At 30.2% G+C, this 72,089-nt stretch overlaps 1 pseudogene; it reads left to right on the forward strand.

Annotated features, from left to right (window-relative positions):
• The first annotated feature begins 14,660 nt into the window (after nucleotides 1-14,660).
• On the forward strand, nucleotides 14,661-14,779 carry LOC118608973 (annotated as a pseudogene).
• The last annotated feature ends 57,310 nt before the right edge of the window (nucleotides 14,780-72,089 follow it).

The raw sequence follows: 72,089 nt of genomic DNA on the forward strand, positions 1-72,089 counted from the left end.
AGTGCAATTGTTGGTTTAATATGGTAAAATGAATAATGCTTATGAATGCTAAGAGTAAAATAAATTTTCAAATCATACTGGAGAGAATCCAGGAAACTTTATTAATTGATTCTTAAATCTTCATAGAGCTAATATCAGATAGTAGCATGTATTGAATCAACGGCATCGTACTACAGCATTTTATGCATGTGGCTATTGAATATTTCCATGAATGTTTCCTAGCTAGTCAGCTAGTACAGAGATAATAGGTAGGGCAATTATTGACAGTTGTGTTTAATCAAATGAAAGAGACTTGCGGAATGATGCTACTAATAATAATTCTATAGAAGACTAAATAATTCAATTATAATTATAAGTATTAATCTATCTTTCCTAGGGAGGAATCTTCTATCCTTTTACCATAGTGAGAGTATCGGACTGTCCACAATGACTGTAGAAACCCAACAGTGACTTTGACAGACCTACCATCAATTTTGATAGGTTAAAATGATTCCAGTTGGTCTTGAGTAAATGTGTGGAATTTTTTCTGTGTCATGAAAGAAAGAAGCAATAGTAAATTCTTGCTCTTATTCCAGGGAGCCAATAAAATCATGCCATCAACAAGAGGCAGTTATCACCCTAAGCGTAGTTAACTATCTTCTAATGCTGGACTTAGAAATAAAATTCCAATATTTCATATAATCCTGCTTTTTTGATAGAAAAGAAACAGTGATCTTGCCTACCTCTGAAGGCCCTGCTATTTATTATGTAGGTGTTTGTGTTACATGTCTATTGTAAAGTATATTTTTTATTTGTGTAACAAATTTACTCAGAGATTAATTTGTGGAACATTTGGTGGGGGGACTAGGCTTATTATTTAAAATGGCTTAAAGAAAAAAATACCTGTATTATAACATATTTACATCTGACAAAATATTAATAATTTACTATGATACTAACATCGAATGTATCAGAGAAAATTTTTGAAATGAGTTCTCATTCATTATAAATCTAGTTGGTTAACTTTTATATTACCACTGCATCTCTCTAGTGTGAATATGAATTTGACAATCAGGTCAGTTTATTATAATAGGTCACCTTTATATTTTTATTATTATACTGATAGCATAGCACATTTTACAAAATTAAGATATTTTATAATTAAATTATAATGGACATATTTCAAAAGCATTGGCATACATAAAGCTGTAATGTCAAAAATGGTGAATTTGTGTGGTGCAGTATACACTCAACAAATAGAAGTATCCAGAGCTTTAAGTAAGATCTATGAATATTGTAGAAGATTAGGCCAACATGAGTTTTTACATAAAGAATATGTTCTTAAATTAGAATTATAATTGATGAGTGTACAGTGTCTGAAATATCAAATGGATTTTAGCCGTACCCATTCAATGAGCAAAGTCAGATAATTTTTAATCTGGTCACATTCTGACCTGATTTCTAACCATTTTACATTACAGAGAGCCTCTCGAAATAAAGGTTTTAAAATATATAATCTCTATGGCACAAGTTTTTAGGAATTTTTTTAGTTTGTTCATGTAGACTATTAAATAGCAAATGTACTGTTCCAAATCACTCATGTCAATAATATGTAAGCCATACCAAAGCTTATATATATGTAATGTTTAGACAATTATTTTATACCTTCATTTTATGCTATTTCAAAAGTTGCTAAATATTTAAAATACTGTTTAGAGAAGACTTAAAAGTATATTTTACTTTGATGATAATAGTTATTAAGTTTAGGTTTCAGGACTTATTTCCCATATGTCAATATTACCCCAGAATGGCAAAAATAAATAAATAAATACAATAAGAGTGAATAAAAGAATTTAAGATATACTTATTTCACTGAAGAAATGAGCTTTTGGGGGGGCATTTTAAAAATTGTGTATTCAGGTGACTTTAGTACTCATTAGTTTTATAAAGACATTTAAAATTTTTTTTAAAGATATAAATATTGGGAAAAAATTACTCTTCCAGCACACCTTTTTGATTCATTCATATCCGTTTTGTTCTTTCCACTCCTTTCCTATTACTCATAGAGAAAAGAGACACCTAACCTTAAGATACTTAAGAAAATTAAGAGTGGTTTGATAAACTGTCGAATGGGAAATAGTTAAACTAATCAGTAGTTGTACTAGATACTACCGCTTCGTCTTTGCCCCAGGCTCCATCTATTCTCTTGTCAAAATTTATTTACCTTGTCAGTAGGCTGAAACACAGCTCAAAATTGTTTTCTACTTTGCGAAAATAAATGTAAGTTAACTCGTTAAATAGTTAATAAATTATTAACTAAGAAACAAAATGCAAACAAGCCCTACTATTATCAAGTTTTACACAGGTTACTTGAGACTTGGTCTTCAAACACATAGGCACACCCTGGGGGATATACCAAAAATCTCCAAAGATCAGAGTGTATTAACAATCTTAAGAAATCACACTCTGGATAGTCTGCATCTATATTTGCTGTGTGCTAGCATTCTTTTTCTACTTTCTCTTTTGCAAAATGACTTTTCTTAATTTACCAAACAAACACATTCTTCTTGCCTAACATCAATTTTATTATTGTATGTTATTCCATGTATAAAACTTCCAGAGAATCAAACAAGGGCCACAGGAAATATTATTGTCAAAGAAAACTCTTTTTATGATTAATCAGGGTACAGTAAACCACTGTGGAGCTTCCAGTCTTTCTCTATATAACCATGATGTTAAGAATGGGATATTTTGCTTTGTTGGTATATTGTTAAATTCAATATTGTACAGAATATATACAATGGGACATTTTACATCTTTCATTTCCTAAATATTTTCAAGTAATCGATGGTCTTTATGATATAATGTTATGAATGCAAAGCAAAGAAAGCCCTGGTTAAAAAAAAAAAATCGAGTACTATTTTTTTCCAAAAATTTAAACACAAGTTCTTTGTCAGTCTCTTCCTCTCAGCTGTAACTGCTGAAGCAGAAAGTGTTTTTAAACAGCAAAAGAAATTCAAGTTAATGGCATTGACACAATTAATGTAACAATGTTTTAAAACTATCACATTTTTTAGGCTTATAATGGATATAACCCAAGCTTAAAGGTTTTATACACTTTTTAAAATTCTGTAGCATGTTCATTGTTTACAAAGGTATTTACAACCTGCTTATCCAAATGAAATCATAAAATATTTATTCCAATTACAATCTATTCTCGTCTTATCTCTAAATGTTTAATCTATTCAGACTTCTAGAAACAAAACTATAAAATTTTACACCATTTAAAAAGCTATTTATTTTAAAAATACAGATCTCATCTTTAACTAAAAGAATTTGATTATGGCATCTAATGACATTAATGAAGTTGTAAATGAATATTTACATTTGATCCTTAAATATTTTTTAAAAAGAATACCAGATTTTAATGCATCCATGCCTAAATTACTAAAAGAATACAGGACTTCTATTTCAATTATTATTTCATAAATATCTTACAATTTAGCTATGTATTATAATGTTTTGAAAATTAAGCATTGAGAAAGAGCACACAAATTCATTAATGTTAACAAAACTTATCACTGTGTTAGATCTGTATTAAACATGATTTGACTGCTGTTAACAATGCAGTTTGCAACACATGTTCTGTAATGTATTTTTTATTGTATTTATAATATTTCATTCCATAAATATAATCAGCTTTATCTACTTCAACAATGAAGTTCCTTTTTATTTGACAGAAATGAAATAAAGTTTGGCTTATTGTTACAATATTAATCATTAGTTTTACTTATGTGGCAATATAGTAAGCATCTTCATTCTATATATTTCAGTTGACATAAGTACATATACACTATATTTGACAAAAATATGTGAAATTCAAAGAATAAAAAATATCTTCTCAAAAATATAGTTTTGATATAGACATATTAAAATTAACTTTTAAAAAATATTTTAATAACTCTTTCTGATTAAATTAGGCAAGGAGGTTACCATAGCCTCAAAGAAAAATTGATAGTAGGCATGTGCACTTTATTCTTGCTCAAGCCTTTTATGGCATTAAATTACCAAAGTTCAAAGTTCTCCTGAGCAAGTACAAATCCTTTTGTAAATTGATTGATTTTCAATTTCTGTCTTTAACAAAGAAAAAGAAAAAATGAATCAAGATTTTAGTTTTTATACTATTTTGGTAGGTCACTATGTCATGTCTGAAAATAATCTGAGAGGAGTTTAAAGAATTCAGACTTTCCTTTAACAACCCTCACCTTGTGAAAACAAAAATCTGTAATGGAATTGATGACAAACACTATCCCATTTTAACAATAGAATATTAATTCAAGATTTCAAAAAAAATTTCTCCCTCATCTTGAGGTCGAGTTCTAATAAATTGTACTTATTTTCTAATAATTATAGATATTTATAATATATTTTTATTTTATTAAATTATTTATAATATTAAGAATTCAATGAGCTGATTTTGGGATTTTATTATTTATAGCTTTAGAAACATAAGACTGTCTTACATATTAATATATACGTTCTTTTGATTGCAAAACTATGATCGCCTTTAATAAATTCCTCTTACGATAAAATATATTAAATTGAGAAGAATTCTGTAGCAGAAGTGAAATGGAAATAAGTACTCAAAAAAGAATTATGTAAAGTCACCTACTGTTGGAAAAGTCTTTGCATATATTTTAAATAGATATTATTGTATGTCAAATCTCTATGGTAAAAAAAATGATTTAATAGTTTTGTTTTTAAATGTCAATATTGACAACACTCTGATAACTATGTCTTTTTGCAGTGTAACATATCCTTTCACATCCTTTGAAAGAAATATTGAAAATTTGCCCTATACCAGGCACTGAACCATGAGCAAATCATACCATCACTTGAAACAAAAATGCCTATACTGAAAGCTTACATTGCATTCTGGTAGGAGATAAGGTAAACATTATAAAACTATAGATTAAGTATAATAACAGAGTTAAAGAAATGTACTTTGAGAGTAGAGGGAAGAAATAATACTGCCACAAATGATTATAGCAATATTATTGCTAGACTGAATTTATTTATTTATTGTTATGTTTAACATGTCATTTGTACACTATATGATATAATAATGAATATAATGAAGTGGTATTAAACAACTATAAGATTAACATGATATTTTCTAACTTGGTAACAAATAGGTATCTTGGAATCTAGGAATATTTTTATATAGTATAAGTATTGTTGATAAATTTACTTAATAAACCTTAAGGAGTGTATGTATGAATTATTTAATGTGATAAAAATATATAAAATTCACAGGAAAATTATTATGCTCTGTACATTTTTATTACTTCATACAGACAATTCCTCGGTGGCATGGAATTCTGTATCATTTTTTTTTTTTTTTCAAAGGAAGCTCCTAGCCCTCCACTTTCTCTTTTCCCCTTCCCTGGGCTGCAAAGTGAACGACTTGGAGGAGATGTGGTTTTAATCATATAAATGAAGAACATACCCTAGAGGACAACAGAGCTAGTGAGAAGTAATCCGAATGTTACTTTATGTAGTTGAACCACATACCTGTGCTGGAATACTCAGGTATCTCTATACTACAGCACAAGAAATAAATGTCTATATTGTTTGAGCCACTGCATCTTGGTTTCCTTCTTTACAGTAACAAAGATTATGACAGATTCCTTTTCATTTACTGATATAAGGAGACAAACAAGTCTGTTGCTGGTTGAAAGATCAGGAAAATATTTTATTTTGGAATGAACAGAAAAGTTCAGATTAATCAATGTGGGAGAATGTCATAATGAAAACCCATGCATATTACATTGCAAAATTCAGCTTTGTGCCTCAAAAGAATCACATATTGTTTTTATTTTTGAAGTATATTTTTGAGACAAGGTAGGAAAGGTAGATGACATATTTATAAACTTTACAGAAATGAAGTTACAAAGCGTTTCTTCAGGAGAGATGATTTTTGTCATCACTATTTTACTGAGAAATTCTACATCATCATAGTTCCATCATTTTGGTGATATATGATACTAATAAAGCATCATGATGACCATGATGATGTATATGTGAGTCATAATATATCATCACAATGATATTTCCTAAATGATTTATCAGATAGTACATCACTATGGTGACGTTGCATTGATGTCGAAATACCAGCAAAAATATATTCCTCAGACTTAAATTTCTTTATTTTAATAATAAATATTTTATTTTTTCTGAATTTATTTTTATGAGACATGAATGGTTATCACATGTCTGGTTGGTAGAAAAATACACAAAAAATTTGCAAAATAATAAATCTGTGTATTTGACTACTATGGAAAAGGTATTATTATATAAAGAAAGATTTAAGTGCCCAAATCAAATCAACTATTCAATTATTTCTGGAAATTTTTAACTTTCTTAATCCAATTAAATATGGTTAAAAGTTTTTCCTAGACTTCCCATTTTCTTTTTTTTTTTTACACATGTAGAAATTATATTAGTTCACAATTATAATGTGAAAGAAAGCTTTATTTTCAAATTTCTTCTTGATAACCTTTGAAAAGCTTGTATTTGAGCATTAAAACAGATGTCCAGATGAAGTAATAAGTGAATGTATGTGTTTATCCAATTCTCTAAGAGCTTAAAATCAAACAAGCAAAAACAAAAACAGAAATTAATGTTATTGCTTAATTTAAGCCAGACTCAATACCTCACTCAGTAGGATTTAAATTTCCAAATCATTGAAGTCAATGCTTTTCTTACAGTTTATTTTCATACATCTTATGGTAGATGAAATTTAGCCATTCCTTAGAATGCTATAGCTATATTACTGCCAAGACCTTCATCTGTGGTGGACTGAGATGGAGATGTAATAGCTGGTACAATATTTCTGGCTTTTGAGTGTATGGAGGAAATAGTAACTATAAGAATGGTGGAATTGGGTGATTTTTGCTAAATGCCATTGGGGAAAAAAAAAGAGAGAAAGTGGAAGTCTCAAAATAATTAATCCGAAATGTAAAGGAAAGTATAGGAGAGCCTCCTTGGAATAGAGATATGTATCTCCTGAGCCAAGAGAACACACAGAGTTAAAGACTAAACACAGAACTCACATCTCTCAGACAGCTAAAATTACCCATCTTGATTCTGGAAATGTAAGACATAATAAATCACACATTTGGTGATACCAGAAGCACTCCATTATAAAACGGACATGGCAGATATAAGATGGGGATTAAGCAGGTTCAGAGAGTAGAAGTAAGCTGCATAGACAGTTCGTTCAGAATCTCTTGACTTTCTTTCAGTTCACTTATGGCCTTAGAAAAGACTCCCTATAACCAAGTGACAGAAAAAAAGACCAAGTATATTTCGTAAATGGGTTGCACAAGTGTGTGGGTACAAGCTGAAAGTGTATCTTTTGCACTAAAGCCCAATTAAGGGTAATCCCAAATGAAAGCAGTGAGGGAAAATCTTCCTACTGAGCAGAACTTGGGTACAGGTCCTGATCATCTACCCTTATTTGGAAAGAGAAATCACTCGTTAGGGATAAACTTGGCCTCCTGGACAGTGGTAAATGCCTTGGCTTTCATAGGAGCCTGAAAAGGGCAAATTAAAGAGAAGACATGGGGAAGAGGCATATTAATGGACAAACTGGATTAGGAACAAATGTGAGAAACTTTTAATTACACAATAACATACATCAGCTTTTAGTAAACAGAGGCATAAAAAAACATATTTCTAAAAGTCTATTGCATAGTTCTAAAGAGAAAATTTTGCAGGTATCTCAAGTTGTTCAAAAGCAAACACCTCATGCTGCTTCTTAAAACTTGCTTTTTTTATTCCTAATGTTAGTTTATTCGTAACAGAATGCTCTAGATTTTAGAGAGTTTTATCAGGATGAAGGTTGATCTGCTTGTAAGTCTCCTGGATATATTGAATTGAATGTGAAGACCATATGGGTTTGGACGTCAAAAGAAAGTCTTAAGTAGCTATAAATATATTCAAAATAAATTTTGGTTTACCTGCTCTCCAGGAAGGAGATAAACTCAAATTATAAAGAACACATGCAAATAGGTATTTGGGAATGGAAATGATTTTATGATAGCAAAAGTTGAAGTTATTATGGAATCAAAGATATAACCTGGTTGAAAATACTGTCCTAAGAATAGAATGCATAAGGTAATAAGTACACTCTTGAACTTTATATGTTTTTTCATGTACTCAAATAAATATTCAAAAGGTTTATTTTTATTTAAGCAGTTTTAAGTAAAGCACCTGAAAGTGGAGGAACTGAAAATTATATTTATGAAAGTATTCTTTTATTGTGATATGGGCAACATGAGTACAGTACCATTGGGCAATCAATGATGGACTTAATAAATACTCATCAAAGTAGCCAGATGAAGGCAAAGAACCTCAGGTTGAATGTATTTTGAATGAGTAGGTCACATTAAACAGTTATGTAGTATTCATTCATCCGAGAATCAATCACTGAATACTTATGTTGATTAAGACTGGAAACATCTTCAGGAAACTTTTAGACTACAATATTATGTAAGGAAACACTTGTGAACAAAGAAGGTAGTCTAGGAGAAGAATTTGTTGGGATTGGTCTCACTATATTTAAGATCAAATTTAAGAAAATTAATAAAAAGTATATACCAGTAAGTTAAATAAATTGAGGTAATGAAAGTAAAGAAAAAGTGTGATTCTATTGGGAAACGAGGTGAATTCATTGATGAACTACGTTTGAGGTTTTTTTCCTATGTCAAAGAATGTATTATATTAGAAATATACTTTGGATGTGTTACAACATTCATATAGAGAGAGCAGATGAGAACCTCAAGGTCAAAAATCAGGTGTTAATAAGAATAGAGTTTTTCAAAGCTTTCTTGGCTCTTCAGTTGAATCCCCAGATGTTCCAGACTTGTAAAGACAGAGAAAAGGGCAAAAAGAGGTTATTGCTTTCAGGGTTTATATATATTGAGGATCATTTCATTGTTGATGCTATTTTTAGTTATAATTTTATATGTCAAAGATCATGGATTACTTTTATGCATTTTTTTTATATTTTATAAGTATATAAAACTATAGAATTCATATAACTATATACAAGCATATAGTTATATGCATATATGGTTATGCTTTTGTGAGTAGAACTTTGAATTGCATGAATTATTCATTTAAACCTAAATAATGAATAATTAAATCTTATGTACAAGAATATGAAGTCACATCCAGAAATGGCTGATGGGAAAATATAAATATAGTATTTCAAGCTGAGCATGGAATCACATTTGAATATCAAACAAATAAATTGACATTGCTATACAAATTACAGTAAATCTAAATTGCTTTACCAAGTATAGATGACATTGTCACCTGGGTAACAAGCTTGTAAGTTATACATTAGAAATTTATATTAGATTTTGGAACCTTTATTTCTCCTAATTCCAAGTTGCACAAAAGAAAATAATCAAGTTAATTATTACATTTACAACACACCATTGTTGAATATTGCTTATGTGTGTGTCTGTGTCTCTGCAGGCATGCATGACAATTCCTGTATTTCTAATCCAAGGGGAAAAAATACAGCTATTTAAAAAATGATTTAAAAAATATGCTCAGGCCTTGTAAGTTTCCTCCTTATAAGAGACAATCAGTGACTATTCCTCAGGCACTAATTGAAACCTAGCAACCTATGCTTTTGTGATTAAACTCCTATATCCCTGTTTCATTTTAGGAAGAAAAAAACATAAAATGGGGTTAATGACTTAAACTTTCTTACCAGAAAATTTTTCATTGTCGTTATAACTTTCATTATAATAGTAAATGTTACATTTTTACTTGCAGAGAATAGCAATAATTAAGCCTCTAAACCTACATACATCATTAAAGCTTGAAGAGGCGAAGCTGTCATTTTATTTTGAAAATCAGGAGTAGAGAAGAAATGACAATCCCCTGCTAAAAAACTGCAACCGAAAGAAAATGAAAGACTGGAAGACACAAAAAGGGAGAGAATTCAGAACTGGAATGAAGTGAATGTTAATGTTGTAGAAATGATACTATATTTGACATAAATTTTTAATTATTCATTAATGATTCTGCTTTTTGTATTGAGGAGAAAGAAATTTGATCAACATAATTTTTCTCAGGGTTTACAAGGAAAAGTAATAAATAAAATCTACATTGACTATGACAGAAAATTAACCACTATCATTTCTGTATAATATTACATTAAAGGGTTAACATGTACATTTTATTTCATACTAAAATCAATGATAATATTAACACTCGAATTTTTACTATTAGCACCTGAAATCCAAATTTAAGTGAGGTCCCCTGTGGAGTATAGGTGCGAGGTGTGCTCAGAATGGGATAATTTTTTGTTTCTAAATTCAGATCCACTAACTACCAAATGCATTCTCCTAGAGATAGTGAAATTAATAGTTTTAGGGAAGGATATTTCAGAAATTGTCAAAAGGTTACTTTTATAAAAATCATGGATTTGCTTACATATTAATAATAAAAATTCTTCTCAAATTTTCATGTAAGATAACAAATATCAGAGCAATAAATGCCTCTTGGTCACAAAATGAGCACATCAAGCTTCTTAAAGTTTTCTGTTAAACTACATTATGCTATAGTAATTATCTCATGCTTGTTATAGGCATAATCAAATCTAAACAGAAAATGTATTTAAAATTATTAATTTGTCCAGGAAATATACTTGTTTTAGGAGCATATTCTTGAAAAGCTAGCCTTCGTTGGAATTTAATTACAAATAATAGCCATGTAGTCTAAAATTTCTTGTGAAAAATTAACTTTTTTAAAGAGATAAAAATACTATAGTTTGATTTAAACTGAATTGTAGTAACAGTTTTCAGAAAAGGTATGTCACTGCTTTTGGCACATGTTTCTGTTTTAATCCTAGGCTTTAATTTTTGTCCTTGATTTTTGTGTCACAAAGTTGAGAGGATGTAGATGATGATTAATGTAATCTGGAATCTAATTCCTCCTGGATGGTACTGCCTCTGCCTCATTGTATTAATTCTTCTTGGAAACATGCAGGTGATTATTTTCTTCAAAAAAGTGAAGTCAAGGTCAATGAAAGCCTGACGTATGTACAGATTTTATTTCTGAAATATTACACAGTTTTATAGCATAAAACTTTTTAATTAGAATATACATAATACAAATTATCCATAACCAGTTATGGAATTTTATATATGGTGAAAGGGATTAAGAAGTATAAATTGCCAGTTATAGAAATAGTCACAAGGATGTAAAGTACAGTATAGGGAATATTGTCAACAGTATTATAATAACTATGTATAGTGCTAGATGGGTACTAGATTTATAGGGGTGGTCACTTCATAAGGTACATAAACGTCTAATCACTATGCTGTATACCTGAAACTAATATAATATTGTATCCCAACTACAATTGAAAAATATCCTAATTCTTAAATAAAAAAGTAAATATCAAAGAGGAGCACCCCCAAATCCTTTGTATTTATAAATATTTTATAGTAAATATGGCATCAAGCAGAAACACTTCCTAATTCTTTCACCTTGAATGCTCATTTCCTGATATCACATTTCAGATGAGTTATGAAGTTATTCTCATTATGAGTAATTGAAGTTATGAGTTACCATTTATTTTTATAATGTAAGAGCTGGATTTAGCATGTGTATCTTTAAATCATCATGAAAAAATATAGTTATATTTACAAAGTAAGTTTACTTAAGCTATGTTAAAATCAAGTCTACATTGCATAGTAAAAGACTTTAAGAAAAAGATTTTTTTTGAAAGTTGATTTTATTTCTCAATAAAAGGCCTATAATTAATGGAAAGTTACAGAACATAGTTTGCAGAATTATGATTCCCTGTTACCAGAAATAAAAATATCTAACGTGTAGTAAGTGCCAGGCGCTCGTTCTGACTATTTTTTCAGATCTATTCATTAATTAAATCTTTCAAACTTCTCCTCAGGTAAGAACTTGTTTTCCCATTTTCTTATGAAGAAACAGAAAGGTCAGGTAGTTTAAGTTCACACAGCTACTAATGTGGCAAAGCAGGTTTAATTATTGGGGTCCTTGTACTTGACCACCACTCTGTGTGGCCTATGCTACAGCTTTCCATTCTTTGTGATAGTATAATCAGTTCTTGGTCAGCAATGATGATGGTGCATAAACAGATAATGAATTTATTGCCCTTTTCAACTTGAGATCTATTTGGTATGGCCTTTAAATTTCCTCTATCATATTTTCACGGCTCACTTGTTTTACCCTGGCAACATACGTGCAACTTGCTATATGTCCAATGTTAGGCAGGGTTGATATTAGCTTGTACCTGCTGGTTGGTCCATAATATATTTTTTATAGAGATATCCCTGATTTTTCAGGGCCCAAATATTGTTAGGTGGTTAATATTTTGGATATCATTTTCAATGCCGGCCATTAGAAATAAAATCTTCATTTTCTTTTATGGAGTCAGGAAATTGGATAAATTATGAGACATTTTTTCTTCAAATAATAAGTTAAAATTAATATATTTATTTATGTGTATATTCACACACACATACATACATATGCTTAAAAAAAGCCTTATTCATTATTATTAGTTATTTGTTATGGATGTATTTGTTATTATGGATATCAAAGTTATAAAATACTTACCTTAAAATATATAAATATCTATTCATCTAATATAATTAATCTCCATAATAAAAAATTAATTACCAGTATGTATAGATACATAGATATGTATATATAGAATATATTTATATATTTATAGATTTATGTTTATTAAAATGCATATGAATGATTGCATAAAACCTGTCCGTATAGCTACACAAAATTTACTTTTAGTCTTTTTTACTTTGATTGATTCAAGTTTGATCTTTAAGGACTATCATTTGTAGTGTTAGTAGTTAGAATAAAATGCTTAATACTGAAAGCTTTTGAAGCTCATTCATTAATTTGGTGACATTCTTGGCAAAAGTGCCTTCTCTTTCTCAGGTGTTTTCTTCCTGCAGTCTGTCTTCTGTCCTTAACCCAGTGCCTTGGCAAATTGCTTGAATCTTAGAGAAGTTTCTGCATTCAGGTCAAAACATTTTTTTTTTTGAAACTACTTGGTTATAGTCTTCCTAAGGATTTAGAGAGATCACTTGCCATAATTTTATCTGAATAAATACAAATTTAAAATGTTTTGTTGGAAGAAATTTATTTTTCTAAAATATGTTGTGATAAAAGATATTTGAAACATCCCACGGGCTGAAATATAACTGGGACATGTATTTTGAGAACATATTTTCTGACATTGAGATTGTCAGAAAATTCAGGATATATAGTCACCAAACTATGGATGACAGAGACATGAAAGTGAATCCAATGTGACATAGAGATGCTCATAACACACACACACACACACATACACACACACACACACATACACACACACGAAGAGTTTACATATCTTTTTTGTCTCAGTGCTATATCTCTAAACATTTCTATTACAGCGATTTATTTCAAGAGTTGATTATCTAATCAATGTTAGTTTTCAGACTCAAACTTACATATCTTCTCAAATTTCAAATGCCCTGAGAAACAGTTTTGTGACATATAAATTCAGAGTACATTTTATCTGGTTGCCATCTCATTTAATAATTATGAGTTTCCAATACTTCTTTTTCTGTCTTATTCAAAATTGTGAGTAGACTCAAGATTCACCTGATTAACAAATATTAAAAGTAGCAAGATAATGAAATGCATGTTGCTGAAGGTTCATGGGCACCGAAGTCCACATAAGTTGTTTTGTAGTCCAAGAATTCTTGTTTGAACATTTCGCTAATGATAGTATTACAGTGAGGTTTTGTGTGTGCGTGCACACGTGTGTATGTGTGTTTGTGTGTTCCTAATCACTTTCTAAGTGTTTTCCTCTTGTTTCTAATCACTGGCCAACGTACTAAGGAATTTATCATAAGGTAATGAGGAAAAGATATTAACTTTTGCTGCACGAAGGGATTTCTGCCAGGTGAAGGCCAAATACTGTCTTGGCGCCTTAGAGAAATTGAGGCATTTTTTCCTTAATAGTATAAACAGAGAAAATTGAATGATAATTGAGCCAGCACCTTAACACAGAGAAGTACAAGCATATCCAGGTTAAAAGAACCTATATTACAGCACTCGCTTCTATATTCGTACTTTGAGTAGTATTTTGTTTCAGCAAAATAGCACATTAATAAAATGGTTTTTAAATATATTTATTGATTTTACAATGTAGTTCACATTTTAAATTTAAAACTGCATTGGTTTTGTTGTTGAATAAAGGGAATAAACATTAAAAGTTTATTTCTACTTTTATTTGTACATAATTAATACTATAATAAATGTTTCATGCCTAAACAGCTAGTTAATGCATTTTGTTTTAAATTTAATGAATAATATGCAAATACAGAAAAAATATTTTATAGATTATAAAGAAAAAGTTATAATATTTTAATGTAATATAAGCATTTGTTCTTACATGTATTTACATATTTAATCTTAAGTATTATAATAGGTTTCTATAAAAATATAGAAATGGCAATATTTAAAAATTTTTATAGACTTTATTTTCTACATATATAAATGTATATTATTCTATAACATTTTCCTTCATAAAGATTTTAAGTTATTATGGCCATGCCACCGTGAACGCACTCGATCTCATCTGAACTCAGAAGCTAAGCAGGGTTGAGCCTGGTTAGTACTTGGATGGGAGACCACTTTGAAATATCAGGTGCTGTAGGTGTAAAAGAAACAAGTATATAAACAATTTTAACTTAATCATTTTTCGGTGTACTTAGCTTTCCTCTAAAGTTATTGGCAAGTTTACAGAATAAAAGTATGTAAAGAATATGGCTTAATATAAAAGAATGAAAACGCTTTTAAAACGCTTTGATTTAACCCTATATTAAACTGATCAAATGTGATATTAAAATTTAAGTCTTTCTAAATCTTAAACAATAGTATTGAGCTTGGAGTTTAATTTCTTTATATATTATGTTTAATTTCAATAGTCTATTAAAAACTCAGGAGTAGAGAATATAAAAAAGTATTGATATTCAACTAAAATTTTTCCTCACTTCAGGCAAGTAGAGCTTATTTTAATGAAATTAATTCAATGAAAATAGAGAAGATATTACTGTTTTACAGGAAGAGCTACAGAATTAATATGGTTTCCCATATCTGATAAATGACTTATTGATGGAATGAGCCTACTAAAAATCACACTGTATTAAACATTATTGGAAAGTTAAAAATGAATGTCCATTTATTTAAAATGAATATATATAATCTTGTGTTTTTTTAGATTTCAGAATAAATGCATTAATTGAGCATAAGGAATACATAAGAGTAAAAAATAATTTTATATGACTCTAAAGATTTATAGAAAATAATAATAAAGGAGTTTGAAAATATTATTAATGTAAATACTTTTAAATGTCATGGAAGGAACTACATTGAAATTGTTTTTACTCTGATATAAAATAAATCCAGAATAAATTACATCTTTCAATCCAAAAGAGAGCAAGAATCTCACATTTATTTGATATTTACCATGTGCTAGACGTAATTCATATAGTAATACATACAAATAGAATTCTTGATGAATTAAATGATCTACAACAGTAAAGCTCTGTTAACACCTATGCCTAGCACATATCTAGCTCTCAGTAAGTTTTAGAACCTCCTCTCCCTCTCTTCCTCCAACTCAATATTATGATGTTGTTTCAGATAAGAGACTTTCTCTATTGCAAGCAGAAAATGATTTTATTTAGTATCTTTGTATGCAAACAATATGTATACTTTATGAAAAGCTATTTTCCAAATGCGTGGGTTCTGGAACTTATGAACGATAGATTGCCTGAAAGTCTGTACAAAAATATAAGGTAAAGAAAGTTAGGGGGAAAATGGAATGTAATGTATCCTTAGTGAGAATAAAGTTATCATTAAGCTAATTATGTGAGCAAATTACCCCCTAACAGTAGTTTCTCATAGCTCAGAATTATTGCATGGCATGAGAAATTATACTGATCTGAGAGTGAAGTACACATGCAAATGGTAGGAAAATAGTAAAATTATTAATGGTCTGGGGAAAAAATAAGATTTTGATGAAAAGATGTTCTAATATGAAGGAAGGTTATAAACACCACGGTAAGGTGGTATAACATGGGTAAGGAAAGAGAATACCTGGTTATATGTCAAGGCTAAAAAAATAATAGATATTTTGTGGAGAATCGTGTGTTGGTAATCTGATTTTACTTCATCACACTTTCTGGCCTCCTTTTCCTTCGCTATTAAACTTTTTTCTTAATCTCCTATTTAACTGATAGACATCTTATTATGTAAGTTTCAGATTCCACAGGAAGTACATTTTAGTACAGAGTAGGATATATTTTACAGAGCAAATAATAGTTACAAAGTAATATAGCTAGAGGTAAGGACAAAATGCCATGAGTGCCCAGGAGATTCAGCTGGTTGATTTGGAAGACAAAATAGATTGTAAAGGGGGGGGTGGGTGCATGGGGGTGAGGAGGGGGAGCAGCAAATAAAACTTCAACAGTAAAATGAATAAATTCCTGCTTGCTAAATGTCAAAAAGAAAAAAGAAAAGAAAGAAAGAAAGAAAGAAACAAACAAACAAACAATGTTCTGGGAAGTGTAAAGGAGTAATAAACTAAAAAAGAACAGTGTAGGCCATGAAAGAAAAAAAAATGCTGTATGCTGCTTTAATATGTCTAACATAACCTGTCAAATACCAAGAATGATAAATTTTTTCACTCTTGTTTTCTAATGCTCACACAATTTAATTACTTGCGTTTTTCAGATTCTATATGTGTCTTATTACCTCAGACCTACTACCTGAAAACAGCAATTACTTATTTTTCTCAGTGATTCTGTGAGTCGCAAAAGACTCACAGAGAGGCTCAGCTTGGCATTTTTGGGGTCTCATGCAATTTTAACCAGGAGAAAGCCATTCCTGCTTACTTTATGCTGCAGTCACCTGAGTTTGGCAATCTTGCTTGGTAAATATGCTGAGTTTGTGTCTTTCACAACTTTAAAGTATCTTACAGCTGCCCATTTCTATGTGTATCTCATTCTCTTCACTGAAAGTTTCTAGAAATTTAGACTAGTTTTAATCATTTTTTTTTTAAATACTCGGACACCTAACATAACACAAGGAACTGTGAAATAAAATGTTTACAAAAGTCAGGCTCAGAAAAGTGTAGCAGCCCAGATATAACATACAAATAGCAAACAGGATAGAGCTCGGTGTTGGGGAATGTGCGAGACAGTTTACTTTTCTGCTCAGCCTGTGATGCACAGTATGTCTTGAACATCAAGACATACAAGAGCCTGGACAATATGTTTAGTGTAAGCCTCTCTACTGTGTCAATATCTGAGGGGTCGGGGCAGGGAATCAAATAAGCAAATGTTTCAAAACCATTCCTGGAATACTTAATGTTTCCTGTGTAAGAAAAAGCACAATCTTAACCAAAAAGTGAAATGAGAATACGGCTGCGAAAACTACTATTTGTGTGGTAGAATGACAACACGGTAGAAACAGGATTACATCACAGAGAGCACTGGTTCTCAGACACCGTGAGATCCTTCGAAGCTGCTGCGTGCTTTTAGAGCAGCTGTAACCAATGAGATTCAAGAACATGAGGACACGCCCTGGGAAAAGGCGTGCTATGAACAAAATACCTAAAAATGAACATCTCCATGTGCGTAGCTTCTCAGTAGCTTAAATTTTTTTTTTAATGTTACGTAATAATCAATATATGGCAATATCTAGGGTAAAGTTTATATTTTCCCATGGATTCTGAAAAATATATGGGGATAAGATAGGAAAATGTAGCAAATGGGCACAAGAAGTTCAGAGTACTTACGGGTAGCCAGTTATTATCATGAAAAACAAAAAACTGTTCTGGTTTTATTAGATGTACCCTTTTGGTTAATTCCAAGTCCTTCCTTCTGAAATATCTTAAATGAGTGTATGTAAATACAATATAAGCAACAACACATCTTTGTGCTCATCCACACACACTTTGGAATACGGCCAGTAGACAGCTGTTTGTAATTTTTTGCCTTGTAACGAGTAAGTCTTCAATAAGTGTGTGTTGTTTGTATGAACACTGTCAATAAAAATATATTTTGTCTTCACATATTCAAAATTAAAGAGTAAAGCAAAATATCAAGTTGTAAATATTTTGTTCTAGCCATTTCTTTAATGTAATAATTTTAGAATGCGATATATTCTTTTTTCTATGTTGAAATTAGAAAAAGATGATACGATAGACATGAAAGACAAAAGGTCGCATAGCACCCTTTGATTTGTGTATAGGGCTTTCATTGAACAGTCTCTAGTGATGCTACAAATGTCTTTTTAAAAGGTGGCTGACACTGTCAGGTACAGTAGTTGAGAAATCTATATAATCTTGTTTGATGTTAAATCCAAGGGCAAAGTACCGTTTCCCTTGCCTGGAGCAGGACTGTACAATGAAGAGGAGGCTTCTATTTCTAGGTCTGTCTCTCAGGGAATTTTCGAGAGAATTGTCATATATAATTTTTAAAATTCTACTTAAATGGAAAAAAGATGTGTTTATTTTTTTTGGAATAGTTCTTGATATGACGAATTAAAATTAATTAGAAGAAACTACTTTTCATTATAATTTCTAAATGAGCATTTATAAAATTTAAACAGTGGAGAATGAAAAATTATTGTGGGACTTCAGTATATGTAACTCAAAAGCAAGGCCTTAGAGAATGACACGTATATTTTATTGAAGTTTCTGAGGGAAATGATTTGTAAGAATTTGTCACTGATTATCCGAGCATAAAGGTGACCTGGATCAAAATCTAACAACAAAAACTAAATAAGTTTATGGGAAAAAAAATCAATGAAACTTTTAATTATATGAATTAGGGTTAATAATATATGGATTCATGAAATACATTTTTAAACATACAGAATTATAAAATGTGAAGTAAAGATATGTACTTTTTCTCTATTAAATTATAAAAAGGGCACTTGTAGAGATACACAAAAAGAAAAATATTGGTTTCTGTATTTCTACAATGCCTGTGGCTACTCCCATGAAACTCAGATTGTTTTCTTTGTCTCATTCTTTATTGTCTTTTCTATAAAGAGAGAGCGGTATTTAAAATACCTGCAAACTTTAAAAATGAAGAGTGTCATCTAATGGCAAGGGCAAGTGGTTAATGCAGACAAACATTAAAAAGCAGCAAGGTTAGAAAAAGATTACTATACAGTACAGTGTCAAACATAGTCAGTTTAATAATTAGTACAAATGTGAAATCTACAATGTCAACTAGAGATGGAGGCTGGGGATATTACAGACTGACATTGCTGTAATTAAGGAATAAAAAAAAATAGCAACATTTCAGGACATAACAAAATACACCATCTGGGACTGCCAACTATAAATATTAAATATGGGAAAAAAAGACAAAGCTAATATAAGCATCGAGTCATTTTGCAAATTCATAAAGAATCAAAGAAAATCAAAGAAGCTTCTAAATGTTTCTAAGGATAATTTGTTGATAAAAGGATCTGGCATCACTTCATAATTTACAAAGGATGATCGAAGACAGATGTCAGAAACAGATGTACACTTCCCAGAAAGCGGAAGAAGGAATGCTGAAGCAAATCAGGATCATCTGCAAACTAGAGATCAAATAAACTGGAAAAAAATGAAGAATGAAAAAGTTCTAGAACAGAGTTGGCTTAGTCATCCTATTAAACTGATGCAAATTTCCAGGTTATAACTTCTTAAATTTAGAAGTGGCATAGATGGACTAGACGAGTTATTGCTGCCCTCCTCCATATATAGCACTATGCCAGGTCAGGAAGACACATTGAGATAAAGAAAGCAACAAGCTGCAGTTAGTAGTTGAGGACAAAATGCAAAGTTCACAGGTGGTCACACAAGTCAGAGAATGTTGGTAAATTCTTCATGAGATGGTGGAACCAGAGTGGTTCTTGTATCCATCAATCGTCTATTAACTTACTCACTGCCATCCGTCCATCTACAAATAATTAAGAGCCTATTCTAGTTACAGCCTCAATGTGATTGAGGATATTTTAGAGGTCGAACAGATACAATAAAAAGATAGCTAATTTCAAATAAGAGCTCTTTATTGCATTTGAATAAATACTGGATCTGAGTCATTTTTTATTTAAATGCAGTGTGTAAATTCAACTTGTCTAACTGTCTCCTTAATTCAAAGTAAGAGTAAGAAGAGAGAAATTGTACTTTTTATTGCCCTCGGTTATTCCTTTTTTGTATATCCATGTATATATATAATGCACACATACACCTCTGAGTATATATAGCGATGCATACATGTGTACCACAAATGTCTACATGTGTAATATATGTCATGTGCATGTATGTGCATATGTGTATAAAATACAGGTGAAAAATAATTAGTCTTAGATCAGCAATAGAGTTGACCATATTTCTCTTTTGTATCTCTCATTTCCTATCACTTACTCAAAGAAGGTAAAAAATGACAAAGAGAAAGATTTTAACTGGTAGTACTGATCACACATTCCTTCTCTTCTTCTTATGGCCCTAGGGGTCTTCATCTTGCAGGACCAACTGTTCAAGTCCAAGCTATTTCACTTAGTCCTTCCTGGAAAGGCAGGTCCAAATAGGTCTTCTTACCCTTTTGAATTTGCAAAATATTTAACGTCAATTTAGTCCTTGGTAAACTAACATTATGAAAAAAGAAAGTGGCTTAAAAGAAAACACTACATTGAAAAAAAAACAGTTGATTCTATTTAGCAAATATGTTTTTAGTTTACTGCTCAATTTATTTATTTATTTATTTTACAAGCAGAGGTTTATTTGAAGCATACATCAAACTATACTTAATAGAACTCCAAACAACTTGTAATAGTATTCACCTACATAATCTATAGCTATAAACACCTTAAAATGTCTGGATTTACTGAGCTATTACTATTCAAGGAATATTAACTTAGGTAGTGCAACTATGAAATTTATCATGAACATGAACTCAGCTATGGTAAATCATGAGTTATATTTTTGTGATCTTTCAGTAGAATGACAAGATGCCATGCCCAGAGCATACATATTGTGGATCTCAAAAGAACCAGCTGAAAATAAAGAAGCTTAGCATAAATTCATATTAATGTGTACAATCTGTAATGTGTGTGTGCATGTGTTTTGCCAGAGTCAGTACTGGTTTATGCCGACTGTCTTGGTTAATTATTAGTACATACACACACACACACACACACACACACACACACGCATACGTATCTATATATCATATTGAAATTAACAAATGAAGTAGCTCCCATATTGTATTCTTTTCTTCTCTGAGGCTACTTTTCATGCGTATCCACATGTTTACATGCAGGTATGTATATGTGTACTAATAGATTCAAACATATACACGTATTTATATAAATATAGCATTTACTCATATGCAGAAATAGACCTTTATTTACATCATAATAGTTCACGGGTGCAGTTAAGGCACAGAATTGTTATATACCCAGAACTAGATTTTTTTCTCTAATTGTATATGCAACATTAGCCGCTATGTTAAAACATTTTTCCTGTCTTCAGATGAAAATTCTGATATAAAAAGGGAAATAGTGATATGCACAAGATGGAGTTGCCAAGAAAGGATAAATCTGTTTTTGTTTGCCGAGGTCATGGAGCTACTTAATAATAAGAGCTACAAGTTGGAATACTGTAATGAGAATGTTTCTGGAGCTGCTAGGTAGAGCCAGAAGTCTACCTCCCCAAAAGTAGTAGAGGGTAAGTTGTTTATAAATGTATTGTGTGTCCCTGAAGTAGGATTTAACTTAAGCAAGAGCCTTCACACATTAAACAAATGATATTGGAAAATCAACTATATCACTTCTAAGACAGTCATTTTTTCCAGACACTTAAATGTGTTGTCACTGGGTGCTACATTAGTAATCTGGGAGAGTAAAAGGCAATAACAGTTTGTAAAACATGTTAGGGATCATTTCTTTCCTATTTTGAATCAAAGGGAGTAATTTTAAAAGCATATAAAGGTCTAGGAAACTAACTACTGTGGGTATGGTAGCAACGATAAGCTCTTATTGATGATGCAAAAATATTTTGCCTGGGATGAACGTCTGACATAAATAATTCTTTCTTTCCCCAACAACTATTTTTTTAAAAGTCAAACTTGCATCCACTACCCCAGATTAATTAAATCGAAGTTCCTATTCTTTCCATCTTCTACTACCATTTCCACCAGCATTTCTCTAAATATTTTCATCTCCACCACTTCTATGATTCTGTCTCCCAAAGAAAATCTGGTGAATAGAAAGTTACTGATCCCATTGCCTGAGAGGCAAGGCTGTGAGATAAATGAGCCAATTGCCTAATTTCTTACCCATATTAGGAAGTAAGGAAGTGGAAGAGGGTAGTGATGATAAGATTTGAGCGTCAGAATTCAACTCTTTTAGAAAAGGTTTTGTACATATTTATCACACCAGTTTTAAGCGTCAGGTGTATAATAGGTCTAAAATGTGTTTGCTGGCAAAATGAGAATCAACACTTCATATAAAAAGATGGATTAGAGGACTGTTAACTAAAGAAATTTAGAGGAACACTGAGACCTACAAAGCAACACTGGAGAAACAGGAGTTGATGATTAAGACAGTTCTTAAGGAGACAAAAGGTTTCTTTCTGTTTGTGTAAGTATGTTTGCATTGTTTATTTTTCCCCCAATGAGGTAATCGGTTTGGAGATTTCCCCTTCTTCCTTCCCAGAGAGCATGCTTTATCTCTGCAATTAACATGAAAGGTGCCCCAAGCTGCAAAGCAGTACATATCCATATTTGAAGTTGAAGCCTTTTGTCTTGTTTAGCTCTGATCCTATGGCAAGATTTGTTCTAAAATCTCTAATGATTAGTGAACACGTTCTTAAGTTGGCTTTTACCTAAACTGCAAAACCTAATTATAATTAATGCTTCATAATGTAGTTCTGAAGCAACAACTTATGAATGACAAAATAATTGCTCATATACATAATTCTTTAATGTGATTTAGTTGACATAAACACAGTGTAACCACAGGAATGACAAAATAATTGACAAGTTATTTTCAAAATGAGAATTATTATGTTGAGTTGAATACCCATTAAAAGTTGATTCTAAATTCAAAGACTTTGTAGAGAAAATTACATCAAGAATTTAAAAAGTCATTTCATTTCTGCATGTATTTGCAGCTATAAGTATTTTATATAACTTTTAGATGTTTGCTAATAAAAATTTTTGTATTTTGTATTTTCTAAATACTCAACAGATTTTACTGTTTTTTTTTGAAAGGTTAGAGTATCAAAGTTAACAGTAATTCATACTTTGATATTTTAAAAAAGGAAGTACCTGAATAGTAAGCATTAATAAATATTAGATTATTGAAATAATTAATTAATTTTACATACTAATTATATTTTATATTCAGTTCATACTATATAATCATGATATCAATTGCAATTATGCAATTAAAAACATCAAAAATCTTTACATGATCTTAAATTAGTATGCATAACAATACAATGAATACAATCCTAATTATGTTCTGTTTCTTGTAAACAATTAAAATTTCACAGAACCCTCCCCATTAAGCAAAATAGGGTTTTCATTTTATCAAATATAGGTCAGAATATTTTTTGCTTTTTCTGTTCTTAAAACCAAAAATATTGTCAAAGTAATTTCTAGATTATAGTTTGCTCAAGATTACAGACCTATATCCATTTATCTATCTACCTATCTATCTATCTATCTATCTATCATCTATCTACCTATCATCTATCCATTTATCATCTATTTAATTTATAGTTTTATATATGAATAATGAATCTTAAAAGCTTTATCCTCACTATAAATAATCTAAGCGACTATGCCAGAATTTGAAGGCAATTCCAAATGAGAACTCCCAAATGTCTTGAATATTGTTGCATTATCATAATCTGCATTATGATAAAAGCCATCAAAGTTATGATTTTGAAAAGAACTGCATTATGTTTTTGGATTTGTGTGATTCACACCCTGGGAGTTGAAGGAAGGACTGACCTAATCATAAACTAATTGAGTGACTCATATAGGAACAGGGTTCTGAAGAGCAGAGGTTTGAATAGGGAATTCTGACCAAGGAACATTGGTAACTAAGATCCTGAGCCAAGAAGATATCCATACCTAAAAACTGAAATCCAAAAAATGTATATAAAGGGCTACTACACACCAAATTCCTAGAGGACGAGAGTAGTGATATATTTTTAAATGTAAAACCCAGAATCTGAAGACAAATAAGGGTAGAGTCATAGTTTTAACTGCTTGGAAATTAATATACCTCAGCTATCTGTGTATTCGTAAATTAAATAGAAAACTCATTGAGGCCTTTCTGTCTCCATTTAAACCACAACTCCCCCTCCTATGGTCCCATCTACTCACAGTCCTTTTTCCCCTTTTCCGTTTAAATTTTTCTCTCCACAACAATTCTCACCTTTCATATATTCTCTAACAGATTTATATTATTTAAGGAAGGACTACTATAAGACGAAAACCTGGAGGGTCTTGATAACTTTGACAAGTAGGCGGAAAGGAGCAGAAATTGCTGCATACAATAGAAGAGAAAGTCAGAGATCCAGAATTACCTGCAAAAGGAAGAGGAGGAGGAAAGGGACAAGAAGTTTTATTAGAATGTTGGAAAGTTCCCCACTGCATGATATACCACAGTGTGATTCCTCAAACGAGCTCAACAACAACAAAACAGCAATAATTTTAGTGGAATTTAACAGATTCACTCATGCTCTGTATGAATGACTTTCTTCTGTGATTTCTGAAGTGCTGATTTCCGTGTTGGACAGAGGTAGCACTCAAGGACTGAGGAATACATAGATATGACCCTGAGAATATAAATTATGTGAAAATGTGCACAGGTTTAGGAGGTAGCTTCTGAAAGCTTTGGATAAGAAGATACTTTTTCCTTTAATATTTTCTGTGAAATATCCAATATCTTAAATATTAATTCTGAAAACTCATATTTTTTTTTCGAATTTATACACATGGAATAAGCTTTTAACTCTACTTGGTAATATAGTCCTTTCTCTAAGATTCTCTAAAAAAGAAGAATATATAAACTATTAGAAGAATATGATGCTTTTGAAACCTTTAAATTGACTTTCCCATACATAATTACCAATTGTCTATGAAATGAAGTACTTGAGGAATAAATTTATTTGTTTTATTAAATAAGTTTACTAAACTTAAATGAGGTGAGTGAGCAAGCGCAGCTGAATAAGCATAATTTGAAAGGTAGGATTACTTTGATGAGTTTAATTTTAAAAATTTTTCTTAATAGGTAGTCACTGTAATTACAAAAGAGTAAAAACAATTTTAAAATGACAATTTCTAGGTTTTTTTATTTTAAATTGTAAAAAAGTTCTTATAATAGAGGAATATACAAAGATTTTTATTTTATCCAGCACAAAGATTAATCTACCAGCCAATTTGAGAAATCTTTTCCTGTTACAGGTACATATTTTAGGAGGAAAATGACTTAATTTCAGGAATATTCTGTAAATCTTTATGACATTATTTCACTTATTATGGGATTACCTTCATCATAATATCGAAGCCTTGAAAATATACAGCCTTCCATGTGTTTAGGTTCACTTTTATTTATTATAAGCAAATATCATACTTTTCTTTAAAAAAAATCTTATATGTACTTTATTATTTTTATATACATAATCTTTTGGATTTTTTGGTTTGATTTTGGCTGATTTTGGTTTAATTTTTATTTGTTTATTTTATTATCACTTATTTCTGACATCCTATTTTTACATTTTTATTTATTGTTTATATTCTATTTTTTATTCTTTTTTTCTTTGAATTTTATTGCTCAACTGTGTGTGATCCACATTCTGAAAGACATGCATTTCTATAATATTTGTTTAGCAGTAACCTCTAAAGTTTTAACATACCTACTTGATTTCACCGAGTCTTAATATAATCATAATCTCTTATCTCTCTATGAAAATATACAAGAATTTTAGAATACTTGGATATAATTTCCTTCCTTCTAGCTATGCATTTGAAGTTTATGTTTTCAACTTTAGAGAAGCCTTTTTTCTTTTAATAATTAATTATATTTACCAAAAATTTACCTTTTTTTTTTTTTTTTGCTAAATTGCTACATACATATCAACTTTTTCTTCTGGATTTATATATACATTAGTAATTCATTTATGAACTCATGATTGATACCCACTCAATTTAAAATATCTGTGTATCACTCTCACTCTTGAATGTTTTTCGATCTGGACATAGAATTCTAGTTCAACAAATATTTTCCTCCATTTTCTGGTGAGAATTACTTTGCCAATCTAATTAGCATATGTCGTACATAATCCATTTATTTCCTCTAGTTACTGAAGAGATTGTCTTTTTATTTTTTTGATAACATGAATTTTAATTAAAAAAAAATATCTTGCTATAGACACAGCATGAAATTTCCATACAAAGATTCACACCTCTCTTTAAATCTAGACAATTATAAACATTTATGACTTCTAATAATGCCTTTTCTCTATTCTACTTTTCTGGCATTTAGTAAATTCATTTCTTATAGGCTCTCAACTTTATTCAGGGAGTTCAGTTGGGACTCTGCCTTGATCATGCATGAGATAATTTATCCTGCCTTCACGATTGTGAAATTACAGCTCTCAATTCACATTTCACAGCTCTAATGCGTTGTTGGTACTCAAGTTCCTTCTTATAGTTTTTTTTATTTTTAGAATTAAAATCATTTTAGTCTCTACTGCATTTCTATATATTTTTAGTGAGAGTAAGACAATCAAGTCATCTAAAATATATATTTATTTGCCATATAAAATATTTATTCATGTGCTTTTCTAAAATATAAATTTCCAAAGATAGGAAATATTTAGATTCCTTTCAAATAAAAAAGTAAGACAAAAATAAAAACATAAAATCTGGGAATTATTACTTCTGGCTCTGTATATGATTTTCGGGTCGTTTAAATTTAAAGATTTGTTGACTTTTCTCTCTTGTATCCCCAGCAGGTCGACTGTGTCTTTTTCTTTTTAATTACCCTTATCCCAACTGTTTAGGAAGGACAAGGCAACTTCTTAAAATTCTGCCTATGTGCTCAGGAAATGTCATTCATTTGGCAGGCCTCCCAATGTGTAGCACAGCCTGCTCCCCTTGCACAGTCCCCAAAACAGCCAGGCCTGACACTAGGAAGCTCTTTCAATGACAGGCATTCATTTATCTGAACTTATTATGAACTTAGAGAATATGTTATTTTTTCCCAATGTACTCTGAAAGACACATTCCAATGTCTCTGCAACCAGTCTGTATTCCGTCTCTAAAAGTTGTTTTATGCAATCAAATGGTTTTAAGAGGTTTCCTTTTCTTTATATAGTAGTGGGAGCCCTAAAGTGTCTGAAAGAAAAAGATTTTGAAACATTTTCTGCAGTTTCCTCATTTTAGAATTGGTGTTAGGTTTTGTTTAATGAGCAGTTAGAACTTAAAATTCACTCTTATTTAACTTACATTTAGAAAAATAGGAATAAAAATAAAAACAGTTTAAATTTCAATGATAGGATGTTACACAAAAACATTCTGGGACACAATTTTTACATGAGAAGCTTTTCAAATCAAATCAAAATTCCACAATTATGGATTATAAAAAGATGTGTTGTACCTATGTTAATCAACATGATATTATAAACAATTTTATCATGCATTGTCATTTACTAAAAATCTTATTTTATATAGAAAAAAATATTACTTTAGAAGCAGGAGCTCTAGATCAAATCCAGGGTCTACGATTCACTACTTGTGAAAATATGAGTAAATTACTTAACTTTTCTGTGCATCTTTACCTTCAATTTTAAAATAAGTATAAAAATAACACCTTGGAGTAATGTGAAAAATGAATAATCCATGTATAATGTTTGGCATTGTGAGTGATGCTCAGTGAGTGCTCACTAATTTCTAGCTGTTATTTGATGTTGAGGTTTCCAGGTTTCATTCACCCACACTCTATCAGTTACAAAGAACATTTCCTTTTAAATTACTCTCCTCTTGTAAAGTCAAATTTCAATTTATTAAAAGGTTGCAATAGATTTGAAACATTATATCTCTTATTTTAAAAAAATGTGGAGTCTTATTTGATGGTTACAAAGGAAATTTTCTATTTTACAATTCTACAGTTCTATAAAATTTATATTATATATGGGCTCCATCCAGTTACTGGCAAATTTACCTCGATTTATAAACTAAGAATGATCCTTAGGCAAAGTCACCTCTCTATCTCCATTGTCCTCTTTTTAGTTAAGACAATGTTCTTTGACACATAATTTTCTATCACATAGATCTTTTTCTATTATAAATATATCTAATGCCTTATTAATAATAACCTAAATTTCCATGTAAGTGCTATATAAATTCTACAGTCAAGATGTGGGCATCTATTGCAATTGACCATTTTACTGATTAGCTAACCAAATCTTTTTGGCCACTGTTCAATTATCTTGTCATAAATTATTTCATACTTGGTAAAAATTAAATTTGTAGTGATTGTAACATTGTATTGGACATAAGCATCATCTGCATTCTCACAATAGAAAATTAGTAACAAAAATAAATAGGTTTCTAACTACACTAAAAACACACACGAAAATAGATACACAATATATATTTAAAGTATTCCATGGTATATATTATAGATTGCTTTTTCATATAACACTACCATAGCAACATTTCACTCAATCATTCAATATTTTAATACCATTATTTGTGATGAATTCTATTGCAATAGCATTCTATCCTATGTTTATGTTTATAATTACCTAAATAAAAATTACCTGAATTTGGACATTTATTTTGTTCCAAAATTTTCATTATATAAATAGTGCTCTAAAGGAGAAGCTTTAAGTGTATAAATAAATCTTTGTATACATATCAGATTTTGGGGTCTTTTTCAAATTCTTGAATAAAATCTTAATGCTTTTGTTTCTTGTTAAAGAATATGGGCATTTGGAAAAAGTCAGGAACCAGATGATTTCACTCATATATAGGATATAAAACAGAAAGCAACAAACAAACAAACACAAACTAATAGACACAGACAGCAGTTTAGTGGTTACCAGATGGAAAGGAGGATGAGGAAGAAGTAGGAAGTGGTAAAGGCGGTCAAATATAAAGTGACAAAAAAAGAGATTTGACTCTGGGTCGCAAACACAGAATTCAATATACGGATGATGTATTATAGAATTGTACATTTAAAACCTATATAATTTTATTAACCAATGTCACCTCAATAAATTTAATAATTTTTTCAAAGAAGATACTCTATAAAATAGTAAAAAAAAGAAAAAAGCATCTGATCCGATCAGCTTGCTCCAGGTGACATTTATGGGCATGAAATAACATACTCTGTTAAGTTTCTTTGATTAAAGCATTTCAAATTCATTAAAAATAATTCAAAATAAAGTATAAGTAAATTACATCCTATCATGCATTTGGTCTATATATTTTCATTTTTTTTTAATCAATACCTAGATGCCATCTGATGTCATATTCTTGATACCTTAAGGTCTAGATTTTTCCCGATTTTTAATTATTTTCCCACATAGGAGCAATTTGTATATTTTCTACATTCTTTTTCTCATAATGTTGAAGATACAAATTTAGTTTAATATTAATACTTGATAGTTTAGGTAATTTATTAATGTATTTTCCTCCTTACAAAGTTATATATACTGATAAACACCTTTGTGTATATTTCTTTGCAGACATATATACCTATAGCTTCATTTAAATATATATATCTTTATATGCTTTTGTGTGTATTTATATCTGTAATTATATTATACACATATGTATTGTAAAGAATTTAAATATCGTAATAAACAAAGGATTTGCATAAAGGTGTGTATTTATATGATATGTATATTATATCTTCTTTACATACTTTACCAAAGAAATCTTTCCTTATCTAAATTATATCACTTTTACAGCTATTGCTGATACCTATTTTGCAATATTTTTAAAATTACATACTGAATATTCTATTAGCTACTTTGGTGTTCACTTCCTTTAAAATTCCTAAATATGGAATAGCTTTGTAACACATTTTTAAGAATTTGATTCAGAATGACTAGATTCCTTTTAGAAACATGCCAATTTATAATTCTAACATATAAATATGTATATCTTTAAAGATTAGAAATTTAATATTTTGAATCTAGGCCCATTTTACAGCAATAAATATTAGCCAAAATCTCACATATTTATCTGTATTTCTTTGCTTATTAATGAAGTAAATAATTTTGCACATAATTTTTAGTTTAGCCATGTAATTTTTCTGTATTGAGTTGACCATTTTATATTGTCTTTATTTTATTTATTCTGCCATCCTTTTCACCCCTATTATGAAATGCTGTTTTCATATCAAGTATTTGTTTAGGACTTTTATATTATTCAAATAGTTTTCCATATTATTTTTATGAGGTTTTAATTTTTTAATATAAGAAAAATCTTTGAATTTTATGTAGTGAAAATCTATTATTAGTAACATCTGTTTTACTATTATTTTATATAGTAAAATCAATTCATATCTTATGAAATTTAACTTTACAAATATTTTTCATAGAGATGCTTTAGAATATCAGATAATTTACAGCATATAGATGTTGTTCATATGAGTATAATTGTATAATTTTATCTATTTAATATTAATATTTTATCATTTGTGGTTTAATTTATTTCATTGTGAAAGAAATAATTTTTTTACTTATGAAATAAATATGCTATTTACTTATCTATCTTATATGAAATCTAAGAAAAAAAAGAGGATTTTGAGTAGAATTATATTAAATGTGCACTCATAATTTTAAAGATAATGACATATTACAATATTAATATAAATACCTCAAAATGTATTTAAAAAAAATTTTGATGGCATATATAGATGTCCCCTCTGTATAGAAAGAGAAGTAGGAACTAGATTCATAGTCCATGGGTAACTCAGTGACTCACCTTCTGGGGACTCAGAATAAATGAGATTGGAACATTAGTGACAAAGGGAACACATGGATAGGTCTCTCAGAATGAGCCAGAGTGTGAAGAGGTTTATTTGTCTTACAAATCCCACTAGAAGGTATCACTTTAATGGGTGACTTAATAAACTATGGAATAAAATCCTCCAGATGTCAGTTGAGAGTTTTTCTCAGCCATCAATGTGCTTGCTTAATAGACTTGACTCATAAAAAGTGTTCATAGTAACTGAGAATGAAGCTAAGCACAGACTGAAATACATGAATTTCTCTCACAAAGGCTACTCTGGCTACTTTCACAACTGGGAAGCTGCACACTGATACCAAAATCCAACCTTGAGCCCTAAACTGTCATGTTACACTGGATGACCTACTAGCAGGTTAAGAGGTTTGTTAGAGTTCACACTTTTTATTATGGGGCAAGAGGAAGGCAATTTTTTTCCCCTACAAGAAGAGACATATATTCCATGTATTGATTTGCTTTCTCTGCCCAGGACCATTATTTAAGACCTTGTAAACTGTCCATTGCACAACATCTTATACAATATTGCCTCTGTACAAAGGAAAAATTCACATATATCCTATACTATAAAATAAATCCTATGAAGTCACTGGTATACCATGCATTCCATCATACAGAAATAACTGGCTCCATAAAATGGTTGAATGAGTTACCAAAGAATAAATCATGGAAAATATCATTTTTTGAGTTAGGAATGTATCTCTATAGTAGGTGAAATATACCTGAAACCAGCAGCAAATTTGTGAGGCTTTGTTGCCCTAACTATCAATAAAGGGGTCAGGTGCTCAAAAATTTGTGAGTGTAAAGTTGTGAGAGATATGTCTCATAATTTCATGCAATGACCAGAGAAGAAATGTCTACTTCCCCTTCCCCCGAAGCTGTGGGCAGTGTGTGTGGAGAGGCCATAGCCATCAAGGACATTGCCAGAGTATGTTTCATGCCTACATGCTTCCCAAGGAGTATATGAAACTACATGACCGCGCGAATTTGCCATTCACAGGGAGACAGTCAGGAATTGCTCCTGTGAAGCTTGGAAGGACTGGACACCACTACCAGATTGAGAGCTGTGGGTGCTGTCCCATGACCTCCACCAAAGCCCATGTAAGGAGATAAGTCCTTAGGAACTAAAGAAAAACTGTCCTCTGGAAAAAGATGAAATGACAATTATTCTTTCAATAAAAAGATGAAACACAAAGCTTAAGGGAGGAATGCTTCTACTAGAAAAACCAGCCATGACTTCATAAATAAAAAAGCTGAAACCACTCCTGGTCATTTGGGTCTCTTAATGATGCTATACCAACAGACAAAGAAGGAAAACACTATGCTGCCTAATGTAGAATATTTTGCTTATCTAGGTAAAATTTGATTATTGTTACTTAATGTGGTCAAGAAGGACTATGTGGCAGACCCCAAGGAATTTGCTGGGGCATCCCCTAGAACCTCCTGCATTGTAATTATCAGTGGAAAACTGCTTTAAGCTAATACAGACAGTACCACAAAGGATTCTGATCCTAGAGGAAGAAAGCATTTGTTCACTGTACCAGGAAAATTACTATCCAGCTGAGGTTTTGACAGAGTTAGGAAAATAAGCAATGGGTGTTACAGAGCCCCAAAATAAATCCTTACATGTGCAGTCAATTAATTTACAAAGAAGGAAGAGATCTTAGAACATATATGTCCATAGAATATACTTTGTATTTATAATGTTAAAAATCTATAGTTTTCAATTTAGGGCCCATGATCATCTATAGAAGTGATAATTATAGTTATACTTTATATTAAAAATTTGCCCAGCCATTCCTTACTTAAATACTGGGTATGGGGAGAAGGCATACCACTAAGACATCAAAGAATGGAGGACGGTCAGAGAGATCAGAGAGTTCAGGGTATTTATGTCTCTAGGTCCATCCTGGACATGTAGCAATGATCTGACTATATGTCTCTAATACAAGCTGTAATTCCTTTCAGTCTGTCCCTACTCTCTCTATATAGAGACAACAGTTTTCTATTCTTATTTCTTTACTCTTAAGTTCGGTAATGTTTGTTAGCTGTAGCTAGCCATAGGATAAGGCTCAATCCTCTTAGGCCTGTCTACACTCTTCTCAATGTCTACACCTATTTCTCTTAGGCCTGTCTACACTCTTCTCAATGTCTACACTCTTCTCAATCTCCCTCTGTGCATTTGTTATCTGCTGAAACCTTGAATCATAAAATAATAAACTCTCAGTGTCAAGGTAATTAACATATACTTAAAATAAACAAAGTCTTACAAGTCAATGATTCAACAAAATAAAGATGAAAATTGAAATAAAATTTTGGACTATATTAAATAAGTAAGTTAGTATTATATTAGGCAAGTACTAAACTGTATATTAGATTTTACTGTTCTGTTCTTTTTTTTTTTTTTTTTTTGTAATATTACCTGTTCCTGGAACATTTGCACACAGCTTGTAGAAGACAGGGTGGGTAAAAAGGATCCTGTCTTCTATACACTGTTTATCTGTTTTTTTTTTTAAATCTCTGATTGATGATTCTGATCATAGAGATGCAGACAAGAAGTGGGTGGTCAGGACACAAGATTAATATGCAAAATTAAAATTTATTTTTATACTAGCAATGACAATGTGAAAATTAGGTTAAGAAAAATTATTCCATTTACAATGACATCAAAATATATTTAACAAATAAATATATTTAACAAAGGAAATATAAAATTTATACTCTGAAATTTGTAAAACACTGTTGAAAAAAATTAAAGATCTAAATCAATGGAAAGACACCCATGTTCATGGATCAAAAGACATAATATTAAGAAGACAATACTCCTGAAATTGACATGTGGACTTAACCTGATCCCTGTGAAAATGCCACTTAGCTTATATGAAAATTTGACAAGTTAATCCTAAAATCACATAATGCAGAAATTAAAGGATCCTGATTAGCCAAAACAATTTTGTAAAAAATAACAAAGTTAGGATACCCCCACTTCTGAATTTCAAAATTTACTGCAAGCTACAATAAATACAGCAAGACACTAGCTTACGTATGGTCATATACATTAGTAGAATAGAATTGATAATCCAGAAATAAACCTCTTATTTATGACCAATTCACTTTTGGCAATGGTGGTAAAACAAATGGGGGGAAAAAAGAGTAATAGTTTTTTCAAAAAATGATGTTAGGACAACTGGATATACACATTAAATAAATCTAGGATACTTAATACCATACTCATACCATAGACAAAATTTAAATGAAAATGGATTATGGTTCTTAATGTAAGGGCTTAAAACTCTTAGAAAAAAATATGAGCAAATTTGTATGTCCTTGGGTTGTTCGATGATTTTTTTAAAAAAAATATAACACCAAAAGCACAAGTAACAGAAGAAAAATAAATACAATTTAAAAGATACTAACAAAAAAGTAAAAAGTCAACCCACACGATGGCATACATAGCCGCAAATTATACATCTGATAAGAGAATTACATTTAGAACATAAAAGAGCACATAAAATTTAATAATAAAAAGACAAATAACCAAATAAAAATTGAGCAAAGTATCCAAATAAACATTTTTTATACACACACACACACACACACACACACACAAGTGACCAATAAGCATATCAAAAAATGGAAAAATGGTCAAAACTGCTCGTCAATAGGGAAATGTAAATCATAGGCACAATGAGTTTGTTTCAACCCACTAGGATGAAAATATTTTTTTAAAAAAAAAGCTATTTACAAATGTTTGTGAGAACGTAGAGAAATTGCTGCATATAAAGTGGTAGATTTTCCTAGGAAAATAATCTATCAATTCCTCCAAAATTTAAAAGTACAGTTACTGTACATCCTAGCAATTCCATCCTAGGTATATATTCAAGAATAATAAAGACATAAACCTATGCCATAATAACTACATGAGTGTTTATAACAATAATATTCATAATAACCCCAAAGTGCAAACCACCTAAATACCTATTAACTGATGAACTGATGAGAAATTTGTGACATCTATACAATAGATACTATTCATTGATATACAGAAAGGAAGTACTGATACATGTTACAAGGGGAAGAAGCCAGCCAGCCACAAAACACCACATATAGTATGATTTCTTTTACATGAAATGTCCAGAATACAAAAATTCGTAGAGATAGAAATTAGATTAGTGATTGCCTATACCTTGGGGTGTTATCAGTAAATAAAGTGTGATTGCTAATGGGTACATGTTTTCTTTATGCAGTGATAAACATGTTCTAAAATTGGTTAGGGTAATGGCTGTACTCTGAAAAACTATTCAATAATAAAATTTAAAGGAATGAATTGTATGACATGTGGATTATGTCTTAATACAGCTCTTATATATTTTTTAAAAGCACTCTTACAGTGGAAAAAAAAGTGTAAAATAATTGTCTAAAATAAAAAATTATTATTATTAGCTATGAAACATTTATTGGTGGTTTCCAATAGAGAAGCAAAAAGCATATAAAATGTTAGGGCAATTCTTATTCTTATGACCATTGATATCTGGTTATTTGAGGTCTCAGGTTACAATTTATTTTTATCTAAAATGTCCATACAAAAATTTTTAGGCATGTTTCTTGCAACATGCACCATCTTCCCTTAAAACAATTTAAGTTAACAAATGCACACAATTAGATAAGTGCAATATGCTTTAAACATATGTTCATTTTTTACAGCTTTCATTTCTGTTTGGATATTATAAATTTTCAGACTGTTTCAAGGTCTCCAATTTTTTATTTGGACATTCTAAAGGATTTAGAAGTAAATTGCTAATATTTTAAAATATGTATGTGATTCTGCAGAAGCTGAATAAACATTTGTGAACATTCCTTAAGCTATTCAAATTATACTAGAAAACTGCCTAAACTATCTTAGAAGTAGCATCGCAGTAGTATCAATGCTTAGAACAAAATAAATGAGCAGGAATAAAAATAAAATCAAAAATCTAGAAATATAGCAATGGCATTATTTAAAGTTGAAAATATAGCTATATATCTAAGTGCATGATGTCATAATTAAGAATATTTATGGATAATAAAGCTTACGGAAGAGAAACAAGTAGCAATTTGGTGCCAAGAATAATCTTCAGGGCAGTTGTTTTGCAGAGTAGTTTGAGACAGTAAAACTGACTGTGAAAGCTAAAATCATAGAAAATAATTTTATTAATCAATGTAAAAAGTTATGATTGTTCCATAATCCATAAAATTATTAACATATAAAAAATGTCTTAATATTTGCTATATAAAAGGAAATGAAAAAATAGAATATAATTATTATGTGAGACAGGTATTTCAAACATTAAAGTGCTTTTATTTTTTTAAAGGCTTATCAATAATAGATTGAATGATAGTTCCCTTGCATTTACTTAATCACTTTTAATGAAGATCATCTCTTAAATTACTTAGCATATTGTCTTATTCCTTTCTAAATTTAGATTGGCCACCCACATTTAATCCTTTGTACTTTCAACTGTTAGAAATATTTCTGACAGTTGCTTGAAACTTTAATGTGAAATATTTTGCTGGTGTCATTTTCTCTAGAACGTTTTCATCTTTTTTATTACAATCATTTTCATCATTTATGTTGGTAAGTTCACTTTTACTATGTTTCTCTAGAATCTCTAGAAAGGCAGCAATAACAACATTGTCAAGGTCATGTATTTTCACTATAACTGTATTTATGCTTTCTTTCTAATTTCTCTTCTGTTATCAATTTTCAGTTCTTTGCTGCACTTTCAACTCTGTTAATTACCACTTGAATCATTATTTTGTCACATGACAAGAAATCAGCAAAATGACATACTTTTTGTTTGTGCATGCACTAAATAACAACTGCACAGGGAGCAACCTTTGACAGACACTGAAAAAAGTGACATAATTTGTTACTGATCAGGATGTACATCTATTATTTATATAGTTAGTGATTCATTTATAGACTGCAACAACGAAGTTTGTGCCTTATGTAATTGCTGACGAATACTATACCATGGTAATGAAATATGAACCATTTTGTTGAAGACTGGTATTACCTGACTAAATAAAATTTGGTAACTGAAACCTGTGCATACGTATCACACTGTTGTATAGGAAGATGAGTTGTATTCTACATAAACCACTTAAAAGCTTTAAGAAGGTTTTAGGAAATTCATTTATATAATTATTAAAAATATAGCTCTATTTTAAAACTAATATTTGATAAGAGATTTAATTGTCAGATAATATAAAAACCAAGAGTTCTATCTTGCAGGATTGAAAAGTGAGTCTATACATAATTGAATTGGCTCTCAATATTTTATAAAATAAATATAAAATAGGTGAAAATATTATTTTATAAATAAAGTACAAATAATTTTAAAGATGTCAACATAGCATTACAAATGCTTAATATAATTAATCTAAGTTAGCAAAATGCAATACCAAGAGGCAGGATTTATGATGTGATTTATAGAAAATTATTATACTTAATCTTCATAACTCCTCTAAAAGGTAGGTGTTATTGTACCCATTATTTAATTGAGGCAAAAGTATTATAATATTAAAAACTTTCAAAACAAAAAATTGAAATTCATATATGAACCTATTTTTGCTCTAATTCAAAACTCCATCCTCATTCTGTACCAAAATTAATAAAAATATTGAACTATAATGATCTAATATTTAACTGAGGGTATATATGCTATATATGCATAACCATATGTGTATCTTTCTGTTTGCTTAATTTTCAGTATCTGCTCTTTTCTTTCTTTCTCTCTCTCTCTCTCACTCTCTCCCCTCTTTCTTTGTTTTGTTTATTTATTTGTTTCATTAGATCTAGATTCTTGCTAGTCAAGGTGTAGATTACAAAATAAAAGCATGGACTTCACTTGCAGCTTCATTAGAAATTTAGCATATTAGATCCTGCCCAGGACCTATTAAATCAAAATTTGATTTTAACCAGATGTCTGTGTTATATACATACTCAATAAACTTTGGGAACCAGTGATCTGGATTACTAACTGCTACTCACTAACAGATTTTTGTTTAAATTATATATTTTTCTATTAGAAACTCCTAAAATTCAACAACAAAAAAAGACAAAAAACCAATTTAAAGAAACAGGCAAAGAATATGAATAGAATTTTCTCCAAAGATATACAAATGGCCAATAAACGCTAGAAAAGATATTCAACGTCAATAATTTATGTTGAACAATTTGATATGGTTAAACACATATCAAATCCACAATGATACCACCTAACATCTACTAGAATGGTTATAAGTATTAGAGAGAATGTAAAGAACCTGCAAGAGATAGTAAAATGGTGGTTACTTTGGAAACAAATTGGCAATGCCTCAAAAAGTTAAACATAAAACAAGCATAGGATCCAGCAATACCACCCCTAGGTCTAAACTCGAAAAAATTTAAAATACGATTTACACAGATAATTATATACCAATGTTCATTTTTGCATTATCCCCAATATTCAAAATGCGGAAACAAGTGTTTCCACAGTAGAAAAATGAATAAAAAAAAATGTGGTTAATAAATATAATGGAATATGTTCAGTCATAAAAAAATTTATGTTAAATGCAATAAATCAGACTCAAAGGACACATATTGTATGATTCCGCTTATATGTAGTATGTGGAATAGAGGCAGAAAGTAGACTAGAATTTATCAGGGGCTGAAAGATGGAAGAAACGAGGAATTTTTGCTTAAATTTTTTAGAGATGATAAAAAGTTTGGAAACATATGGTGGTGATGGTTGTACAACATTGCGAAAGTAATTGATCCCACTAAAGTGTGCACTTAAAATGGTTCAAATGATAAGTTTTAGGGTATATGTATTTTACTACATCAATATTTTAAAGAAGACAAATTAAAATATTTGCGGGTGAACAAAATAATCCCTTGTGAGATCACAAATCATGTAGCCTCAAGAAAGCTCCACTGTACATTCATGATAGAATAAGAGTTAAATGATAGATAAGATCTTAATACAGTGATTCTTAACAGGAAATGATTTGGCAATGTCTGGAGACACTTTTGATTGTCACAACTCACACGGAAGTTTTCAATGACAAATGGAATCTAATGAGTAGAAGTCAGGTCAGGGATTCTGCTAAATATCTTAAAATGTACAAAAGACACCCCCCCCCCCCCGCAACAAACAATTAATGTGCCCAAAATGTCAAAAACCCCTGAAAAAAATTTGGAATCCTCTAGGGATCTCTCAGCCTCAAAATTAAAGTTCAGTATGGTTTAGATGTTGAATGATTTATGACCCCAAAGATCTAAAGTATCTTTCTTCAATAAAACAGAGTAAATCAACAAAGAAACAGTATGCTCTCTGTTGAAGAAAAGGTATGTTTACCATTTATCAACAGATAATAATACATGTGTTCATTTTTTAATTAATAGGGCAGGAGCAAAGATTCTGAAATTAAATGTTGAAAATGAATTGGAAAATGTCATACTCAATATATAAAGACAATAAACAGAGAAATTATATTATTTTGCCACATGCTGCATACAATTAACCACAGGTATCTAACTCTCATTGGCCATCAAAAGAATAAGCAAGATTAGGCACGGTCTACTTCAATTCTTCTTCAATTCTGTAAAGAAAATGGCTTATTCGGGCTAGGAAAATATCTATGTAGTGTATAGAGAGGTGTCTATCTTTCTCTCCCTTGCAGTAAAAACTCAGAGCTGTTTGGTTTAGTTGCTTTGTTTGAGACCATGCTGTTTACTTTCGGGTACAAAAAGTACCCTGCTTACTTTCTCTTTCTCACTAAGCAAGGCTCAGCATGACCCCACACAGGGTTGTACTTTTTGTGTTGCAAAAGTAAATGCAAAAATGCTTTCTACAAAGCAAATAAGCACTGAGTCAGGGAACTTGGAAAGAGGCTCAGAGAGAATGTCAGCTCCTCAGGAGGGAGAGCACATCACTGGTTATATGTGAGCTGTCCAGATGTGGAGTTGATATTGCCAATCTGAAAGAGACTAGACAACTTGCAGTATATGGGAAAAAGTTGCAAGTTACCTTTTGTTCTGGGAAGGTCTTCTGAATTCACAGTGACAGCAGGATTCAACTTTGCAGTGACTTGTCTTCAATTCCTCACACATACTTAGATGATAGCAATCACCTCATTGTGACCCCTGAAACCCAGTGTAGTTTCTTACATCAGCACTTTCCATAATACCACAAGTGCTGAAACTCTTTTTCTTTACATTGATGCAATGCTGTGCTCTGATTTTATATCATGACTTTAGTTATAATGGAGTCTTTTTGGTATTTGGATAATATCATTCCTCTGAATACATTACAAAACAGGTGCTTCGAATATTAAATACTTAAAAAAGTTATAATAATGGTTCGTGAGCAACATCTTACTGGCTAAAAAAATATGCTAAACATTTTCCAGGTAATATTCTTCGAATCTTCACAACTTTTCTATGAGGTGGTACTATTATTAATTTTTTACAAAGAAAAAAAAAACAGTGTATAGAATTGGGAAGGAATAAGATCACAAGCCTACTATTGATAAAGCTTGAATTAGAATCACATTTTTCTAATTCCAGAGTTCTTCTGCAGTAATCAATAAGTGATATTGCTTCCTCATATCAGTACTCTTATTTTAACTTTATCATTAAAGAAATGTCTACTTTATTGAATGTTATGCAAAAAATTTGTCCAAAACTACCGATATTGAACAAAGAACTGTAGACGACCTCAGTAAATATATCAATAATGAGATAGGATACAGAAAAAAATATATAAGATTGGAAACCTCATTTTGGCAACAAAACAATAATTGAATATAGGATTTTTATAATGAAATATTCTAGGGACTCACAAATCAACACTAATAAATATATTAACTCTGTTTGTAAATAACACTAATTGTTAGCTATATATAATCATATTTTCTCTTCTAATTCCAAATTTGCAATTGGTAGCATATATAATGGGTACAAAGTTATATAAATGCATTGTTAACCAGCATTTATTCTCAAACCTAATAACTTGGACAATATTTAACACTTGTTTTGCACTCATTAGTAGACTATGATTTCTTCTTGCTTCTACTGCCATTTTCTGAGTAATTCTAAATTTTCTTTCTTTTTATTTCTCTCTTTATTTGTAGCAGGGAAGGAACAATTAAAATATACATTAAAAATCAAGTTAAAGTCAAGAGCATACTGAAATTTATTTAAAAGGTCATCAAGTTGCAAACCACTTTTAGTGATATATTTAGTTTAAAACTGTGTTATCCCATCTCCATCTCTTCTCTGTCAAATCTCTCAAAGCTTTCAAAATTCTTATTAGCCCTTTAAATGCCATTCCAAATTATAGCCTCTTCCTACCAAAAAAAAAAAATCTCCCATTATGAATCATTTATCAACATATATTTTTCTATTGTGGCTATTACCTTATTCCACTTTGTTTTATATACATGCACGTTTTAGTCTTGCTCCTGCTACCACCTTAATAAATTATAATTGATGGATTGAATTTCTAGGTATTTTATATCCTCAGCAGAGAAAGAGTATGGATGTATTTAATAAGGAATTAAGAAAAATTAGAAATAGAAAACAGTAACTTTTGGCTCTGATACATACTAACAGAAAAAAATAAATTATTTCCCAATAATTTGTACAAAACTCTAAAGCATGTCGATCTACTGGTAACATGATAGTTTCAGGTTGTTAGGCAGTAAATGTAGATTACTTTTATAGGAAATTATATAAATAGTGTTTATACGCTATCGATATTTTTAAACTTTTATATATTTTAAGATGGTGAATCTCATGACATTCTACCACCTTGTGGAAAATAATAAGAAAAAATCCTAACACACTGAAGATACAGGAAGGAAAAAAACAAATTTCTTCTGGTAATTTGTAACCAAGAGTGAGTCTGCTATAACGTAAATATATACAACTTTGTCAAATATATACAACTTTACAAAAATGTGAATTGCAAAATAAGATATTAATTTAAAGTGACACCAGATTGATAGCTCTACCTTAGACTTGATAGGAACAACCTCAAAACTTCTCTAATAAAAAGCATTACCTGACATTTGTGACAAGATAGATGGACCTTGAGGGCATTATGCTAAGCGAAATAAGTCAGAGAATGACAAATACTGTATGATCTCATTTATATGTGGAATCTAAAACAAAACAAAACAAAAAACAAACAAATAAAAAACACCCCAAACTCATAGAAAAAGAGATCAGATTTGTGGTCAGAGGCAGGTGGGGGAATTGGAAGAAGGTGTTACAAACTTGTGGTTATAAGCCCTGGGGATGTGATGTACAGCATGACACCTGTGGTTAACACTGTTATATGGTTTATTTGAAAATTGCTAAAAGAGTAGATCCTAAAAATTCTTATCACAAGGCAAAAAAAAATGTTGTGTTCTTTTTTACTTTTGTAGCTGTATGAAATGATGAATGTTAACTAAACATTTTGATAATCATTTCACAATACATAGAAATCAAGTCATATGGTATATATTAAACTTTTAGAGTGTATATGTCAATTCTACCTTAAGAAAACTAAAAGAAAAAAATGATATCCCATTTTATCTTCAACATTTCACAGATAGAATATTTATCTCTTAAAAACTTAGCAATGAATGAAGATAAAGCACATGAGTAAAATTTGGTAAAGAAATAGAAAAAGAAGAATCCTCATTAAAATAAATTGAATTTGTCAGATACAGATATAAAATATTCCATTATTTTAAAAATAAAAGAATAAAACTAAGCAGTAAATAAAATATCAAAAGGAGAAAAATAGATTTATAGAACCAATAAATACTTTTAGAAGTGAAAATAAATAAAATTACTAATGTTAACAACTTAACATATGCCTTTCATAACGTATTAGGCAAAACTGTAGAATTGCTAAACTAAAAAATATAACTAAAGAAATTATGCAAAATTTAATTCAGAGATAGAAGATAGAAAATAAGAAACAGAGGTTAAAAGAAATGGAAAATAAAATTATAAATGCAGTATACAGTTACTGCAAAAAAGAGAGCTAATAAGCTAGAGGAAATATTCAAGCTGATGATTTACATAAAAATGTCATCTCTTAAAACAATATTTAGATCCCTTCAGTAATGCAAATAATCATTATTAAACATTATTCCTGTTACTTCTACACTTAGTATGTGTGTGTCTCTTTTTGTCTCTATTTATCTACAAAAAAGATTGACTTGAATGGTTTAATATTGCAAAATGTGCATCTGTTGTGAATACAACACTAAATCCTACATATGACTGAATCAAGTGACTCAAGGAGAAGGAAAAAATTCTCAACACTAGAAAATGACACTTCCTTATAGAAGAACATATGCTATTCAAGCTATATTCAGGACACATTAATTAAATTGTGTTTTCCATTATTTCAGTGTTTTAATCATTCAAGTCCTCCTCACCTCAGAAATAATATCTGTGTTCTATTTAAGTGATGACATATGACAGTCACAACAGGTGCTTTATTTATTTTTTTCCTCAAAGATTTGAGACAAGAGAAATGGAGAAGTATTGTCATGGGACTTGAACAGGGCCAGTCACAAAAGTGGATGTTGAGAGTTATAGCTCATACTGTGCCATCCCTGGGGAGTGTGCCCTGAGAGAAAAAGATATTCATTCTTAAAGAATGTATTGTTTTTATAATTGTGATAATGTAGCACTCTCTAAATGTAGTGCCTAGGACAATGACTTCTCTCGACTGGTCTAAAAGTGTTATAAAGTGCGACTTGAAAGAATAATAAATTACCAAAATTGAGATCAAGTTTATTTCTAGTAAGAAGGAAGTGTGTGCTTCATCTGTATTAGTTGGTATCCTAATCCGCTTGAGCTACTTTAACAGAATACTATAAACTGGGAGGCTTATAAAACCCAATATTTTCACATTCTGGAGGCCAAGAAGTCCAAGAGCAAGGTGTTTAGTGGCCATCTTCTCACTATAACCTCACATGGCAGAAAGGGGTAAGAGTATGATTTCCATCCTCATGACTTAATCATCTCCCAAATTCCCCACCTCTAAATAGCATCACCATCACAAATAAATTTTGGGGTATGGGGAACATTCAATCTATAGCAATTCATAATGTTCTACTTCATAAACTGTGTAGTTTATTCATAGGTGTTTATTTTATCATTTATCATTATGCTTCATAATTTTCCAAGATAATTATTTGATTAAATATCTCATTTCTCAATTCCAAAATTCTCTCATGGTCTTTATAACTGATGTTTAAAATCATATAAGATAGTTTACTGATCTGCAGCTTTTATTTTACATAATTAATATTAAATATTTAGATTGTATAGTAAACTTCTATATGATTATAAAATCAAGTTAGCACAAAATACTTCCAATGCATAAATTCCTTCTTCATCATCACTGAACACATTGTCATTCAACCTCTCAATGTTGATATCAATAAACACAATGTCATTACTACAAGGAGCCATCTGTTCAAAGCTAGACAGCCTTAGTCAGGAAGTCCTGTGGTATGTGTGCCAAAACCTCCTTTTCTGTCAAATTATCCATGCATTTTACTCAAAAGTTGTTCCTATTTTTGCTCTCTGAAGTCACATAGAACAAATAGATTTCAAAATAGCTGAGCAAATACATATTGCATTTTATCATCTTGTATAAACAATAAAAGTGTAATGTTAACAATTGAGTTGATCACACATCATCGAATGTGTTATGGTTGGTGTTTATTCCCAAATTTGCTATCCTAGACACAAACTAATATTCAAGAGGTGAAATAAATTATCCCAGAAAATTCTCTTTCTTATAAGCTGACATTCAAGAAGTTAGCAACTTGTAATTGCAGGACATTTTTATTTATCTTCAGATAGATGATGATAATAGATGATAGATGATAGATAGATAGAAAGATAGGAAGATAGATAGATAGATAGATAGATAGATAGATATATAAATAGATAGATGATAGATGGATAATAGATAGATGATAGATAGATAATAGAACAGCAAATAAGCCAATTATCAACTATACTGTGGGAAGTGAATCAAATCATAATTATAGAATATTAAAGGTATTAAATTTTATTTTAAGGATTGGGTTAAAATTTCTTCAGCTATTAAAATGGTCTTAAATATGAAGGTCATAATGTAATATCAAATATGCATTTAGGATATATACTTTCTGTTCATACGAGTGTCTTTAAAAATAAATTAAATATTTTATAACAAAGGAATGGATCATTCAACTACAGTCTTTAGGAAAGCTAATGTTTTCAGTGTGGATACTCAAGAGTTGTAGAGCTACATGACAGGTATAACAACATTCAGTAAACACTTTTTTTGTATCTTATCTAACCACTGATAAAAGTCTACCACAGAGACAAATTTGGCAGATGGTTATTTGGGGTCCAAAATGACAAGATTAAGTTTAGGATATGAAGACATTAAGCCTTACATGTATTTTAAATTTATATTCTGCATGTATCTTCTATTTTTATTACTGTGTTTTTTTCTAAGACTTGGTTTTAAATTAATTATATAGTAAGCTTGACTAGTTTAACAAATTAAAATTCTATTTTAAGCATATGAGTCATATGAATTTCTTGATATTCACTATAAACATTTTCTTATATTTGCTTGTTTTTATGCAACGTGATTATAATTGAGTGATGAATTAAGACAAAAATTAATGTGAAATTGATTATGCCATGGTATATTTCACATACCATGGTATGTGAAACATATGCCATTAATTATATTTCCCTGGAATTGCTTCACCTATAACAAAACAAATGTTTAAATATATAAATAGACCCTTTTAGATTAATATTGAAGTCTTCTTTGTTTTTGTTGTAGGAAGAAATTTCTCCCATTCTAGTCTAAGGGAATGACTATCACGTTTACATATTATTAAACATAAATTTATAGTGACAAAGTATCTTCCTAATAATACCCTTTCAAGAATTTAATCATCTACGTTAAGTCTATAGGCTTAGATATAGGTAAGTTTCAAGATAACTTTGTTATTGAATTCATCTTTATGTAAGTTATTGATGTTAAGAGGATGATCTTCAGTTATTGATATATCAATAAACCAGTAGGGTGAACCATTGAGGACTCTCAAACTACTTGGTTACTCATATCTACAAAAAATGTAGTCAACTAAGTACTCTTTGTGATTAATTATGACTCTAAATCTCTTTGCTTTTAATTAAATAACTTTGTTGTCTATTTACTTAGAATGAAAATTTCTTTAATTTTATTAGTACTCAGCAAAGAGCTAGAGCTAGGCTCTTTCCATAAATATAAAAGTGAAGATAGTACACAAAATTATTGAAAATACAATTTATCAAATTTTTGCAGTGCTTTAATATATAGCTGCATTTTGGATTTATAAAAAGATTATTTCAAAGCATTCATTAATATGAATTGCAAAATTCATAATACTTAAATTAAGTTCATCATTAAAAACTTTTGAAATATTTTGTTGTAACTAACATATTGTCTAATCTCTATAAAATATATTTGTAGATTAATCGTAACTTCACACTCACTAATATGTCTAAAATGCATTTTAGGAACTTTGTACTTTGTATTAACAATTCTTATAATGACTTTATTAAAACTACTCTTATAAAATATAATTATTGTTTTTCCTGTCATAGACAACCTGCGGTTGTTAGTTTCATATGTGAATATTTTGTCCAAAATATCATATCTTTGCTTTGTTATAGAATGCACTAGATTTGGCAAAATGTATTTCATGGGGAAACAAGAAGTTAGCTCAGTGATAACCTGCAACTGCATTGTTATGTTACAGCTGAGTAACCTTGGATTCTGCTTTTTGTGTTTCAGGGTGGTTTGAAAAGAGCTTAACTTGATCACATCTTGAGTTAAGATTTTTATGTTTTTCTAGGGCTAAGGTTTTCTTAGCAGGGCCGTTAGCTGTCATGGAGTAACTGCATTCTTATCATGCTGTCCTTTGAAGCATGACATCATGACTAAAGATGAGAAGCATTACTGGATTGCAGAGACCTTACCTGAATACTGATGGATTTTCTGTAACGTTGTAATCTCCGGGGACAGAAAACCATACTGCAACCCCTAATTTATCAAAGAACTAGTTGATGCTTTAAAGAGAAAGAATAATTCCCTGAAAGACGAATGCTAAAAATAAGTCGAGTTACTTACATTAGTGATTTAAATTGAAACAAAAATTGCCTAACAGCAAATATCAGGGACATTCTCTAGTGCAGTGCTAAAAGTAAACTTTAAAAACTCCAAATATCCCTTTACTAGAAAATCACCTTGTATGTAAAATTATATAAGTAGGCCTAAATACTTTTATTATGCCTTGAAATTAAAATATCATTTATCACAAGTTTTTTTTTTTCAAATAAATGTTTTGTAAACTTATAAAGGTAAGTATTCTGAAGTCCTCCAATGTCAAACATTTAGGAAATGATTATCTAGGTAAACAATAATAATTTATATTCTGATTCTTAAGAGTTATATTGTTTTTCTGTGTAGCTGTAATATTTTAGAAAATATGCAAAATAGATTTGTTCACTATTTGTTTTATTGGCATTTTTTTAGAAATTTTTTGTAATTTTAAGAATATAGCTTATTTAGAATGTTTCAAGACAAATTACAGAAACAAATGTTGAATTATATAATATGTATGTTAAGTATAATAGCAGGTTATCACGAGAATTTATTGCCGACATATAAATCTAATATAATAAGCTCTGTAATTGTAAAATTTTAGGATTATATATTCCTGACATAAAACTTACTCTGCTGTATATCCTATAAAATCTTAAAATAAATTATTTTATTTGATTATTTGTATCTTTATCGTCCTAGATTTTTTACCGGAGTGTTGAGGAAAATAAAATCAACTGATACAAAATTCACACCATTCATTCAAACATTACTCACAGAAAAATGCTTTGAGTGCCTACTAGTTACCAGACATCATGTTGGGGATGAAACACCTAGGAAAAAAGAAAGAAACTGAGCTCTTACTTGCAATTAGGTATAGTATTAAACAAATAATTGCATAAATGAATTATTTCAACGTTTATAAATACTACAAAGCACGTGCCGATGTGAATATGTACTTACAATGGAGGGCCCAATCAAGTTTAAGGGTTCTAGAACAATTTTCTGAAAAAGTGACAACTGGCTGAATTCTGAGAGACAAGGAGTAATTTTATAATAGATAAGACATGTGAAAGAAGGAAAGGAGAAGCAGGCACTTCAGTGCAACATGTACAAAATTCAAAAGTGTGGCATATTGAAGCGCCTTTATAAAACATACTCAAACTCGAACTAGGAATAGAGAGAATGTATTTTTGAAAGCAGATTCCCAGACTTTATGATTACTTACTTATTTAATTAATATTGATTATCCCTTATTTATGTCCCCATTTTACAGACAAGTTAACTAAGACCCTAAAGTTTATATATACATTCAGCAAAGTGAAACTCCAATAGATTGACTCCAATGCTTTAATTCCTTCCAATATTATACTCAACATCTCATATGGAAATGACAAGCACTTAATAGGAAATTGGGATAGACTTACATCAATTTCTTAGATGATGAGAAGATATATGACTTTGATAGGCAGGACTAGCAATAGTGGCTAGCTAAGCTATATTGGAGCCTAAGACAGAGAAAAATACTGATCTGGCCTTTATTTATAATTTGATGTTTTGCTTATGGTGAATTTTTTGCATTCATTTTGATTTTTTAAATATTGCATTAAAATATTATTTATTTTGATTATAAATTTTTCAGTTCTTCTTTAAATGCAAACACAAATGCCACAAACCGCTTTTCTCTCCTACATGTCTGGGACCTGCCTTTGTCCCAGACATGTAGGAAAGAAAAGAAGATAGAGATTTGAGAGTATATGCAGGAAAATGATAATAGTATAAACCATGTAATCAAACTGCCTAAATTGGAAAATGAGCACATAAAAAGAATGATAAAGAAAGAATGACAGGTCATCAAAGCCAATGATCCTGATAACTTAAGATACATTTTTTGGAGAAGAGGCAGTGGAAAGACGATTAGGAAGTGTTGGTCAGAGTTTGAACATTTTGAAACCAAGGTTTTGGAGTTATTGAAGTGATTATTGTCAATGATAAAGTAAAGGACTGAAAAAATTATCGCAATCACAATTAAAATAGAAAATTTCTCATAGACAATGATACAATCATACTTAAAGCTAATTAACTGTCCCAATATATTTTACTCATGATGACTATAAGCAAAAGAGAAAAAATGTTTATTTGCGGGATTTAAAAATATTTTGTGCTTGCTTTAGTACAATATGATGTAGTATCATATTGTTCATCAACTAGACAAAATATTTGTGATAGACTTGATGCCAAAATTTAAAGTAGATGAAATAAGCCAGAAAACAGAGCTCACAGTCAGGTTCCATATTTATTTTGAACAGAAACTCATCTTCACATAATGAATTTCTATAAACCATAATATTTCAAACCTTAAAAACATAATTACAAGTGATAATTTATCATTATTGTGCCTGGCTTTTTCTAGAGTCTCTAACAGCTTCTATGATGAATGATTGTTATGTGCAATTTGGCATGTTAACAACTGAGTTAGAACATTTTGACCATATGTCTATAACTGCAAGCAAAGTCCAGGAAGATGGTAAGAAGAAAAAATACAGAACAAGTTCTCCTTATAATTACAATGAAGTAGAAACTGGTGGTTTAAAGATAATAGATGAGATACAAAATTATTGATTGATATGTTTGGAGATTAATAAGTAGGGACATTATGAAAATATATATAATACCCAGGAGTTAGGACAAAGAGTTTCTACTCAGAGAACTATATGTACTTAACCAAAATTCTTCTTAATGTAAAATCAGTTTTGAAATTCCTTAGTTCAAACACAAGAGCTTTAAACCATAAATCTAGGTGAAGTTACACCTTTTTTAAAGCTGCAAATTGAAGTTAACAGATCAAAATCAATTAGGTCTGCTAATCTGTTCACAAAGGTGTAAATTCTTAATCAGAATTTATTACAAGGCTGACAATGTAATTTAACAGCAGTATTTAAATCTCGATCAGTCAGTTTAGCTTTCAAACTCATCCATTTTTTTTTCCTTGAAGGAAATAAAAAGACATTTAATGTTAGCATCATAAAGCCATTGTAATATAAAGTATATATAATACATACAAAGTATGTAAGATATAACTGATGTATTAGAAATATTATTTGGGGGTAATAAAAAATTTGGGACATATTTTATGAGAGTTGACATTTGGCATTTATACTATTTGCACATTATTTTTGAATGGATCAGGTGGTAATTCCCCTTAAAATTCCTATTTTTGTAAGGAAGGTTTCAATTTTCTATAATAAGGACTACTTCGGAGCAGTGTAAGTATCTTTTGAAATGAAGTCGGGCCATACTCTCACCACTGCCACTGATGACAAGAGATTCTATTAATTTCAAATTGTTCAGCAGAATTAGTCCCCTTAGATGTTTTAAAATTATGTGATGCCAAGTGCTTTCAGGAATGCCATATGGAATATCTGTGCTAGTTGACTTTGGAGATTGAAATTTTATTTTTGCTTTAAGAAAATGGATATTTATTGAGTCTTTTACAAGGAAAAACAAGTTATTTGGAGTGGATATTGATAGATACTATAGATTTCAAGGTCTCATTTTGTTTTGGCCACTAACTGCTGACTTGGCTTATATAATAGTACATATCCCTACTTGATTAAGAATAAGCTGATGAAAAGTTAATTGTATTAAATTTCTAAAATTTCAATTCAAAGTATTTTAGCATTTGCTTTCATGTGCTTTGTGTATTATTTGGAGTATATTACTGTGTCTACTGAGAGTGATAATTTCTATTCAAACTAATAAATGAAAATTGCATCATTTGTATATAAATATTTACTGGACGTCTACTTGTGATGAGCAATTTCTAAGTATTAGTTGATGTAAAAGTGAATGAAATCAACATAGTGCCTGCTTTAGAATTTTCACCTAAGTAGTTATACAAGTAGTCACATATCTCAGAAATATATTTTAAATGTTCATTGATTACTTGATGAAGAAACTGCAGTCCAGAGGTTGATTGGTTTGTTAAAGTTAATAATCTAATTACTGTCAGATTGATCTAAGCCTCAAGTCTTCTAATACATTCAGTGTGGCACTATTTTAACCATATTTAAATTTTCAATTATAATTCATTCCTCCCACAATTGTTGTAGATTAAAAAAGATAAAACTGATATAAGATCATTTTCTTTACATTCAGGTTTTTATCTAAAAGGATTATATATATGCATGTGTATATACATATATATGTATATATGTATATATGTATGTATATGTGTGTATATACATATATAAATACATAGAGACAGACAGACCACAAAAAATGAGCTAGTAATTTTCAAAGAAAAAGTCATCCTCATTCATCTAACACTAATTAGAAATGAGAATTTTCAGGAGAAAAACACTATTTGGGAAAATCTGCCTTCAAATATTAATTTTTAGACTCATTTTGCAGAGCCGAGATGATAGAGGTTCACAAAGTCAAAGAAGCATTATACAGACATCAGTTTTCTAATAGATGTCTAAGTAGAAAATGTTTTAGTTAATCTGATTGATTCCCAAGCTATTTTGAAATCGTCAGTGGACCTTAGAAAGCCTTCTAAAGAGGATTTATTTTCAACAACCCCTCAGGTTAAAATGGTTAACAGTTGGATTAAGTGCTGTACCTTCAGTGACCTGAAACAAGAAAGGAAAGAGCACAAATGAATAATTTGTAGAAGTGTGGTACTTTATTCCCATTAAACACAGACAGTAAAAGAAAATGAAGAGGAATTTGGTTACTGAATAGAAGAATTTTAGAATTGAAAGTGATCTTAGATAAAATTGAGACACTTCTATGTCTCAAGTATTTCGATAAATATTTTTTATTCATTATTTAATTATAATTTTCACAATGCATGTTAATTATAGTGATATCTTCATATGATTCATGTAGAATTGAGAATATTCTAAACTCACTTTCTTTTTTAAATAAGGGAGCTGAAATTCAGAAAAAGAATTTGACTTATTCAACATAGCTTTGTAGTTCAGTGGTTTAGAACTTCTGACTCTCCTGACCTTTCACTCCTAGTTCAGCATTTAATTACCTCCATAAATACTGTGTGTGTGTGTGTAGATAAATAGATAAATAGATTTGTTAGACAGATAAAGATAAAATAAATTGATTTAAAGAACTACATTTTAAAAATGTGAGTAGGAAATTTGTAAAATCTATAAATAATGAAGTATAATAGTTGGCATAAACATGCTATGAAGATATTCTACAGTAGAAATAGTATCATTTATTAATTTATATGAATTTTCACTAAAATAACACAAAAGTTTATGCATTTTATTATTGCTTTTTAAGGTAAAAATATGTAGTGAGCCATATCCCAATAAATGCATATTAGTTTAAATGATGAGACAGTATTCCTTTTATGCTGTTCTCTGTAATGGAGGAATGTCTGCAAGTACAAAGGGAAAAATGTTTTTGAATAATATTTATGTCTATTTTTGATTTTTGTCTTAAAATTCTTTTCACATAAGTAAAGATGAAAGTAAACAGATAATGTAACTTTCAATTTCTGGCCATAATAATGATTTATGTTGTTCGAATAATGTATAAAAATAAATAAATAAGAGAAAAAATCATCTACAACTTGTTCTTTCAGTAATAATTACCAAACATTTTTATCTCACCTATAAAAGTACATGTAATTATTTGTATATGCTCGTGTTGTGAGTGTATGTGTGTATGTGTCTAAATATGTAGTGTATTTACTTCTAGGACACCGATTTCAAGTATCGATATAATATCAAAATCTGTGTGAATAATTTTTGTATAAAGGCATAATTAATAACAACATCATCTTATGAAATAAAATTTGAATTAGGTTTATCTCGGACTAATAAATTGTATTTATTAGTATCGTCTTAAGTATAAAAAGACAAATAAAGAATATTAATATTTGTCATTATCTGTTTTTATTAATATTTTATGCAACAAAATATTTTCCTGGTTTCTTTTGTTTTTTGCACATGACATGGAAAATTAGCAGTTTATAATGTTGAATATAAAAGATTAGTTTATAATATTAAATATGAACCATGCCTGAGAAATTGCATGATTTTTATATCCTGTCCTGTACATTTTTCCATTTTCTAAACTCTTTGTGATGAACAATTAGTGTTTATGATTAGGGTAACTAAATGTTGCAATATTTAATAAGATAAAATAAAATTTAGCAAAAATCACAAAATGGAATAAATATTGATACTGAAATTTTTTAGAGAAAATGTAAAAGGTCAAATATTTAGATAGAGCATACAGAAGTGTTTATCTTAAAGGGTTTCAGTAAATATCTTTTGAAATGAAAGAAATAAGAAAGTTTTATTCTAAATTTAAAAAGCCAAAATAAGAGGCAAAAAGCATCTATTTGGGATCAAAGAATTGCAATTGAGAAGCACAAATTTAAGCAAAAGTCCCAATAGTATCTTGATTACAGGGTGAAGTCAAGGATATTTTATGGGAAAAGTAAAGAGATAATTTCACAAATGAAGAAAGAATTCCTGTAAGTGCTAATAAGCTGAGATATGTTTGGCTGTATATATGATTGGTTACTGATTCTATCTCCAGATTGAAAGTCTATAATCATAAGTTCTTGCAGCCAGGGTGTCAGCTGTCTCGTTGGCTATATAGTGTTAATTTGGCTCAGTCCAAAGGCCTGGTCCAGTCTAAACAGTCCAAAGGTTTAAGGAGCAAGGCATTCAAGAGAGTTCCTCTGAAATGGAACCTCAGACTCCATTTTGAAAGGGTTTCGTTCGTATTATTTTTCACAAAAAGCAAGTTTTAAAGTAAGTTTCTAGCTTCAAATTCAGTGTGACAGAAATCAGCTGAGCTTGATAACAGTAATAGGAGCCAATAGACTGCATACAAACATTGATGCCATCTTGAAGATGAGTTGTATTAAAAAAAAAATCTACAAGAAGACACTCTAAGAAGACACTCTACAGTCTTACCAAAACAAACAAACAAAAACAAAGAACTTCCAATTCTAAATATGTCATGCACTAAGCCAGTGTTTCTCAAATTTTCATGTGCTTGTGAATCACCCAGAGATCCTGTTAATATGTAGATTCTGATTCTGCCTGTCTCGAGTGAGATTTGGGATTTGCATTTCTAACAATATCCTTGTGATGTCCACATTGAAGGTCTCTGGACCACTCTTTGAATCGCAGAATTCTAGATACTCTACTAGTTACCGTGTGTTTATTGGCTATTACTTTATGGCACTAGGCCAAATTTGTAAATGACAGTGTTGAGAAAGTAAGTTGTTAAGTAATTTATTAAAACACTCACAGTGACTGTGTTATTTTCTTATTGCTGCTGTAACAAATTACCACGAATTTAGTAATCTAATTGGGACAAAAGATATGGAACATTGGGTTAGGGGTCCAAACATTGCTGAGCTGCTGGCAATGCTCATACATAGACTGGTGTGTCCTACTCAGTTACATGTCATGACTCTTCCCCATTTACACAGCAAGCAGCTAGCAGTTTCATGGATACTGCAGAACCTCAGACTGGCTGTGCAGATTCAATAGAAAAATTAACTAGGAAAATTCAATTATAAAGTAAGCATATAATCAAGAACTACCAGATATTGGAAGAAAGCCAACATAATAAAAGAGTGAAAACAGAAATATTTCTGAAAAAGGAGTTAATAGATAAGCTGAAAAGGATGTCACAGCAAGTATAACTAACATCAACAAAGTGATTTAAAAGTATACTAGTTGCATTAAAATAATATAAAAAATAAAAAAACAATCACAGGGAATTAATGATAGGTAGGATGAATCTACAAGGGACACAGTTAAGGGTCACATTAGTGAGCTCAAAAATAAAACCGAGGAATATTCGGAGAGCATATCACAAGGCATATAAAAATAGAATTTATAAAAAACAAGTTACAAATCAGAAAATAATCTTTTATGAATTGCAACATTTGCCCAATTGAAGACAAGAAAGAAGGTTTGAAGTCAATACCGAAGACAGTGAGATGAGAATGGCTCTGAAATGAAAAAAAATCTAGACTCCTAGATATTTTAATTGATATTATGAACATTTAAGAAATGAGAAAAATCTTATATATAAAGGGGAAGAATTACAGGTAATGTACAGAGACACTGATAAAAATGATATACATACATATATATGTGTGCTCATAACTATTTATTTATTATTAGGAACAGCAGATGTAATATAAGAAGATAGCACAACAATAATCATGAAAAATAATTTAAAATGCACATTTCAATAGGCACCCAAAACATAATTTCTGTGTAAAAATTAAATAAAAATATGTTCATATGTATAATAACATGGTTGGAAATAATTTTGTAGAGTATACTCCAGAAAGTAAAGTTATCCTAGAGAAAAATATTTTTAACTAAAATTTTTTTTTAGAATTCAAAGAGAAAATAATTTTCCTGTGTTGAACAAAAACATCAATATTAAAATATTTTGTTTGCCTTTTTATACATCCCTTCTGATAAAGCAGATAGCAATCATTTCCCTGAGTATATACAACATGTGCTAGAATACAATGTATACCTGCAATTTTAAAACACCAAATGCTAAAACATTCAAATTGTTTCACACCTCACTGCTTTTATAACACGTGGTATTAAATATAGCATTGTTTTCAAATTTTTTCGCTGTTAATTATCATTTAGTTATAAGCACATCGTGTATCTTCTTTGGTGGTAATTCTAGAAGTAAATAATTTTTACCATAAAATTAAAGATCTGTAAGACTTAAAGAGACTCCAAAGAAAATACAAAATGTATGACTATCATGTTTGCTGAGCAAGCCCTATGAGATTTAAAAACAGAGATTAATCAAAGTAAAATCAATTTTCAATTATCTATGTGAGATTTTATATGATTACCAGGATCCATCGCTATCTACTCTGTGTACAACAGGATTTTAAGACTCATATAAAGATTTTTTTAAATTATGTTTTTTTTCTTTATTGTCATTAGTGTATCATGGAATAATAAAGGACTAATTTTGTGGAATTTTCCAAGTGCAAATAACTCAGCCTAACCAAAAAAGAATGTATGGGCTCAGCAACTGAGAAGTTGACAAAAAAGATTCGGGGCTCAACTAGCCAACATTACCAGGAAGCTTTCAAGATGGCTCTCCCGAGGCAGATTTTCCTAACAGATGAGCCAAGCTTACTTACTCAATGCTTAACATTCCCAGTGACAAGAGTGGGCCTTTTTCCTGTTAGTGTTAATAGAATTTCTAATATGAACCACAACATTAGTTTGAATCAAATTTTCATTCTTTGACCAATCACTGTAGCCAAAGGGACAAAGTACTTTCCCTGGACAAACTTTAGTCCTGAGACAATTGAAGTTAGAATTATAAAAAACATATGGGCTGAGAAGGAATAAAACAAAACAAAAAACAAATGCCCACTAATGATAGCCATAATCTCTGTGTCCATACCACTCTTTTCAAGATGAATATATGGTGCTAAATTAATGTGTAAAAATTATTCAGAAAATAGAGGCTTAATCTCTGTAAGAAAATCTTATTGTATTGTCTATAAGGGAGGCAAATAGAGAGACATATTTTTTCCACATATTTTGCTTGAAGAATATTAAAATTGAAATATTATCTATAAACTACTCTAAAAGTTATATATTACAAGGTTTAAAGGATTTATAACAATTTCTTTTTATTTATATAGAATGCAGTCATCATTGCCACAAAAAGCAATAACCTGAAATATTTTAGTTAATATTAGATCTTTGATCAATATTTAACTTTGAGCAACATTTATTCTGGTATTTAAACTTAATTTACCATGTTTTCATTTCTCAAATTTTCTGTCAATGCTATAAGAGGTATACCTTGATAAAGAGTTAATAGATTTCATTTATTTCATGTTTCATAACTTGAATTTTGCCCCCTTAAAAATATTTGAGTATTATAAATATTAATATTAGTTTCTAGATCAAAATAGTTTCTTACTTACCTCCATTATACTAACATTCAGGAAGATCAGAGAGGCTAGTTATGCTTAGTTATTTTCTAACTCAAATACTTTATTTTATCCAGTTATATGAGAGGAACATGGGATGGTATCAGAAAAAAATCAAAATCTCAAAATCCAGTAAATGGGCATTGTCACATATGTGGTATTAGAGCTAGCTTAAGATGATTTTACATTCTCTTAATATGCAGCAGTCATCATACATCCTACCTATGTATTTGCCTTGAGCATATGCTTAGAGATACAAAATCAGTGAAAATTACCTAGTCACTTCAAATCTATTTTTTCCAGTTTTCTTGGCAAGTCTTAATTTACTTTGGCTATAACCACTTTTGCCATGTCTAAATACTCTAGCTCACTGTTTTTGTTGTTGTTGCTGTTGTTGTTTCAGTTACTGTTAGACTCCTGGATTTGAGTGATTCCCCTCCCCTTTGATCTGTACTAGTAACCTTCAGTGTTCTTTAAAAATAATGCTAGGATTCTATCATTTGGTTTTGACTACTCCTGTTGATATGATTAACTACCTCACTTTCAGTGGCCCGTCCCATGGTGTTAGAAACCTCCTCAGCTCCAAGGCCTGGTATCCTTATATGACAGAAGTAAGGGCATTAAATAGTATGTTAAAGAATAACAATCGGGTTTAAATTTAACAATTTAGAAACGTATAAAGAAGATGCAATTATCCTCAATACAATTCATTAAAGTGATTTGATAGCATTTTAGTCAAATTAAAAAAAAAACTTGCAAGAGGATGACTTCAGTGTATGATTTCACAAAATTACAATGCACTATTTTTGTAAAATGTCAAGCTCAAATGTTTTATTATGCTAACTAAATTTTTTAATGTTTGCTCTTAATGAAAATACTTAGATAAATTTAATAAGATTGATTGCAATTAGTAAGCATCGTAGTGTCTTACTGACTTTACCTTGAAGTGGATACCTGAGTCCCCCTCCTAAGCAAGTCCTTAACTGAACAGAGCTAATTCATCATGTATACTCCTTTCCAAAAGCAGCTCAGATTCAATGCTTGGTTAGCCTGGGAGTATATACACCTGGCTTCCTTGTTTTTGTTTGAGACATCTTGGAAGGGTCATTCTTACTTCAAGGCTCTTATATATATAAGATTGGAGAGATTTTGTTGCAATTGCATTGCAGTTAAACTTCTGGCAAATCTTGCTTTCCTTATTCATTTAAAGGATTTGTTCCTGAAACATTTTCAATAATCTGCTTGGAGATAAATCTTGATCTTTCAACCTGTTTCCTGGTGATGAAACCAAAAACACATTGCTTTTGGATGTGTGTCATAAGGTGAAAGAAACCGGATTGATTTAATTTATTTAAATTTATTTTATTTCAAACTCAGATGGCATTGAATGATACCACACTTTATAAAGTTTTTTGTTGCCTGTTTGACAGAAAATATATAATGCAGAATACTTTTTTCTCTGCCAAGGAAAAAGGATGAAACAAATATTGCAAATATTTTCAAAATAGAAATAATCATATATTGATAATGAAAATTAAAATCTTTAAGATCTTAGTTTTTCTTTATTCTTGTGGATTTAAACTGAAAGCCTCCCAGCAATTATATACCTTTTACAAGAGAAATTAAGATTTTTTTTTTTTATTGTGCTGTTTTAGTGCTATTACAGAATTGCGTAATGGAACTAACTCATATAATAAGATCAGAACACTTCAGAGAGCCATCCCTATTTCTCTTCCTAGGCAGGCAGTTGTCTTGTAAATCATGAGTTTATGTTTCTTTGTAGCTCTATTAACCTATCATAAATAATACAATTTCAAGTCAATAGAAGGCTTTTTGGGAAAGTAACAATTAGTAATTTTCTGTGTTACACTTAATTTTTTTCTGATTACTTTCAATATCCTACTTATGGATCTTTAATTATTTGATTATATATAATATCTTTATCATCAAAGTAAAATGCATATTTCATAAAATGTGTACTTTGTCAGTACAGAAAATTGAAAGTAATTTTAAAAATCATAAATACAACTCACATGTACATCTATTGTTAAGATATGACTTATCATAGCACTTACAACTTTTGCCTTTGATAATTTCATTATGTGTATCCCTTTCTAGGATGTGAGAGGCCAGAGTATTGGATTTTATACTATGTCACTATGGCCTGGCACAGTACCAATCGATTTATATGCAGTCATAAATATTTGTTAAATATTCATTTAATGAGTGAATGAAAGGATGCACAGTAATATATTTCCTAAAGGTGAAGAAATATTGATAATTGAGGTTGATAGGTGAGAGAAAGAGAAAGAAGAGGAAATAATGAATCCCAGGGCTGTGACTTGAACTAAACAAATGCCTCTGCCATTTACTGATAATGGATGAGTATGGGACTTTAATATCATAGACATAAAATTTGGGAAATGTTTTGGATATGTTGAACATGAGATGCCTACCAAACACTTAGGAATAAAAGTTAATTCTGGATAAGGGATAAGTTAGCATTAGTTATAGCATACTTTTGGAATTTTTATGTAGCCTTCAGCATCTTGATCATTGCCTTGAAAATAAATATACAAGTTGCATTAAATGAATTGTTTTTAATTAATCATTAAAGAATCCCAGTAATCATTAATTTTATATGCTTTTAAACTAAATAATGGTATTAAATATTGTTAAATATTAACATTAATTTAATGATAATAATATTAAATAATAATGTTAGAAATTGCCAGATAATATCAACCTTAGAAATCACAGGTGTTTGAAAGCAATATTTTTCTCCATTTCAAAATGAATAAATATGTAAAATTACTGTCATTTTCCTGTCTTTGGAGATATCTGCTGCTATCTGTGATTTTGAATGAAGCACTTTGCTGCTCTGAACAAATTCTGGGTACCTATTAGTAAAAAAGCAGAAGAGAAAAGACGAAGATACACAACCATCTGTGTCTTCCAAAAAGAAGCAAGAATTGCTCTATTTAGGCACAAATAAAAGTTCCTTTAGATAGCCTAAGTTGAAACTCATATTAGTTAATATTTTTATTAAGAACGCCTCTTGAAAGTTGCTCCCTTTTGCTTACTTTACAAAGAAGATGGAAAAAAAGAACTATGCAGCTCTGCTCTTCCTCTGTTTCTCTTAACATTATATTATCTTCCCTTAAAGTGTCCCTGTGCCTATCTTGTTCTTTTTTCCATCAATATTTTGTATTATACTTTGGCTCATTTTAAATATTAATGTTACTGACATTGCAATGCAGTTTTATTCCCCATTTTGCAATGTCTCCTTTCTTACTCTCTCTCCTACTTCCCACTCAAAGTTCTTCTCGAGGTTTTCCAGAATTCTTCAGGAAGAGGCAGCCACTCACTCACTTATGTGTTCTTTCTCTTATTCAACAAGTATTCATTATCTATTTTGGACCAATCGTTCAGTTAAACAGGAAAAATACATACAGCCATAGGCAACATCTTCATGGAGTTAAATTCCATTAGAAGAAATACACATTAAAGGAAAATCTTAGAGTTAGTTACAAGTATGAGATTAAGAGTTCAAGGTAATAGAAATTAGTAGAAATGATTGATTAAGATATAATGTTTATGAAAATCTTTGTTTCTTTTTCCAATGTGCATTTTTGGTGTGTGCCTTTTTCTCACCTCCTTAATTAGTTTAGCAGCCTCTTAATTCCCCTCCCCTGTGCCTCAATATAAGTGCCAAAAATCATTATAAATATACAGTGTAATTAAATAAGTAACAGACGGCCTGTGAATAGATAAGGAAAACAATTTTTGATCAGCGCTGGAAATTATTTATTTCAAATGAGACTATTCCTATTTGAGATGCTTAAAATGCAAGCATATGTTTATTGTCATACTCACAGATCTGTGGACTGTGAAAATATTCCACAGCTCTACCATATGTTAAAAGGAATATTTAGTTGATGGTGAAATCTACTAATTTTCCCAATTTTCTTCTATCTTCTTCTTAACAATGACATAAAAATTCTTTATTGTTCAACAAGCTTTTTATTGTCACTTAACCTTAAGTGGCATTGTTATAATTCTTTAAAAAGTATTTTTATGTATCTGTTATGCAAGCCTTTGAAATACTTCACTTAAATTATGAAATGAATTAAAATGTTTAATAAAGGAGTCATTTATTTTTATTATAAATAAATAAAGAAGAATTTAGGGATGGTTTAACAGTCTTAATTTTAAAACGTCTTCTAGATTAAAACTTTAGGTGTAAAATAAAAATCTTTGACCATAAACGCAAAAGTTATCAATTGTTATTTTCTATTTTATGATCAAACTGAAGGCAAGAATAGCATACTATTTATAGAAAATAAACACAGAAACACAGCAAAACTTAAAAAGTAAAATGTAAAGTATGGCATATGATTCCTTCACTTAGTGATCAGCCTTCTTAATATTCTCACATATATACTTCCATGCATTGTTTAAAGCACTTACACAAACTTTAAACACACTTAACTTTGGTTTTCTATTTTCTTCAATAAAGAAACAGACAGATGTGCATGAAAAAGTAAGTTCTTATAAATAATAGAATTCTTTTTACTGTATGTGGCACTCTTCTGCCATTAGTTGAACAATATTCATACGAAAGTCAGTTATGTTTATATTAAGTATGAATGCCACCATATCATTATCAAATTAATTTTGATTAAGTAAATATTTTATAAAACAACTTAATATGAATACAATACTATTGTTTCTCACCATAGAAACAAGGTTAATATGTTGGAATTTTTGGATTAAAATGATTCACTTTGAAAAACTGAGTAGATACTTTATAGGACATTCATAAAGGATTGCAAAGAATAGTGAAAAACTGGAGTCTTTAGACTATTTCATAGATTGCTAAATTATCCTTTCATAAAAAACAAACTAACCAACTAGAGCTCTAAATTAGAGATGATAAATCTTTGTCATTTTTTAATAAGTAAGAATCTTAGATACTCAATAAATGAACCAAACATTAAGTCATCACCCTAAATAAAATAATAGTGGCAAAAATTATGTAAAAAATTTATCTTTCCATATTTCTCTTCTTACAAATCTCCCATCCATACTGCCATTCTACAAGGCAGTGAGAAACACTTAACTCCAGCCCACTCTCGCCATCCTGTCTCATCAGAGTAGGAAAACAAACAAACAAAAAAAATTGCATAGCATGTGTGAAGTTCACAGTCCAGAGGCAGACTCACCGAAAGATCAAGACCTAACCATTGGACTATAGACTGCTTTCCCTCCCCCATACACACCTTAAAAACGTATTACCAAAAGTTTTTTTTTTTTATAATAATTCCTTTTATCCAATAATCTTATCTTGCTATCAAAAAAATGCATGATACACTAAAGGACAAAACACAGTTTGAAGAGCTAGAGTAAGCATCAACATCAAACTCAGATATGACAGGAACAGTGGAATTTTCAGGCTGGAAATTTAAAACAATTATAATTTAGATGCTAAGGACTCTAATGGATAAATTAGACCACATGTGTAAACAGGTGGGAAATGTAAGCAGACTGGACATGGCTGAGGATGGTATCCCTGAGGCTGACAATACCTTAATGGAAACTTCCAAAACTAAAAAGCAAAAAGAAAAAGATAAAGATGAAGACAGAGGAGGAGGAGGAAGAGGAAGAGGAGGAGGAAGAGGTGGAGGAAAAGGAGGAAGAAGAGGAAGAAGAAGGAAAGAAAGAAAGAAAGAAAGAAAGAAAGGAAGAAGAAGAAGAAGAAGAAGAAGAAGAAGAAGAAGAAGAAGAAGAAGAAGAAGAAGAAGAAGAAGAAGAAGAAGAAGAAGAAGAAGAAGAAGAAATTATCCAAGAACTATGGGACAACTACAAAAAGTGTGATATATGTATAATGAGAATGCCAGAAGGAGAAGGAAGAGAAACAGAGAAATATTTTAAATTTTAATGGCTGAGAATTTCCTCCAAAATTGATGTCAGACACAAAAATACATCCAGGAAGCTCAGAAGATGCACAACAGGATAAATGAAAACAATAACAACAGCAACAATAAAAACAACCCTAGACTTAACCATATCTATCTAGCATTTCATAAGATAAAGAAAAAATGCTATAAGAAGTTAAAAGCAAATCTTTACCTTTAGGGGAAAAAGTTTGACTCCTCCTGAGACATTGTGCAGCAAGGGATAGAATGAAATGATTAAAGTATTCATAGAAAAAAAAAACAACATAAATCTAGATTTCTGTACTTTCTGGAATTATCCTTCGAAAGTGAAGGAGAAATAGACTTCTTAGACAAACAAAAATTGAAAGAATTTGTTTCCGGTAGACCTGCCTTGTTTAAGAAAGTTCTTTAAAGAAAGCAAATAATAGAGATTAAAAACTCAGATCTACATGAAGAAAAAGGGCATTGGAGAAGAAATAAGTGAAGGTAAAATAAAAGCTTTCATTTTTAATTTTTATTTCATCTAACAGATAAAAGCCTGTTCAAATAATAATATTAACATGCATTCAATCATGTACTCATAGGCCTGTCTCCATTAAATAAATTGAATCTTAAATTGATAACCTTCCACTTTGGAAGGCACTGGTTTGTTATAAACTACACATAATCTTACCATTTAGTCTAGCAACCTCATTCCTTGGTGTTTACCCAAAGGAGTTGAAAACTTAAATCTATAAAAAAAACTGCGCATGGATGTTTATAGAAGTTTTAATAATAATCACCAAAACTTAGCAACCAAAATGTTCTCTAGTAGGTGAATGGATAAATAAACTGTGATATAACCAGAAAATAAAATATAATTTCATGCTAAAAAGAAATGTGCTGTCAAGCTACATATAAAAAAGAAAAAGGAGGAAATTTAAATGCATATTACTAAGTTAAAGAAGTCAATCTGAAAAGGCTACCTACATTATGATTTCATCATTACAACATTCTGAAAAAGGGAAAACTATTGAGGCTATAAAAATAGTGTGTGCCAGGAGTTAGGCAGAGGGAAGAATGAATAGGCAGAGCACAGAGGTTTCTTTAGACAGTAAAACTACTCTGAATGATACTATGATGGAGATACATATCATTACACATTTGTACAATCTACAGTTACAGAGTATTTTATACCAAAATATCAAATTATACCTTCTTCTCTAGTGTACATGGAACATTCTGTGGGGTGGACCATATGTTAGGACACAAAACTAGCTTTAACAAATTCAAGCAGATTGAAATCATACCAAGCATATTTTCCAACCACAATGCTTTAACACTGGAAATTGGCTGCAAAAAGGGTGTGGGGAAAACCACAAATATGTGGAGATTAAATAGTGTGCTACTAAAGAACAAATGGGTGAAAGGAGAAATAAAAGGAGAGATCAAAAGATACATAGAAATGAATGAGAATTAAAATACAACATATCAAATTTTTCTGGATACAGCAAAAGCAGTAATGAGAAGAAATTTATATCATTACAGGCCTATCTCAAGAAATAAGTAAATTCCCAAATAAACAACCTAACATTACATCTTAAAGAACTGGGAAAAAAAAAGGAACAAATAAAGCCCAAAGTCAGCAGATGGAAGAAAATAATAAAAATTAGAGAAGAATTAAATAAAATAGAGAACAGAAAGATAATAGAAAAAATTAATGCAACAAGGAGCTGGTTCTTTGAAAAGATCAATAAAATTAAAAAACTGCTGGCTAAATTCACTAAAGGAAAAAGAGAAAAAACACAAATAAATAATAAGAGAAATGAAAGAGAAGTTGCAATAGACACCACAGAAATACAAAGGCACATACAAGAATACTGTGAAAGACATGCCACCAAATTTAATAACCTAGAAAAAATGAACAAGTTCTTAAATATATACAACCTTCCTAGTCTGAATTACAAAGACATAGAAAATTTAAATAAACAGATCAACAGTAAGAAAATATAAACAACCATCAATAACTTCCCCAAAAATAAAAGTCCCAGACCAGATGACTTCACTAGTGAATTCTACCAAACATTCAAAGATTATTTAATCCCTATCATTCTCAAACTCTTCCAAACAAATTGAAGAAGAGGCACTATCTCCTAATATACTTTATGGTACCAGAACCTGGTAAGGATAACACAAAAAAGAAAACTACAGACCAATATCTCTGATTAATACAGTTTTAAAAATTTTAAGTGAAATTCCAGCAAATTGAATACAATACATTAAAAAGATTGTACACCACAATTAAACGGGGTTCATTCCAAGGGTGCAAGGATGGTTCAACATACATTCAAGTAGATCAATGTGACACACCACATAAACAAAACAAAGCTTAAAAATTCTGATCATATCAATAGATGCAGAAGAAACATTTGTCAGCATATATTTATGATTAAGCACTTAATGAAATGGGTACAGAAGGAAAGTACCTCAACATAATAAAGGCCGTATATAACAAACCGTCAGCTAATATCATATTTAATGGTGAAACACTGAAAGCTTTTCCTCTAAGATCAAGAATAAGACAAGGATGCTCACTCTCACCATCCTTATTCAATATAGTATTGGAAATTCTAGCTAGATCAATCAGTCAAGAGAAAGAAATAAAAGGCATCCAAATTGGAAATGAAGAAGTCAGATTGTCATTTTTTGCAGACACGATTCTTTATATAGAAAACTCAAAAGATTCCACCAAAAAAAACTATTAGAAACAATAAAAAATACAGCCAAGTTGCAGGATACAAAAATCAATGTACAAAAAATTCCAATGGCATTCTTGTATACTAACAATCAAATTTCAGAAAAAAGAAGTAGAAAAATAAATTCCTTTTGTGATTGCAACAAAAAAGAATAAAATACCTAACAATAAACTCGACAAAGAATGTGAAAGACCTACACATTTTACAAACCCATAGAATGTAGGACACCAAGAGCGAACTCTAACAAACTACTGACTCTGGGTAATAACGATGTAGCAATGTTGGTTCATCAGTTGTAACAAATACATCATTCTGATAAGGGATGTTGAAAATGGAGAAAGCTATGTATGTGTAGAGCAGGGGCTATATGGGAAATCTCTACATCTACTACTCATTTTTTCTATGAACCTAAAACTACTCTAAAAATAAAGTTTATTTATAAAAAAAAAAAAAATCATACTCATACTGTGTTGGGTTGTCCAAGACAGATACTTAGGAGTTGGATGATGGGTTTATAACATCTGTGAAAGGAGAAAGAGAAACAGAGGTGATTCAAGTCATGATGATGAACTGATAAACTCTTTGTGTATGGAACAGGTTGAAGGGGAGGGGATATCAAATTATGATGTAGATCTGACTAATTCCCTGTCAACTCATTGCATTTGAACAAAATTTTATTTCTTGAGAGAGCATCTATACAATGTATCTTATATTCCCCACATATATGTCCTATCTTGTACTTTATACTATAGTCCATAAAAATGTCCTTGATAGTTATACTCAGAACCAAAATTTCTATAATTTTTATTTGTCATGTCTATTAATAATCGTTAATAAAAATGTAACTCTTCTTTTCATGTACTTTATGGTGAAAAATTGAAAGAGCAGTTGGAGACTTTAAAAATGTTGTGCTCTTTCTAGAGCATATGCTGTCTTGAAAATATGTTCACATACTCTTTCCATAATGAACATACCACAAAAGAATTCTGGAAAAGTAAAGGTAATTCATCTCCAACTTTCAACCTGGTCCAACAGGATATCAGGGTGTCAGTAGGAGAACCACAACTTTGAGTCAAACCTTCCATCTAAAAAACATAACTGCCAACGTAACACAAGAAAAACATGTACTTTATTATCATTTAATCTTATTTCACAATTTTCTGTTAACATGTACTACTCTTCAATTTTTATATGAAGAAATAAAAGTAGAAGTCTCTACTATTCTGATAATCTCAGGAAACTATGTAATAAAAGATTTTAAACCTACCAACACAAGATTAAACAAAACAACTGGATCTCAAGGATTTTCAATTATTCTCCTTATAGCTCAGCTAATGATTGATGTCAAACTATGTCAGTCAAAAATCAGTCATTGAATACACTTCACAACAGAAAACTGCCTCTGTCAACACCAAAGTCAGTGTATAATTGATCTACCTAATAACTCATATTTTAGAAGTAAAAATTAAATAAACAAAAAATATATTTTGATGTATTCGGCATCTCTCTACCTCAAAAGCTTTGTTATATTAAAGAGCTGCCTTTAAACTAATATCCACCAGGTAACATTTTTTCATAACTTACAGGAAGGAAATCATCTACTTATTCCCACTTCATGTAGTCCTTTCATTCGCTCAATGTATCTGTATTGAGGTTTCCATGTATATCTGTTATTATGTAAGGTACTGGATATATAATGTTGAACAAAATAAGCATGGTTCATGCCCTCTTGGAGCTTTCCCACATACTATAACATGACTTAAAATGATCGCGGCAACACAGTGCTACAACGACAAAAAGAGAAGTGTGACAGTGATGTAAAAAGAAAGGCATTCAGTTGTATGAGAAATTAAAATATTAAATATGCAGTAAATACTGATTGAGCATCTCTATGTGATACTTAATATGTTGATCACCAGAAATCAGCAGTTAACAAAAGACTTAAATTAGCTGCCCTCAGGGAATTTATATTCTAGTGATGGAGAGACAATAAATAAATAAGAAAAAATGTACTATCCAAATATTGGTGAGAAATATAGAGAAAACTAGGCAAAGTAAGACAGTGAAGAGTAAGATTGTCCAATAATTTTTTGGGGGAAAAGGACTCATGTGCTCCATAAGTATTTCCAGCTATCTTTTTACAGTTCGTGCGTAATCCTGAATAAAAATTTTATTTCAGCCGAATCTACTAATACACTCCTTGGTACGTCCTTTGAATACAGCACTTGGCTTCATTCTCTTTTCTGTTTTGCATTAAGATAATTTTAAGAGGTCTCTTTGGTTTCAGCATGTTTGCACATTGTTAGTACAACTCCTATTTATACTTTGAGACTTATTTTAAGCATTTATTTGAAGTACCTTTACTCTTAAAGCACATTTATTGTAATAAGATAAGGATAGAACTGCTGAAACAGTAAAACCCAGAACTGCAATAACTAAAGAAGATAGGTTTTTTGGATGTTTGCTTGTTTGTTTTCCGCATTTCATGAAATAGTCTCTGATGAGTCATTGGTCTCTGATCAGCATAGTGAACTGTTGTTCTGCCACTTAAAAGGCATGACTATGAAGGGTGATTGTTCTTATTTACAGCTGGCATGAAGAAAAGGTGAGGTGTGAGAATACAGGACAGGTATCCTTTAAACAAATAAAACAGGAATCCCTTACTACCATATTATACCAGTGAGAATTCCATGATCACTCATCACCTTAAGTAACCTTATATTCCTATGATAAAAAGATAAAATACATTGGTTGGACAGATTAACCTCCACCATAGTGAGAATTTAGCCTTGAGTGTTCCCATAGAGGAAGGTGGAAATTGAATTCGAGAGCGTCAGAACTAAATATCTGACCTAATAATTCTGTAGGAGTGAGAATAGTGAAAACAGTATATGAAAATAAGTTTAGAACTAGAATCGACATTATGGACTGAATATATGTAGAGGCTGAGGGAGATCAGGAAATAAGACAAAGCCTATATGAACTAACAAATTAAAATTATGAAGGCAATGCTATAGCTGCCGGAAGTCTCGTCCACTAGTTCTCAAACACTCTGGTCACAAGATCCTTAACACATTTTTAAAAATCATTGAGGCCCTCAAATAGTTTCTGTTTATTTGGTTATAGCTATTGAAATTTAATTCATTGGACTATAAAACTGAGAATTAAAGAATATTAATTTATAAATAGCAATAATAAACCTATTCCTTGTTGGTATACCTTATGGAAAAATAACTGTTCTTATGAAAACGATAACTGAGAGTGACATTGGTTAAACTTTTTACAAATCTCTTTGTCTTACTTATAGCAGATAACCGCATTTTTGTATCTGCTTCTGCATTCTAGCCCTTAAACTATCATATGTTACGTAGCCTCTGGCAAACTCAATCGCACACCCAGAAGTAAATGAAAGTGAAAAAAGTAAAATCTATCTTGCTATTATTATGAAAAAAGTTTTGATCTAGCAAAACTACTGAAGTGTCTCATCTTGCTACCCAAAAGCCTCTGGACCATTCATTAAGAACCACTGTCCTAGCCCAAGTCTACCAATCTTATTGATGGACTATTGGGAAAATTAAGAACTAATTTTTTTCTTTTACTCTGGCATTCTTTGTAATCCATTACCAGTTGAAGAGCCAGAGAGATCATTTTAAAACTATAAATTTAATAACGTCACTTTTCTGCTTAAATCTTTGTATTGGTCTCCCATTTCTCTTAAGATAGAGAATAAAATAGTTACTTGACTGTTTCATAAGCCTGAAACTCAGCAACAATTTATCCCCAAGATTTATTGCAGTGCGATAATTTAAAACATTACATAAGAGCTTTTGATTTGATAGGCCTTAACAGCTAATTAAGAATGATTATGGATATTCTGTTTATATTCCTCAATTTTAATATTGGTACTTCACAAATTTCTCTCTCTAACACTCAAAGCACAAAAATATTTATTTTTATTTTAATATAAACCACTCAGTGTTGAATTTCCAATAAACTGCAAAAGAATTAATATTTTAATATTTTTATATTACTAAAAAAAAGTAAAACAAAATTATCATTAAAACAATTGAAATACCCCTCTTGCCACATAATACAAAGCAATTATGAGTCACCATTTTGACACTGACTTGTTATTATCACAGTTGCACATTAAGCACTATCCCCAGCTGCAAAACACAAATGGCATACTAATACACAAACTGCTAGAGGTTAGGAGTAGTGCTCTAAGAAAAGATGTCTAATAATTCAGATAAAAAGAAAACAGTCCAGAAAGATGAAAGTGACAATTATACCTTGATGTCAAGGAGAACAGTCAAAGGTAAAATATTCAAGACAACAAATTGCCATCTGTTTGGTATGATTGCTATGAGCCATTGATTTCAGCCTATGTATGAGAGTCAAGCTGGTTAATCCATAAAACAGTAGTGTCCAGGTACATTTACCAGATTCCATATAGAGAGCATACAATTCTACAAAGCACTAAAATATCAATATTTGAAAACATGGTTCCATGTCATGGAACTAGGAATGATAATACTATACGTATATTATTTGACCATAAAAGTTGCTTGGTGTTACTCATGAATGCTTGGTAAAAGAAAGAATGGATGTCCTAAACAAATGTAATTCTATAAAACTAATTTTGTTTTTTATTCTTGTAAAAATAATATGACAATAGTCTTATATATAATTTTAGTGTATGCATAATTTTTATTCTATTTTTTTAGGTAAAACTTAACATCATTCTCTAAAACTATAGCACTGTCACAGGAAATATTTTCCTTTGAATAAGTGAGAAATGTTTCATGCAAAAATTCAGACTATAAGCAGTAATTAAACTTGCTCACTAGAAATCTTTATTCATACAACACAAGTTTGTTGAGCTCCTATATATAATATTATAGAGCAATTTGATAAGCTTATAGATATTGAACTGAATTAACCAGTTTTTCTTACAGTTAAGATCCAGTGATATAAAAAGTGCACATTTTGTTATTGCTGTAATTATTATTATTAAGCAGTTTTGTGATAGTAAAATTCTTTTATGCTTTATTAACTTAATTAAAACATATTCTTTTAATTTTTATGGCATATAAAGATAAATTAAAATAAAAACTCATTACATTGTTTTTCATGTAAGAAATATTACTGAAATAATCCAAGTGACTAGCCACAGTAACTCAGAAATTCAAATGTATGCTGTGGCTATTCAGATCTTTGAATTAGATAATAATATAAAATATTTATAAATACATAAAAATATAGATACTAATAAATTATCCATTTTAATGTTTGTAAGATCTTTAATGATGTCCCTGCTATTTAAAGTTGTATTCTTTTTTTCTTGAGAAAAGCAAAAACTTTATCAGTTTTATTCATCTTAAAGTGATAATTTCTGGTTTCAATTATTATTTTTGTTTTCTATTTGATGATTTTCAATCTTTATCGTTTCCTTTCTTCTGTTTATTTTAGGTGTAATTTGCTGTTTTAAATTTCTTAAGATGGAACCCTTATTCACTAATTTAAGACCTTCCTTCTTTTCTAACATAGGGTAGAAGGCTATGAAGTTCCTTTTAACGAACACTGTTCTAGTAGTGTCCGTGAATTTTGAATTTAAAATACAGTATTTTTGGTTTCACTTTTTGTGTCTTATTTCAATTTCTCTAATTTCTAGGTTATACGGTTTATTTCTTGAGAGAACTTTGGTAGTTTATAGCTTTCAGGGACCGGGTCTATTTTGCCTATGTTGTCAAATGTCAAATGTATTGTCAGATATTAATTAATATTCCTATGTAGCATATAACTTTTAAATTTATCAACTTCAAACCAAGAAAAATTCATTTTCTTACAGAATTTCTGAAGATTAGGAATCCAAAAACAGCTTAACTGGGTAGTTGTGGCTTAAGATCTTCCATGAAATTGTAGTTGAGCTGTGAATTGTGGCTGCAATTATCTCAAGGCTCTAATGGAGATGGAGAATCTGCTTCTAGGCTCATTCACAGAGTTAGTAGACCTCAGTTTGTCACTGGCCAGAAATT

The sequence above is a fragment of the Rousettus aegyptiacus genome, unplaced genomic scaffold (assembly GCF_014176215.1).
Source record: "Rousettus aegyptiacus isolate mRouAeg1 unplaced genomic scaffold, mRouAeg1.p scaffold_m13_p_10, whole genome shotgun sequence".
In the NCBI taxonomy this organism is placed as follows: Eukaryota; Metazoa; Chordata; class Mammalia; order Chiroptera; family Pteropodidae; genus Rousettus; species Rousettus aegyptiacus.